At 35.1% G+C, this 72,089-nt stretch overlaps 1 protein-coding gene and 1 long non-coding RNA gene across 2 annotated transcripts; one reads left to right on the forward strand and one right to left on the reverse strand.

The window, feature by feature from the left end:
• Positions 1-26,396: 26,396 nt before the first annotated feature.
• LOC114304249 (disease resistance protein At4g27190-like) lies at positions 26,397-58,649 on the reverse strand. The gene is made up of 7 exons (XM_082881094.1): positions 58,538-58,649; positions 58,329-58,441; positions 58,052-58,185; positions 34,804-34,868; positions 28,107-30,631; positions 26,898-26,962; positions 26,397-26,485 (listed from the first exon to the last, which is right to left on the reverse strand). Exons 5-7 carry the CDS (start codon positions 30,512-30,514, stop codon positions 26,397-26,399), a joined length of 2,562 nt encoding a protein of 853 aa, XP_082737220.1. The 5' UTR covers positions 30,515-30,631; positions 34,804-34,868; positions 58,052-58,185; positions 58,329-58,441; positions 58,538-58,649.
• Positions 58,650-67,983: 9,334 nt separating this feature from the next.
• LOC114317437 (uncharacterized) lies at positions 67,984-71,238 on the forward strand. Its single transcript, XR_014334728.1, has 3 exons — positions 67,984-70,124; positions 70,244-70,348; positions 71,019-71,238. It is a non-coding gene; the product is annotated as an uncharacterized LOC114317437 (long non-coding RNA).
• The last annotated feature ends 851 nt before the right edge of the window (positions 71,239-72,089 follow it).

The following is a 72,089-nucleotide window of genomic DNA, read 5'->3' on the forward strand; positions in this document are numbered from 1 at the left end:
TTTGGGAAGAGCGGAAAGTTGTCCCCTCGGTTCATTGGTCCTTTTGAGATCCTTGAGAGAATTGGCGAGGCTGCCTACCGTTTAGCTTTGCCACCGCAGTTGTCCGGAGTACATAACGTGTTTCATGTGAGTATGCTTCGGAAGTATGAGCCGGATCCATCACATGTGTTGGATTGGACCAATTTAGTGGTTGAAGAGGATGTCTCGTATGAGGAGAGACCGGTGCAGATCTTGGATAGGCGGGATCAAGTTTTGCGAGGCAAAACCATCCCTTTGGTGAAAGTTTTGTGGAAACATCACGGAGTGGAGGAGGCCACTTGGGAACGTGAGTTGGAAGTCCGCGAAAAATACCCGGACATGTTTATCGATTTGTAATCTTGTATTTAGATTTTGTAACATTGTTGAACTTAAGAGCTTTACATATGTCTTAAGTTGTAAAACATTGAGCATGTTTTGGTAAATGGGTGTATCTTGAAACTTGCTTCCTTATAGAAGTTTAGTGTAACATTGCATATGTTGATTACATTGTTGAATGTGTGGTATATATCATGAAATTGAATATGATATGGAAATTGCTATCATTGAAAGGAATAATGCATAATAATGATGCAAGTTGAAATATATGTTGTTTTATATATATTGTGAGATGCCTCTTGATAAGAGATGAAGTGACCAGTATTGGGTCAAGTTGTTTATTATTGTTATATAATATCTTTGGGAGTTGAGAAAAACTTTTGTTTTACAAACTTATGCTTAATTTCGGGGACGAAATTCTTTTAAGGGGGGGAGGTTATAGCGACCTCGGTCTTTTCCCATTTGATTATTATATTCGGACTTAGGCTCCGTAGATTCTGTCATTATATAATTGTTGTTGTTGTCCCTTATTTTCTCATTTGGAGTTATAGGATTTGTTGGGCAGGTTTGTTTCAGGTTGGTTGGGTTTAGAAACCAAGTGTTGCTGTCCAGAATTTTGGATCTTCGCTCGAGCGAGGAGTTGGTCGCTCGAGCGAGCTGTTGTTTTTGGTTCTTCGCTCGAGCCAGGGTTTGATCGCTCGAGCGAAAGTTTGCGTCTGGTATGGACCTGTAGCTTTGCATTCTTGGCTCGAGCGAGCTTTTCTTTGCTCGAGCGAGTATTTCTTGTGTCTGGTCGCTCGAGCGACCAATTCTTCGCTCGAGCGAGCCTGTCCAGTTTAATTAGACAGCAGCGGGTTTTGATCAGTTTTTCATCCTCTTTTTAGATTCCAAACCCTAAGGTCCGACTTCTCTCTCACCCTACTCACCTTCTCTCTTAGATTTGATCCACTTAGGGTGTGTTTCTACCCTAGATCCTTCATTAAAAAGAGTGTGTGAGTCAAGGGCTTCGTTTTAATCTGAATTGTTGGTAGTTTGGAGCACTTTGAAGTTTGGGTCTTCATCTCCATCTTCTCTTTTGGGGCTATTTCTTCGAGGTAGGGATTTCCTACTCCATTCTATAAGTTTTGTTCTAAGTTTTGGTATTTTGATATGTTGGGGATACTTTGATAATTTTGGGAAAAACCCTAGTTGTAATAATTAATTAATTTGTATAATTGATTTAAGGGAATTGAGGAATTTGGTTAAATTCATGAAATTGGGGAATTTGTTGATTAAATGGTGTAGTTGGATAATTTAAATCACTCGCCTATTGAATTGTTGATATATTTATTTCCAAGTCTAGAAATAACTGTTTTAGGATATCGGTGGAGGATAGTCATGATTGTTGTAGACAATGCATGTGGATTAGGTATAACTGAAACTAATCACATTGGTTGTGTCATTAATTTTGACTGTTGAATTAATACAGACATTATGTGTATTGACTGTGTGTTGTATATGTGATGTGTTTACATACTTTGTTTTGTGTGGGAGGAGATAGGGGATGTACTCCACGGTTTAGGGGAAGATAGGGGATGGACCTCTAAACCGGATTTTTGTTTGGGAGGAGATAGGGGATGGACTCCATTAGCATCACTTTTATGTGTGCTTATTTATATTGAAGTGTTTTTATTGATACAACACTAAAATGTGTATTAAATTGGAAGTATGAAGTGTTTTGATTTGAGCCTGAGTCTCATCTGTTTGTTAACATTGGAAGAATGTGAATATGATATATATATATATATATATATATTTCACCGTTGTAAGTTTGGCCAGGTTCTGAGCCATATTGATAATATAAAACGTGTCTCAGACTTTAATGTCATGAAACTGTATAATGATGTAATTGATTATCTTGGTTAACCATCTGTTGAATGCTATTGCTTTATTCATTGCTTATATGTGGTTTAGTATATTTCTACTGGGCTGTGGCTCACCCTTTATGGGAACATCATTTTCAGGTTCAGGTGATAAGCTACCTCCAAGGACTTAGCTTGGAAGGACTTGGATTCTGAAGACTATTTTCAGTTGTTTGCTTTTATTTGTTAGTACATGTAAACACTCAAGCCTAGGGCTTTATTTGTATTTGAGTTAGAACTCATACTTTTGTGTCCAAGTGTTGGCTTGGAAAGATGTAAGCCTGTAGGGCATTTAATTTGATATTACATGTAATGCTTTTGTTTAGTAGGACTCTGATGATTATTATAATGAATTATTAAAGTATTTTCTTTAAATAATGCATGTCAATGTTATATATAATGGGTTAATTTTTAGGGCGTTACAAATTGCTTGTCCCATATCTCTACTATGTTGGGCAATTTCTGAATTTCCAAATAATCCAAGACTGGGAAAGCAACCTGTAAAGTAGTTACAATACTTTAGGTTAGTGACTATTACAAAATTGTGGATAAACAACAATTGATAATTGCAACACTTTTAACATGCCATCTCTAATCATGTATGAGCTTTTGTACTTGTGGCTATGTGCAAATGAAGAGCAACAAGCAAGCAAATTCATAATTGCATATCTCCATATTCTTCTCAAATATTTTGAGTATCTAATTATTAACTAAAGCCCCTTTTGTTGTCAGCTCTTCACATTGTTTTCCATCTTTCGTCATTGTTTATCTATTTTCCTTTAATAATCTGTGTTCCATAATTTTATTGGTTATTTTTTAGATAAGGTAAATTATGTTGTTGATTTGAGTATCAGACCTATGAAAAAGAAGAAAAATTTATTTTAAAAATTCACCACGTGCCTTGATTATTTTTATATTGATAATTTCTTATTTAATTTAACATTCATTTTCTTGACATATCTATTTAAGTTAGATGGTAAAATAAATGAAGTTATTTGAACTCCACTTATGTTGGGCACATTAAAATTATTTTAAGAACGACTCATTATATAAATAAGTTAAAATTGAAGTTATTTTGAAACTTATTGCTGGAAATTTGTGTTAATGTATATAATAAGATAGTGGCATGTATAGAATATGATAGTGGTGTTGGTGGTAGATAGTGGCATGTATAGAATATGATAGTGGTTTTGGTGGTAGATAGTGGCATGTATAGAATATGATAGTGGTGTTGGTGGTAGATAGTGGCATGTATATAATATGATAGTGGTAGATAGTGGTAATATATAATATGTAAGTGGCATATAATGGGTTATAATGATATTTGTAATATCTCCTATATAAGGAGTGTCATTTGGTCTTGTAAGATAAGAAGTTTTGAATATAACAGAAATATATTCCTTCTTCCTCATATTTTTCGGAGTTCTTCTTCCTCATATTTTCTAAGTTGGTATCAGAGCAACAAAAAACACAGCAGCCCTAAAACCGTCATAACCATGTCGGAAGTCACGTCCGAAACCACTTCAACCCCTGCCGCTGCCATTCCGGTGAAAACGTCCAACTCTCACTCTGTCCAAATCACCACCATCCGCCTAAATGGTGATAATTTTCTCCGCTGGTCACAATCTGTCCGGATGTATATCCGTGGGCAAGGAAAGATCGGTTACATCACTGGGGACAAGAAGGCTCCTGCTGTTAATGATCCGCTGTTCGACAGTTGGGACGCTGAAAACTCCATGGTTATGACATGGTTGGTCAATTCCATGGAGGAAGATATAAGCTCTAATTACATGTGCTATACTACTGCACAAGAATTGTGGGATAATGTTAGTCAGATGTATTCTGACCTAGGAAATCAATCTCAAGTTTTCGAATTAACTTTGAAGTTGGGAGAGATTCATCAAGGAGATGATTCCGTCACCAAATATTTCAATTCGTTGAAAAGGTTGTGCCAGGATCTTGACATCTTCAACGCATACGAATGGAAATCGGTTGACGACTGCAACCACCACAAGAAAACTGTGGAAGACAGCCGCATTTACAAGTTTCTTGCCGGCCTCAACATTGAGTTCGATGAAGTGCGAGGAAGAATTATTGGCAGACCTCCTCTCCCATCCATTGGAGAAGTATTTGCCGAAGTCAGAAGGGAAGAGAGCCGAAGGAGCGTCATGCTTAAGAAAAAAGGTACTGGTGAATCAATTGAAATTTCTGCTTTAATTAGCGATGCTGCGGCCAACAAGGCTGCAAATTACCAGCGCAGGTTTGATGATAAGCCACGGGTCTGGTGTGATTTTTGCAACAAGCCTCGCCATACACGCGAAACGTGTTGGAAGATCCATGGCAAACCTGTCAACTGGAAAAGCAGCAAACAAGGAGAGAAGAATCGTGGCTTTCCTACCGCTAATGAAGCCGATTCAGGTCCCTTCAATAAAGAGCAGATTGATCAACTTTTAAAGCTGATAAAATCCAACTCCTCATCCGGTACTCCTAGTGTTTTGTTGGCACAAACAGGTAGAAATCCTAAAGCCTTCTCTTGCCTAAACTTCTCTCCGTGGATCATAGATTCCGGTGCCTCCGATCACATGACTAGTTTTTCCCATTTATTTAGTACCTATTTCCCTTGTTCTGGTCATGACAAAATCAGAATAGCCGATGGTAGTTTTTCACCTATTGCAGGAAAATGATTGATTAAACTAACTGAGAAAATTAATCTCAATGTTGTTCTTCACGTCCCCAATTTAGCCTGTAACCTTTTGTCTGTCAGTAAACTATCTAAGGATTCTAATTGTCGTGTTACATTTTTTGAATCCCATTGTAAATTTCAGGACCAGAACTTGGGGATGATGATTGGGCGTGCTAGGATGCTTGAAGGTCTTTACTACTTTGATGAAGTACCTGTTAGTAATAAAAAAGCTTAGAGCTTTAATAGTACTAGTTCAATCTCTGTTCGAGAAAAAATAATGCTATGGCACTATAGGCTAGGACATCCTAGTTTTCTTTATCTGAAACATTTATTTCCAGAATTATTTAAAGGGATTGATTGTTCTTCTTTTCATTGTGAAAGTTGCATTTTTGCAAAATTTCATCGCTCTACTTATTTGCCAAAACCTTACCAGACTTCCAAACCTTTTTATTTGATTCATAGTGATGTTTGGGGCCCTTCTAAAATCACTACTCTTTCTGGTAAAAGATGGTTTGTTACATTTATTGATGACCATACCCGCTTATGTTGGATTTATTTGATGAATAAAAAATCTGACGTGAAAATTTTATTCACAAATTTTTACAATATGATTGAAAACCAATTTCAAACCAAAATTGGTATTTTACATTCTGATAATGGAACAGAATATTTCAATGAGCAGTTGGGTGAGTTTTTGGGAAAAAAAAGGGATTTTTCATCAATCTACATGTCGGGATACCCCTCAACAAAATGGCATTGCAGAACGAAAAAAATAAACATCTACTTGAAGTAACACGTGCTGTAATGTTTTACATGCATGTTCCTAAATATTTATGGGGTGAAGCAATTTTAACAGCCTCTTATTTGATAAACAGGATGCCTACAAAGGTGTTAACATACAAAACACCTTTTGATTGTCTCAAAACTTTTTTTCCTGACACGAGGTTGTTTTCTGATTTACCCGCCAAAGTTTTTGGATGTATTGCCTATGTTCATGTTCCCAGTCAATTTCGTTCAAAACTTGACCCCCGTGCTATAAAATGTGTTTTTTTGGGTTATTCCTCAAACAAAAAGGGGTATAAGTGTTTCGATCCTCAAACCAAGAAATTTCATGTGAGTATGGATGTGTCATTTGTGGAAACAAAATCCTATTTCACCAACACTTCTCTTCAGGGGGAGACAAGTGGAGTAGAAGACCGTTTTTGGGATATTTCTATCCCGCTCCCCAATGTCATTTATCCTACACAAAAACCACATCTGTCTGATAATGATCACTTAGGAGAACCAAGTTCTATGGTGCCTAGTCAAGAAGATTCTTGTTTAGGGGGAGAAGTACTACAAAATGATCTAAATCCTGAGCTTCAGGTTTATACTAGGAAGCGATTTCATCTGAGGAATAATGACCCGAATGTCCATCCTAATGACCCGAATGTCCACCCGAGTTCTGGCATCGAAATTTTAGGTAATCCTATTCCTTCTATTTCCGACCTTGATGTTCCTATAGCAATTAGGAAAGGTGTCCGAAATTGCATTAAACAGCCTATTGCAAATTACCTCTCCTATCAAAGACTGTCTAAAAACCATAGAGCTTTCACATCTAGGATTTCACACTTGTTTGTTCCGAGGAATATACAGGAAGCATTGGATGATCCGAATTGGAAATTAGCAGTCATGGAGGAGATGAATGCTTTGAGGAGAAGTGGTACTTGGGAGATAGTTGATCTACCCAAAGACAAGAAAACAGTTGGGTGTAAATGGGTGTTTACGATAAAATGTAACGCAGATGAAAGCGTTGAGAGATACAAGGCGAGACTGGTGGCTAAAGGCTTCACTCAAACTTATGGGATCGACTATCAGAAGACGTTTGCTCCTGTTGCTAAAATAAATTCCATCAGAGTACTGTTATCTCTTGCAGTAAATTCAGATTGGCCTCTACATCAACTTGACATTAAAAATGCATTTCTCAATGGTGATCTTGAAGAGGAGGTGTTCATGAGCCTACCGCCGGGATTTGAGCAGAGACTTGGAAGCGACAGAGTATGCAAATTGAACAAGTCATTATACGGACTCAAACAATCACCAAGAGCGTGGTTTGAACGCTTTGGGAAGGCAGTTATCAGTTGTGGCTTCTCGCAGAGTCAAGCAGATCACACAATATTTTATAAACATTCAAAAAACAGTAAAATTGCAATTTTGATTTTTTATGTTGATGACATCATTTTAACTGGTAATGATGAAGCAGAGTTAGCAGCCCTCAAAGAGAAACTCGCAAAAGAATTTCACATTAAGGATCTGGGAGCTCTCAAGTATTTCCTCGGAATGGAATTTGCAAGATCCAAGGAAGGTATATTCGTTAATCAGAGAAAATATGTTCTTGATCTCCTTGGAGAAACAGGTATGCTTGGTTGTAAGATGGTGGAGACTCCGATCGAGCCTAACTTGAAGTTACAAGCTGCTAAGGCTGAAGAAGTCAAAGAGAGGGAACAATATCAGCGACTTGTAGGGAAATTGATTTACTTGTCTCATACGCGGCCTGATATTGCCTTTGCAGTCAGCATGGTAAGTCAGTTCATGCACTCACCAGGGGCAGAGCACTTTGAGGCCGTTTATAAGATCTTAAGATATTTTAAAGGAACTCCAGGGAGAGGCTTACTGTTCAAGAAACATGGACATCTTCAAGTTGAAGTATACACAGATGCAGACTGGGCAGGAAGTGTTACAAACAGGAGATCAACATCCGGATACTGCTCCTTTGTAGGTGGGAACCTAGTTACATGGCGGAGTAAAAAACAGAATGTGGTAGCTAGGAGTAGTGCAGAAGCAGAGTTCAGAGCTGTTGCCCATGGAATCTGTGAAGTAATGTGGATTAAAAGAATTCTTGAAGAATTAAAGCTTTCTCACCCGACACCTATGAAGGTTTATTGTGACAACAAAGCAGCTATATCTATAGCTCATAATCCAGTTCTACATGATCGCACAAAACATATAGAAGTGGATAAACATTTCATCAAGGAGAAAATCAATGCTGGCATAATCTGTATGACCTACCTTCCAACAGGTGAACAATTAGCTGATGTGCTAACGAAGGGACTACACAAGAAGCAATTTGATAAGCTGACTAGCAAGCTGGCTATGGAAGATATCTTCAAACCAGCTTGAGGGGGAGTGCTGGAAATTTGTGTTAATGTATATAATAAGATAGTGGCATGTATAGAATATGATAGTGGTGTTGGTGGTAGATAGTGGCATGTATAGAATATGATAGTGGTGTTGGTGGTAGATAGTGGCATGTATATAATATGATAGTGGTAGATAGTGGTAATATATAATATGTAAGTGGCATATAATGGGTTATAATGATGTTTGTAATATCTCTTATATAAGGAGTGTCATTTGGTCTTGTAAGATAAGAAGTTTTGAATATAACAGAAATATATTCCTTCTTCCTCATATTTTTCGGAGTTCTTCTTCCTCATATTTTCTAAGTCTTATCATCAATTTTCTGAGTTCGGCTCGAACTTAGTTCCATAAACTTAAATGTATAATACAATATCAAGTTATTTGAACTCAGTTTGATTAAAGCTCATTTGTGTTCGGCTCAAATGGTAAACGAAGATCATCTTTTGTTGATAAAAAATAAAAAGACCAACTCAAATATATTTTTAAACTCATTAAGTTTTTCAAATTAAACTTGAACAATATTTTGTTGTGCCTTTGGAGATGTTTTAGGTTTCTATTTAAGAGATGTTAAGTCCAACTTTAGGCCCTACAGAAGATATGGCCCCACACCACACGTAGATCGTGTTCACAAAAGCCATCCGTCCCACAAAAGTCCCGCATCGTTCTCTATTTTAGATACTAATCTGGTCATCATGTTTTAAGTTTGTTCTACTAGGGTCTTGTTTGGTTCACTACAACAAAAATCACTTTTCGCGACTAAAATTGCAGTTTTCGTTGCTGAAAGTAGTCCAATTGGCGACTAAAATTGAATTAGTCGCTAAAATTGATCACTTTTGCCGACTAAAAGAGTTTAGTCGCCAAATATAAAGGTTTTAGCGACTAAAAGGCAGTTTAGTCGCCAAATATAGGGGTTTTAGCGACAAAAGATTTTTTAGTAGCCAAAAGTCACAGTTTTTGGCGACTAAAATAATTTAGTAGCCAAAAGTGATGGTTTTGGCGACTAAAAAAGGTTTTAGCGACTAAGGAACGTTCCTTGTTACGTTGTTCTACATTTTTGTAATTTTGTTAGGTTTTGATTATTTCTCATGTATTTCTTTATCTAAAACTGTGTTTGATTTATGAATTTGGAAAGTGATTTGAAAATGAAAAGGAAAAAAGTAGGTGAAATATTAATGAAATATAACTAAATTTCACACATATTTTCCCTTTCACTTTCCAAATCTTTCGTCAAATTTATGAACCAAACATAGCCTAAAGCAATAAAACGGTGGCATTATTTTTGTTACACACACTCCAAAAAAGGAAAATATTATATGAACTACGACAACTCAACTTAGGGATAAACTTTTTGATTTTTACTATTTTATTCTTTCAAGTTTTTAGATAGTAATATTCAATAAAATGTCAAAGTATTAAATTGGAAAGATTCAAAATAAATACACATTATCAATACATGGCCAACAATGGTGCCTTTCGGGCTGTGGGAGTCGACCACGGGTCACGTTTTGATTATTTAAAATTTTCATTTTGTAAAGTCCGTGTGTATATCATCTAAAAAAAAAAAAAAAGATTGATCCAATAATCTTAGCCTATTTAATTTATTACAATTGTATCTAAAAAAAAGAATGATAAGTGTGTTTAAAATACATACAAACATATATATATATATATATATATATACATTTGTGTTTCTCGTTTTACTGGTCATGTGCAACCAAAACTGATGAGGACATTCATACCTGGCTAGTGAATAGGGATTGTGTTTCAGATCTAGAGGTGAAAAAGCTTTTGAGGCTCTGCAAATCTTCAAGTGTCAAACTCCTTAGTTGAAGGAACGAGTTGGTATTAGTGTTGTTTTCTTCTTTGTCTTCTTCTTCCCCCCCATTCTTCAATACTATTACTTTCAACTCTTGACAATGACTAACCCGAAGGTGTTCTAGTTTTGGTAATTGTCAGGGCATATTGGACAAACCGACATTCACCAGTTTCTCACAGCCCCAGATGATCATGCTTCTCAATTGTCGAAAAGACTCTGATGGAAGTAATTTCCTATCCCATATCTTTGTTATCATTGTTAGTCCATCAATAATCAAACCCTCCAAGGCAGGGAATGTAACCTGCAACATTCATAACATAATTGTTAAACATTAGACTCCAAAGTCAGCATTATAACAAGTAGTACAATATAGCCCAATAAATTTATGTTAGTCTTAATTAGTCAATAATTGAAGTCCAATAAATTGATTTTACTGTGTTTCAATTAATGCCAAAACTTAAATTGTTGGTTCCCTAACAGCTAATATGATTTTGTTTTATGTAATGGAAACTATAATAGATTGGAAGTAACAAATCTTTTTGTTACATTGATGCAACCTTTTGTCCTCATTGTGCAATAGGTGTTGTGCACGAGTTGGTTTGATTGTTTTGACAGCAAATCATCAATTGAATATATTAAGAAAATTTCAACCAACTATAAATCCACCCTTTCTCAAAATTGATGGGTTCGGTAGATTAAAAGTACAAAATGAGAGAAATCAGGCTTCACATTATATTTTCATATTTCATCGTGATTTTTTCTATTTGACTTTGATAATCTGTGTTCTATGATTTTATGAAAGGGAATTGTTTGTCTCCAATTGAAATTTCAACTGGACCAGATAGTTGAGATCTCTTACCGATAAAAGTCATTAAACAGAGGTCTCTTACTGTTGCGAGTTTATGAAAAGATTTTACTAAATGAAGAGTTAAAATAATGGGCCAATGCATTTCATAAACTCTTACTGGTAAGAGACCTCCGTTTAATGACTGTTATCGATAAGAGACCTTAACTGTCTATTCCGTTTGAACATTCAACTACAGAAAGGATAAATCCCTTATAAAAACACACCATTTCAGATTTACTTAAAATATAGATTGCCCATGTAATTTTAGAAATTACATCTTGCACTTTTAAGTTTCCAGTTGTACAACAAATCACTTATTTCATTAATAAAATTATCAAGTCAATTAATATTTTTAATAATGTCATAAATATATTTCAATTTACTATTCAAGTAATTTTATTATTACATAAGAGAGTAATTAGATTTTTTTTTTCTATTAATTATGTTAAACAAAAAATTCTAACAATGGGGTATTTATAATTTCTGGAACCATAAAGAGTAATTTATATTTTAAGAAATATTAAGGAGTGTATTTATAATTTACCTTAATTTTAAATAGTGAAAATCATATGATGCGTGCAAGTATTTGACCTATGGAAAAGAAAAAAAATAAAAATTAATCATGACGTGCCTTTGCTAGTATGCCTTTATTGTCTAGGTTTTCAGCTCATTTAAGTCAATTGCGATTCTTTTTTTTTTTTTTTTTTTTTTGATCAGCCCAAAAAACTTCATTGATGATAAAAAAATGTACAAGCATAAAGATTACATCAACAAAGATGAAGGAGTGCAAACAGCATCACAAAAGACCATCACCATCCCAACTAAGTTGGCACCGCGAGGCCTTACCGATCATATGCTAGCATAGCCCAAAATTGGTGAGAGACCAACTAGCAAATAGAGACAACACCAAAAAAAAAAAAAAACAGCAGCAGAACAGAGTTTCTCTGCCTCAAGCCAATTGGGCTCATCCCAACTCATGGCAATAATGCTCCTCCAAAGCACAACCTGATCTGACTTATATTACAAATGAAATCATTGATTGTGAAATTAAAATCCTTCTGGTGTGGGTTCAACCACAGAGCGATCCTAGTCTTGATCAACTCACACAACTCAAACCAGTTTGGGTTAGCTGCCTTGAAGACGCACTCATTTCTAAGTTGCCTAATTGATCTTCAGTATGGTGTGAATGGAATAATTTGCACTGTTATGAGACTCTTGTAGAATTTTTATCGATCGAAATAGAAAATCATGGTCGCAAGATTACTCAGCCTAAGTATGTAGAAGATTAAACAAAAAATGAGATACATATGTATCATAAAAGGTAGGTCTCACATCATGTGGACCTCTTATGTTCAAGGATGAATCTAGGATTATCAATATAGGGGTGCAAAAATATATTTGGAGTTGTAAATTATTTTTTTAATTATTTTAGATTTTCTGACATAGTATATAATATTTTTTAGATTTTTGGGGGGTGTGGTCACCTCCCCCCGCACCCCGCTAGATCCATCCTAGGGACCTCACCCCATGTGAGATATCTATATTATATTATGTGTTTAGTTTTTGTGTTTTTCATATTGATAAAATAAATAAAACACTAAAGTAAAATTGATTGAGCTTTAAGCTGTTATTGATTAATTGCTAGTAACAACTCAAGCCAATATGCATAGTCCATCAATTAATGTAGTTTTTAAATTGGCTCAATGGTTGGGATTGAACTTCCAAGAAGTTTCGTAAGATGTTTTGGGCAGGGGCAAGTAACATTTTCATAATGGCGAGGTTGTGGGAGTTAATCTCTAACCTCCTCTAATTGGCAATGTTATCAATTCAAAAATCTAAATCAGTGAGAGGACCCAAAAAAAAAAAATTAAAATTCAAACAACTCTATTAAAAGCATCATTACAAGCCAAAAGGTTTGCATACTGTTGGCAAAATGATTTGACTGTGAACAATGCACCCTTCACCAGTTTCCCAACAATTTATCTTCCTCATTAGCCACTAGATAGACGTTTCCAATTAGATCATACAATTCTTCCAGGATCTCCCTTTACTACACAAACAAATCCCTTCTAAACTTTTGATTCCATTGAGGACTTGCATCATGCATGTGGCTTGATTGTTAACCGATATACCGCATGGATGATTGTGATTGGTCGAGATGTGATTCTATCACACTATATGCGAGATATTTGGAGTAGAACTTGAGTCTTTGTAGAAGACAAATTCTTAGGGTGGATAAGTTGAGACTCATGTGAGAGGTCTATCCTAATCCAACTAGGATAGATGAGTCCTGGATTAGTGTTATTTTTGTAGAGAACAAGTTTAGTAAGATTTATAAGATAAGGAGGGCACTGGTTCTCATATAAAAAGAGGCACATGTGGGTTAAATGTAAGTTTTTACTGGTGAGTTAATTGCTTGAGTTGTTACTGTTTGATAATCTTTGAGATATATTGTTACTAACTTAATCGTCGGAGTGCCCTCCCAGTTGGTAACAACTGGTTTAGCTCTTTTGTTCTTTGTTTCAAATTTTGAATTCCATCTAGTGCACGTACTTTTTGACTTTATTCACTGAATCTTTATAGAGGATGCAATTTAGTTGTCATCAAATTTTAGCACACACAATACCATTCCATCTGTGATCGCATTCTTGTGAGAGGAAAGCTTAATGCAAATCACCTAAACCATACATCAATTCATAAGTTAATATTTAATCCATATCTAACTTTTAAAATCATATTTCCCACCACAATTTTCTGAACTTACTGTCTTTACAATCAAGGCCCACAATTTTACCTTTTCTAACACTTTTTCCAAGGTAAATATTCAAATCCTTTACCTTCATCCTTCTCCACAATAACTTTTCTCCATTGGATTGGACTGAAAGGTGTTGTTTGGGTCCGTGAGATCTATCATGGGTTCTGTTTTGATAATCTGAATCGTTTATTTTATCAGGCACTTCATGTATTTCATCTATACAAAAAATTAGGTCAATTCCATAATTATAACTTATCCAGTTTATTACGTTTCTCACTAAAAAGATGTATGATTTACTTTAAAAAGCATAATTGTTATCTATTTTTTTAGTAAAAATTTGAACAAGTTAAAGTTATGGGATCAACCTAATTTTTTTTGTGGATGAAATAAACGAAATCCCCAACAAAATAAACGGTTCAGATCATAGAAATGGGACCCGTAGTGGGCCTCACGGGCTCAAATAGCAGGAGATCCTCCTCCTTCTCAATAAAGGTTGTTTTTTAGGGATCCTTACTCCTATTGACAAATATTATATTGGATCTTATCAAGGGATAATCATCCTGCTCATGTTTGAATCTTATTCCTTGTATATTTGTTTGGGTTTTTCTTTTATACTTTTGAAGTTTTGTTTTGGTATAAATTATATATTATATTTGACTATTATAATTTATTGAGTTTTATTATAATATCAAATATTATTATTAATAATAAAAAGTATTACCATAAACAATTGACTGATCTGGCCTATTCCCACTCTTAGCATGACAATATTTCTTGAATACCCTTTTAGATAATATTATTTTAAAACATTTAGTTGAAAAGTAGATCATTACAGATTTTTTTAAAAATATAATAATACAATTTTATCCTTAAAAAAAAATAAAAACGATATTGTCATACCATAATTATTTTTCCCGCACCTTAACACAATTTAACAAAGTTATAAAATTCTTCATTTCATCAATTAAAACATACAATTATATAATCCTTCACTTTTAGTAGGAAAATGTGGTGTGCTGAAGAAAGTTGTCTTGCCTTTTTTTTTTTTTTTTTTTTTCAGATGGTGAAAAGTTGTTTAGACAGAAAGGAGAAATATTATGATACACGCTCTTTAAATATGCATTTTATAACTAAGGAAAAAATTACATAATAATTCTATATTTTCTGAGTCTTAACTTAAAAGAAAATAATAAATAAAATAATAAATAAATAAAAAATTATAACCAAACACTACATAAGATATAACCAGAGATCTCATAAGTCAGAACTAAAATAATGTCATAACTAAAGAAGAAAATTTATCATAACTAAAGAGAAAAATAACATAACTAGGGATACGCATGATTTCATGAATCATAACTAAAATAATCATTTTAAATGATGTGTATTGTAGAATTTTCCGACTTAAAAACACATTAAATTTCACCTAGAATATTGAAATTAAAAACTTATAAAATCTCCTAAATAACAGTATATTTTCTGGTGTTTAGGATTGGTGGTAATGTTTGAGTTTGAATCCCATTTACTATTAGATTTTATAATAGAAATATTAGAAAATAACAATTTAAATATTATAATTCATCCAAAATGATGTGACAGGGCAGTTATGTCTTATATGACTAGATTTGTGATAAATTAAAAATTTACACTTAACAGATCATACCATTATTGTTGATCAAATTGAAAGAACCTTTTTAAGAGTCTCGAAAGTTTTTCATAGCATAAACGTTAGAATTTCGGAAATTTTCAAGCTACTGCGTGTATCACAACTCAATTGACATTTTTCATTGATACAATATATGGCTTTGTATACTGTTGAATTTTAATGGTCCAATTTATTATAATATTTCTCATATTTATAATTAATCTTATATTGATTTTAAAAAATAAAAAATAACACAAGCATGCTGGCATAAGTTTTTTGCTAGGTTAATTTACCTATCAACATAAATTTTAACTAGTAATGCGTATTTTTAACATTTAAAATAAAAAATTTAGATTAATGCTTTGGGGTTTCAGCTAAATTTTGCTTCGTATAGATTATGGGTAGGGGGCTAGGAGCACATTAGTTTTGTTTAGTAACAAATCTAAAAGTAAACCAATCCCTAAAACTTCATTTGGAATACCTGGTGACAAAAAAAATTGATTAATTAAATTTGACGTGGAAATGAAATAATAGAAATAATTGATATTTCTCTTCATTTATAGAGGGAAGGGAGAAAGAGTTTTAAAAATCAAATTTTTGTCTCCAAAATGAAGGGAGAAACATTTAGGGACTAATTTTTGTTAAAAAGTCAAAAAATAGGCTTTTGTATCAAAATTTTAAAAATGTGGTTAATAAATACACTTCAAGATAAAACAAATTGGTGCATAAGATGTTCACTTTTTTAGACAAATTTTGGTCAAAAAATGATAATAATTCATCCCTAAATATCTAATTTCATCGCTAAACATACAACGACGACACTTTTGACAACTTAAATATTTTGTTCTTAAAAATTAATTTTATTAATAATTTTTTATTTTTAAAATCTTAATTTGTTGTAATTATTTGATGCTTGCCACGGTGTGACCAACCATTTGGTGATTTTTTTAGGGATTAACAATTTTGATTTTTATTGAAAAGACCCTAGCACTGTTTGACTGTATTCCTAATGCATAAAGCATTTTATAATAACTAGATATAATGGATTAAAGCAAATAAAAAGGGTATAGATAAAGCATACCTTTTCATTAAACAAAAATTGTGCCTGGTAGAAGAATTTCCTTCAGATGTTGACATCTTCTCCACTTTGGGGTAGAAGCTTATGAGCTTGGGTAGATTCTCGAGACCCAAATATTTCAACTGACTGAAATTAATTACCTGACTTGAGAGTTCATCTTCATCTTTTTCTTCCTCAATTCCAACTATTGCTTTCATCATCACACAATTAGTTATTCGCAGTCTCTGAAGTCGTGGAAATCCTCTTGCACAGGACAGGGAGAAGAGATATTCCAACTGAGAGGGTGATTTATGCTCCGGCGTTGGGCCGAGGTATAAACCGAACAGGTTGGGGGCCCAGCAGAGCATTGGGCCGAGATGATCGACTATTCACCCGGAGATGGGCTACCAGAACTTGGGCCGGGCAGAGTTTGGACTATGTGCTGCCCCGAACCGTGCAGAAGGTGCTCGGCCAGAAAGTGACCAGTCAGACCAGGATGCTCGGTCCGAGGATTGTCGAGATCAGACAGACCGAGAGGCCGGCGCTCGGAAAGGCGCGGTCAGCCGAGGTAGTTGACTGACCGGCGAGAAGACCGACCAAAGGAGGATCCCGGGCTAAGCTTTGCCGAGATGCCGCCTAGCCCGGTCCTTCATTCGGTTATCCGGTCGGGCGCTTAAGGTATGAAGCATGGTATGACCGAGGTAGGGCAGCTCGGCTGCCGAGCTCCAGCTATGCTGGCAGGCAGTTGAGAGCAGGTGATGAACGGCATGGTTTAAGCTGACAGATGGGATAGCAGAGCCACGTGTCAGGAGATGACAGGGAGTGGATATGGGGCACAGAAGGTATATAAGCCTGTCTGCGCCCCCCATACGCGACAGACGAACACTCTGTAAGAAGATCCTTACACTCAAACGCTCTCTCCCTTCTCTCTACTCCTCATAAGGTGTGTGCTAACTTGATCGTCGGAGGGTTTTTCCGGCCACACACCGCCGGGTAGCTCACCGTTATTTGCTCGCAGGTGATCGGACAGAAACGGAGCTCGGAAGAAAGGAATACGGGCTTGCCTGAATATTTGCTCCCCGTACAATTGGCGCCGTCTGTGGGAAGGTTGACAGACAAAACCTTGTCTTCCAGGTTCATCTGATCGCCGTCCATGGCGAACAACGACGAGTTTCCGTTGTCCGCCATCGACGGAGCCACCCCGGAGTATACCCGAAGGAGAGAGGGACCACCTGCCGTCCATCCAATGGCTGACTTGGGGACGCCCACTGGAGGACAGTCAGGAGACGCGCGGGATAAGCGCGGACGGAGTCATGGGCATTCACGGAGTCCTGACGGTCACCGGCGGAGAGACTCACACGCCAGGCGACTGGAAAGCAAGTTAAGGGACCAAGACGCTGTCATCAGGCGGATGGCGGCGGAGATGGAGGATCTTAAACGGCATGTCAAAGGGAAAGGTGTAGCTGGAGTGGGTGACCACAGTGAGCGCACCTCATCCCGCCGTTCAGGCGGACAGAGTCAACGACATACTCAGTCCATATCTATCACCAGAAGTTACCAGGTTGGTGATTCCGACGTGCATGCAGAAAAATCCAGCGCGCAAGACAGTACCTACAAACCCTCGCGTCCGGCGACGACGTCGAGGTATTCTTATTCAGCTCAGTCAGAGGACTTACGGGCAGTATTAAGGGAGCGGGCTCGCCGGCGCGAAGCTCAGAGAATACCTGCTTTCCAGCGGCTCTCCTACGGGGTTCATGCCAGCGAGGAGGTCGGAATGCCTCCACCCCGCCAGGCAGTGCCGATATTCGAAGATACAGACTTGGCAAGGTTGAATGCCACTCCTTTCTCCCTGGAAATAGAAACAACGCCGCTTCCAGCGGGCTTCCATCAGCCTAAGTTCACACTTTACGACGGGAAAACCGATCCGTACATGCATGTGAGCCACTTCCGACAGGTTATGGCCGGACATCGGCGCAATGACGGACTTATGTGCCTAATCTTCCCGTCAAGTTTAGGCGAGCTGGGCTTAAAGTGGTTCGAGAGGTTGCCGGAAGGGAGTATACAAAGGTGGCATCAGTTGGCCGAGGCGTTTGTTACGCGCTTCAAAACCAACACAAAAACACCAAAGGAAGTTGATCACTTGCTGAGTGTCAAGATGGAACCGTGCGACACACTGAAGGCGTACAACTCAAGGTATTGGGAAACCTTCAACGAGATCTTAGACTGCCCGGTCAACCTTGCTATCACGCAGTACAAGCGCGGTCTCCCGGTCGGACATAGACTGCGGGACTCGCTTACCATGCACCAACCGACTTCCATGGGCCAGCTCATGCAGCGCATCAACGAGCACATCCGAGTAGAGGATGATGCGTCGGCTTCCACCGTGAAGGCCACTCCGGTCGGAACAGACAAGAAGACAGCAGGCAAGGTGCACGCAGTTGGGCAAGAGTCAAACCGCTCAAATGACCGGGCAGAGGAATCAGATCGAGGTTCAAATCGAAAAAACCGGGGTAGAGGACGTCGGAATGACCGGGATGACTACCCCCGTGATGACGTTGAGGACGCAAACAGGAGAATGAAGGCAAGGACTGGCATAACCACGGTCTTTAAGATTCCAATCTATCGCATACTTAGCGAAATCCGAGACGAGGAGTATGTCCGGTTTCCTGCTAAGTTGGGCGATGGACAAAAGGGGTAACACCCGCGGTATCGTTGTACGTTTCACCGGGAGAGGGGCCACCGGACTGAGGATTGTTTGCCTTTGCGACAACATTTGGAAGAATTGGTTGCGGCCGGGCATCTGGACCTTTACATTGATGGCGGAGTGAAACCAAATCAGGCTCCGGTTGATCCCAGGGGACAGGACGACCGAGATGCACCACCACAAGGAGTCATTAATGTCATCCACGGCATCGTGGAACCGGAGCGTGTCTGCGAACTCCGGGGCATGATCAAGAAGGCAGAGCAAATGAGGGAAGTTTTGTCAGTACAACCCGCCATCAAGAGGGGGAAGACAGAAGAGAAAGACGTGATAAGTTTCACCTCAAGAGATTTAGAGCGCATCCAGACGCCGCACAACGATGCTCTTGTAGTAACACTACGCGTCAAAGAATTTGATGTTAGACGAATCTTGATCGATCAGGGAAGCTCGGTCGAGATCATGTATTATGATGCGTTCAAACAGCTCAAACTCCGTGAGACAGACTTGGCTCCGGCCACTTCGCCACTGGTTGGATTTAACTCGCAGCCGGAGTGGCCATTGGGAAAGATTATCCTGCCGGTCAAAGCGGGATCCGTGGTCAAGCAAGTGGAGTTTTGGGTGCTACAAGTCCCTTCAACGTACAACCTTATCCTTGGAAGAGGATGGCTTCACGCCATGCAAGCCGTAGCATCGACCTACCACCAGGTGATGAGATTCCCCTCGGCTATGGGGGCAATCGAGGAGATTTGGGGTGATCAGGTCATGTCCAAGCAATGCTTCGTGGCGGTCAACGGGAGCCGGGCTGCCAAAGGATTCGTTCAAATGATCGAGGGACCGGAGGACCAGAGTGTCCTGGATGATGTTGGCACCAAAGCCGAGGACAAGGCTGTCGAAGATTTGGTGGAGGTGCGGATTGATGCCGAGCAGCCGGACAGATTCTTCTTGCTCGGTTCAAGTCTCTCGGCCATGGAGAGAACCGAGATGATTGAGTTTTTGATGGCAAATATTGAAGTCTTTGCATGGTCGCCCTACGACATGCCCGGCCTTGACCCAAGTTTTATCTGCCATCGCCTCAATGTCTTCCCTGGCGCTAAGCCGGTCATCCAGCGGACAAGGAGGTCGGCTCTGCATCACGCCGAGGTAGTAGCAGAGGAGGTAAAAAACTTACTTGAAGCACGAGCAATACAGGAAGTGCACTACCCTCGGTGGATTTCCAACACGGTAGTGGTGCCTAAGAAGAATGGAAAGTGGCGAGTTTGTGTTGACTACAAGACAGTCAACCGAGCTTGTCCAAAAGACAGCTTTCCTTTGCCGCGCATTGACCAGCTAGTGGATTTGACGGCTGGACACAATCGGCTCAGTTTCTTGGATGCGTACCGCGGCTATCACCAGATTGCCATGCATGGGCCTGACCAAGAGATCACCTCTTTCACGACGCCAAGGGGACTCTTCTGCTATCGAGTTATGCCCTTTGGTTTGAAAAACGCCGGGGCAACCTTTCAGAGGATGGTGACCAAAATGTTTGCTCCTTTGCTCGGTCGGACAATGGAGGCTTACATCGATGATATGGTGGTAAAGAGCCGACATGAGGCAAACCATTTGTCCGACTTAACCGAGATGTTCGCCATTCTGAAGAAGCACAAGCTGCGCTTGAACGCCTCGAAGTGCGCCTTTGGTGTGGGATCCGGGAAATTTTTGGGCTTCTTAGTCACGAACCGAGGCATCGAAGCAGACCCTACTCAGATTAGAGCCGTGCAAGAGCTGAAGCAGCCCAGCTCGGCTAAGGACGTGCAGCATCTGGCCGGGATGGCCGCCGCGCTTAATCGATTTATAAGCCGGTCATCAGATCGCTGCCGCCCTTTCTTTCAAGCCTTGAAGTCAAAGTTCTCATGGGATGACGAGTGTGACCAAGCTTTGACCGAGCTCAAGAATTATTTGTCTTCTCCGCCACTATTGGTTACACCAGAGCCCGGTGAGGAACTCTACCTTTACCTTGCCGTCTCCCAGCACGCAGTAAGTGCGGTGTTAGTCCGGGCTGAAGGGATCAAGCACCTCCCAATTTTTTACGTCAGTAAGACCTTGCTGCCGGCTGAGACGAGGTACTTACCTTTGGAGAAGCTTGCGTTGGCACTGATGATGGCTTCGAGGAAATTGGCACATTATTTTCACGCCCATACCATCGTCGTATTGACCGAGTTTCCCCTCAAAGCCTTGTTTGAGCGCGCAGACTTTTCAGGCCGCATTCTAAAATGGGCGGTCGAGTTGGGACAGTTCGATGTGAAGTTCCAGCCGCGCACCGCAATCAAAGCCCAAACCTTGGCCGATTTTGTTGCCGAGTTCTCACCTGGTACTCATCCGGTATGCCCGGTCGATATTGCCGAGGCAGATGATGAGACGCACACAACGCCAACCGAGGAACAACCAGCCAAAGAAGGTCGCGCCGCGGAGTTAGCGCGCACCTCTGAAGTTCCCTCAATTTGCACGGACATACCACCCCGCGATGCGATGACGGAGTTGTGTATCACCAACACATCCACTCTGTCCGGCACCGCATCACCAAGGGGGGAAGGAATGGTTCCACACAGCTCAGAACTTGATGATTCGCCTACGGACTTGGGCAGTCTGAACCAACTTGCTGAGTCCGGTGTCGAATCATCAATGGGGGGAGGAATGGTTCCAGGTAGCTCAGAACCTTCGGCCGGCTTCACACCGCAACCTGGTGATTCGCCTACGGACTTGAGCATTACTGACCAACGTGCTGAGTCCGGTGTCGAATCACCAAGGGGCACTGAATTTGAACCAGTCAACACCAAACTTGGCACCGCGCAGCCGAGCAGTTGTGATCCCATTACCCTTCGCAACTCTCAGGACCCATCTGACTGCTGGAAGCTTTTTATAGGGGATATGTGGAAGCTTTTTGTTGATGGAGCGTCCAACCGTCATGGCGCCGGCCTAGGTATTGTTCTCATATCCCCGGACGGCCTAACCATTGAGCATTCTATCACACTCGGCTTCCCGGCGTCTAACAACGAGGCTGAGTACGAGGCGCTTCTTGCCGGGCTCAAAAGCGCAATTCAAATGAAGGCTGCCGAGCTTCTGGTATATAGTGATTCCCAGCTTGTGGTCAACCAAGTTTCTGGGATTTATGAAGCGAAGGACGACAGGATGGCGAAATACCAAGCTCTGGTCAGGAACCATATCAAGCAGTTTGAGGCAATCCGAGTTCAACGGATTGGCCGAGAAGAAAACAGCCGGGCTGATGAACTCGCCGGCCTCGCTTCCATGGTCAATAGTACGTCTCCAAACCCTTTGTTGATTGATTTTCTTCCGCGGCCGAGCATTGAAAACACCGGGCAGACGGATGTACTCTGCGCCGAGCTAGGTCCTTCATGGATGGACCCCTTGATCTTGTTCCTCCGAGACCGGACTCTTCCAGCGGCCAAGAAAGAAGCACACAAAATCCGGGTGAAGTCAGAGCGGTTTTGGCTCTCTCCATCAGGGGCGTTGTATAAGAAGTCCTTCACCGGTCCGTATCTCAAGTGCGTGCACCCGAACAGTGTGGAGGCCTTCTTGTTTGAAATTCATGAAGGCATTTGTGGCAGCCACATCGGGGGCAGGTCCTTGGCATACCGAGCTATTTCGCAGGGATACTGGTGGCCGTGCATGCAGGCCGACGCGCAAAAATATGTCCGCAAGTGCGAGAAATGCCAGAAACTCGCCCATCAGATCCACCAGCCTGCCAGGGAACTTCTTCCCCTCACCAGTCCTTGGCCTTTCGCCATGTGGGGGCTAGATATAGTGGGACCGTTGCCAACAGCACCGGGCAACCGGAAATTCTTCATCGCGGCCACAGATTACTTCACAAAGTGGGTTGAAGCTGAGCCCTTGGCCACCATCAAAGAAAAAGACGTGAAGCGATTTGTCTGGCAGAACATTGTCACGCGATTCGGCGTCCCCAAGATTTTGATCTCTGACAACGGCACCCAGTTTGACGGTCGCCTATTCAGAGGATTTTGTGAAGATCTGAAGATAGAATTCTACAACTCCACCCCAGCCTACCCGCAGTCCAATGGTCAAGCCGAAGCATCAAACAAGACTGTACTGGATGGGTTGAAGAAACGGTTGGAAAAGGCTAAGGGCAAGTGGGCTGAAGAATTACCGAGCGTTCTTTGGGCTTACCGAACAACCCCGCGACGTTCTACCGGGGAGACTCCATTTGCTTTGGCTTATGGCATGGAAGCGGTCATACCCTTGGAAGTTGAATTGCCCACCCTCAGAACTGAGAGTTTTGAGCCCGAGCTAAATGCCGAGGCTATTGCCTTGGAGTTGGACCTAGCGGAAGAGCGCCAGGAGAAAGCCCTCATCCATGTGGCCGCCTACCAACAAGAGCTCTCCAAGAAGTATAACAAGACAGTGCATCCCAGACCGTTCAAAGTTGGGGATTGGGTTTTGAGGAAGATTATGGGCAACACCCTGGTGCCAGGCGAAGGCAAACTAGGGGCAAATTGGGAAGGACCCTACAAGATCACTGGTCTGGCTGGCAAGGGGGCTTACCACTTGGAGGATCTAGAGGGAAGAGCCATACCCCGGCCATGGAATGCGGCCAACTTGAAATTGTATTATTTTTAAGCTTTTTACTTTCCCCTTTTTGTAAAGCAATTTTTTGGCTTGCAAAGCAGAATGTAATTCTTTTTTGTCAATCTATAGAAGTAATTTCGCCCAGCACTAGCACTTTTGTTCTTTTAATGCTTAAAACCGAGATGATTTGCTCCGGTTGGAAGAGTTGGTGTTTTGTCCAACTTAGGATTCCCAACCGAGATGATTTGCTCCGGTTGGAAGAGTTGGTGTTTTGTCCAACTTAGGATTCCCAACCGAGATGATCTGCTCCGGTTGGAGGAGTTGGTGTTTTGTCCAACTTAGGATTCCCAACCGAGATGATTTGCTCCGGTTGGAAGAGTTGGTGTTTTGTCCAACACTTTGGAGTCCCAACCGAGATGATGTACTCCGGTTGGAAGAGTTGGTGATTTGTCCAACTTAAAATTCCCAACCGAGATGGTGTATTCCGGTTGGAAGAGTTGGTGTTTTGTCCAACTTAGGATTCCCAACCGTGATGATGTACTCCGGTTGGAAGAGTTGGTGTCTTGCCCAACTTTGGAGTCCCAACCGAGATGATGTACTCCGGTTGGAAGAGTTGGTATCTTGCCCAACTTTGCTACAACCGAGATGGGTATTTCGGTGCGTGAATTTGTTTTGTTATGCTCAAGTTCTTCGACCGTGTTATGGACTCCGGTCGACAAAGTGTTGAAATGATAAGTTATACCGAGATGGTTTGCTGAAGACGGAACTGATTACTACCGGGCAAACACTTGACGAAAATTCAAAATTTTTCATTGATAAAGAAATTCATTACAAAAGGTGGGGACAAAGCCCGGTTACATCAAGTGTATTGAAAGCAAAAATACAAAGAAAAGAAACCTAAACTAAGGGGGAAAGATTGGTGAACTCATCCTCGGCAGCATCAACATCAAGGTCAACAGCTTGGCTTGCTTCTTGGGCACCGGGCTCATCGTTGCCGGGCTGTCCAGGCACCTCGGCCTCTTCTTCCTCAGAATCTGTGTCATCCTCTCCATCTTCAAGTCCTTCCTCGGCCTCCGCTTGAAGCGCAGTAAATACATCATTTGCATATGGCACGAGGTAGACCGGTAGTGAAGCTTTGGGAGGATTGGCAAAAACGTCGGTGTCAGAGCCCTGGCCGAGGTGTCCACAGGCAGACTTCCAACCGGCCTTGAAGTAGATGTCTTGTGTTGCAAACACCTGCTTCTTATAGCTCTCCTCGGCCTCGTTGAACCCGGCCTTGTTGGCAGCCCGGCAAGCCTTCTTCTTCGCCTTCTTCAAAGCGTCAACCTCGGCCTGAAGCTCACTTTGTTTTTTCTCGGCTGCGCCCAGCTGACCGAGCAGTCTATTATTGTCATGGTTGGCCATTTCGAGAGAAGCTTTAGCCCGGCCGAGCTCGGCTTGGAGGCTTTCAACATGGCTGGCAGTGTCGTTGGCTTTCTGCCTAAGCCGGTGGATGCGCTCTAGGACCAAATGTTGTTTTTGAATGGCCTGCACAAAGAAGCATAGTACATCAGAAAGGGGACCGAGCAAGAAGAACCGAGCAAACACTCGTGAAATGTTAAAAAGAACGCCGACTTACCCTGACCATCGACTTCACAGAAGATTTTACCAACCGGGTGTCAGGGACGTGGTCACTGCCTACCACGTCGCCCGGTAGGAGAAATGCTTTGGAGAGATCGAAGGCAAGCAAATGTTCTTTGTCTGCCTTGATCGATGCAGTCGCCGGGATGTCCTGTCCCCGGTGCTTCAGCTGAGGACGCCAAGCGGGCACGGGAGCAGGAGTTTCAGCAGGATGCTCGGTTGTCAGCTCGGTGACGAGCTCGGCGGAGGGATCTGCCCTTGGTCTTTTTCCAGCCCGGTGCGCTTCTCTGGCAGATTGCACAGCAGCTGGAGCTGGAGAAGCAAGGGCTACAACGGCTGCACTCGATTGACCGGCAGCCGGGGAACGGGTGGTGACGCTCGGAATCTCGGCTGAGGTCGCGGTTAGGAGGTTTTTGATCCGAGATCTTTTGGCCATTTCTTGCTCGTCGGTTAACCGGATTAATGGGACGTCTGGTAGGGTTGGATCTGGAGGTGGCGAAGGAGCTCTGAGGAAGTCAGTTACTCTACTCCGGCGCGGTGCAGAATATCTGTAGGTGGGTGTGTAGCCGAGCAATTCGTTGCAGTCTCGGTGACGGTACCTAAGCACGGCCCGAATTGCCTCGACGTTGGGGAATTGGTAGTTGGCTTGCAAGGCTTGGATAGCTGCAAAAGAAACAGGGAAACCGGTTAATAAAACTAAAAGAATAAAGTTAACCGTGCAAATTTGAGTGGCTTACATGAAGAACCGAAGTCCTTGCTTATGAACCAGCCCGGCACCTCGGCTGTTTCGTAGTTGCCGGACACCCAGAAGAAATCATCATCGTGCATATCTTTGTCCGGGGTGCCGGTTACGATTTTTTCCTTGCCCGGTCTTATTTTTAAGTAGTAAGCTAGGCCGTCACCGGTGTGGCCCATTGTGTATTGCCTCAATATCTCGGCTAGGCCTAAGTTGGTGCCTAGCCGTTGGTTCAATTCATGTACGCCGTTGATTATTCTATAAGTGTTGGTGGACACTTGGGTTGGCGCTAGCCCGGTACGGCGTAAGAACTCGGTAATCAGTGGGTTGAGAGGGAAACGAAGGCCCCCTTCGACAATGGACAGCACGGTGAAGGGGCATTCCTCCCTACCCCAAGGCGTGGTCTCTTCTTCGGCCAGCTCGAGATGGACATCGGCCGGGACGCCATAGTCCTCTCTGAAAGCGGCTAGCGCGGCCGGAGTATCCACAAGGAAGCGGAACTTCCCCATTTGTGGCCGACTTACTATAGCCCGGTTGATGGGTTGGGCACGGTGATAAATTGCTGCATCTCGGTCCTGAGAGGTTCAGGAATGACAGGGGTCCCCTTGGACTCTGCAGGAAAAGGATGGCAAGTGTAAGTGTGTGGTTTCGTAAAGGGAGCTAGACTTCAGCTCGGTCGGTAAGGGGGCCAAACTACCTCGGTTGTCTGATTAAGGAGCTCGGTCGCCCAAGCAGACCTGATGTTAGCCCGGTTGAGCGACCAAGTCCTTTGATTATCTCGGTTTTTGCCCCGGTTGGAACAAACACGTTGTTTGCCCGGTTTGGCTGGCTTCTTGGATCAAAAAAAGGTCCAGAGCCCGGTTCACCCCAGTTCTTCGACGTTCTTCAGGAAGACGAAGAACACCAAGAACAGTGGGAGGTTTAGAATGTTTTCTATGGTCTAAGCCCTAAAAGCTATGTTTTTGGGTCCTAATGTGTGCAAAATAAGAGTAAATAGCAACATAAGAGAGATTGGGCATCTTACCTGTGAAGGGCTGAAGGTGTTCTTCCCAAACACGAAGAATGGCAGGATGGCAGTCGAGCTTGGGTCTGAGAATCGACAGAGATGGATGCAGCAGTAGAGGAAAAATGGAACTGGGGGGGCAAGTTTGTATAGGCGTTAGAGACCGCCCAAATTCAAATTCTGGCAAAAACGGCGGGTTGGCTGCCCGATGACCAATGGCAGACCGCCACGTGTCACCATTTATGGCTTTGGCAGGACTGAAGCGACGGGTTGAAAAGACGAAGAGCCAACCGAGCTACTTTCAACGAGAAAAGGTCAGCCGAGGAATATAACCGGTCAAATCTGCGGACAATTGCGTCAACTAGCTCGGTCGAAGCTTGGCATCTTGACGACCGGATAAACGTTATCTCGGACGAGGTGAATAATCCCAGTCACGCTTCCGCGGACGGAATTAAGGGGCAATTGAGAGGGTGATTTATGCTCCGGCGTTGGGCCGAGGTATAAACCGAACAGGTTGGGGGCCCAGCAGAGCATTGGGCCGAGATGATCGACTGTTCACCCGGAGATGGGCTACCAGAACTTGGGCCGGGCAGAGTTTGGACTATGTGCTGCCCCGAACCGTGCAGAAGGTGCTCGGCCAGGAAGTGACCAGTCAGACCAGGATGCTCGGTCCGAGGATTGTCGAGATCAGACAGACCGAGAGGCCGGCGCTCGGAAAGGCGCGGTCAGCCGAGGTAGTTGACTGACCGGCGAGAAGACCGACCAAAGGAGGATCCCGGGCTAAGCTTTGCCGAGATGCCGCCTAGCCCGGTCCTTCATTCGGTTATCCGGTCGGGCGCTTAAGGTATGAAGCATGGTATGACCGAGGTAGGGCAGCTCGGCTGCCGAGCTCCAGCTATGCTGGCAGGCAGTTGAGAGCAGGTGATGAACGGCGTGGTTTAAGCTGACAGATGGGATAGCAGAGCCACGTGTCAGGAGATGACAGGGAGTGGATATGGGGCACAGAAGGTATATAAGCCTGTCTGCGCCCCCCATACGCGACAGACGAACACTCTGTAAGAAGATCCTTACACTCAAACGCTCTCTCCCTTCTCTCTACTCCTCATAAGGTGTGTGCTAACTTGATCGTCGGAGGGTTTTTCCGGCCACACACCGCCGGGTAGCTCACCGTTATTTGCTCGCAGGTGATCGGACAGAAACGGAGCTCGGAAGAAAGGAATACGGGCTTGCCTGAATATTTGCTCCCCGTACACCAACCTACAATCTTTAATTGTTAATTCAATTAAATTATTGAAGAACCCTGATGGATTTAGTCCATGACGTTCCATCAAACACCCCTCTCCACCTCTGTCATGCAGCACCACTTGTAAACCTTCAATTTTTTCCAAATGTAGCTCTTTGGCTCGCATCAACAAAACGATAAACTTGTCCATTAAGGAAACACCCGCAAGTTTACAAGACTTTGAATAAGTTTCAGAAAAATCATAATCATTACCCATTGATATTTTAAATCTGATCAAGTTTTCAAAGCAGAAGTCCTTGGGCAATAGCATGACATTTGGTATGTGAATCTGTAAAGTGGTTAATTGCGTCAATTTCCCCAACTCATCAAGATTCACTATGCTTCTTTCCTCCCTCTGCCCAGCCGCATACTCATCTAAAATGTATAATTCTTCCAAGCGAGACAAATTGGATATGACACCTTCTGGAATCTCTGTGAGCTTTTTACAATTTCCCAGATCTAACAACCGAAGACGAGTCAATTGTCCTATCTCTGATGGCAAAACCTCGATATTAGAACCTCGAAGGCTAAGTATTTCAAGGTTATTATTTAGATCCTTGAGTATAGCTATGTCTCCCAACTCACAATAATCTAACCATAACATCCGAAGGTTAACCAAATTTGCAAGAGATAATGGAGGCAACATACAGATTCTATTCAATTCTAAAATTGTAAGTTTCTCCATTCCACTGAAAAACCTATCTGGAACATTAAGCAAAGGATAGATATTCCATTTCAATTTCATGGTCAAGGTGTGGAGTTGTGGACATACTAAATCATCCGGAAGCTCAAGAGTGTTGTCGAACCTTAATGACATTGCTGAGGAAGATTCGCATGTATCTTTCTCGGGCCACTTTTTGTCACCATGTTTTACTAGAATTTCCTTGCCATCATCTTTCGCAATTGAAAGAGCAACATCTCGAATGACATCATGCATTTTGACAAAGTTTTCATCTTCACCTTCTAATAACAAACAAGCATCTTTGAGGATATCGACCACTGTAAGTACTCGACGGCTTGCTCTTATTAGTGTATTTGTGTTTTGTCCAAGCAAACTTCTCGCTATGCAGTGTCTCGCCAACACTTCAATTGAAATATTATCATCTTCAGGAAAGAAACAGCATAGCAAGAAGCATGATTTTGCATCACTAGATTCTAAACGATCATAACTTAACTTTAAGGAAGCATACACCTTTGCGTCAATTCCCGCAATATTCTTTAGCATGGAATCTTTGAATTGATCAAGTACATCTTCCCAGACATATTTTTTCTTATCTTTCAATGCGGCTCCAACTGCAAGTATAGCGACCGGCAAGCCTCCACACTCTTTATAGACTGCATCAGCTATATCATGGAGTTCAGGAGAATCAACAGAATTTCCCACCTTCGTCTTGAATAGGGCCCATGCTTCTTTCTCTAATAATACTTGCACTGAAACATACTTATCAACATGCATCTTTTCCAACACACCTAGGATTCGAGACGTTATCACAACTTTGCAACAATTGTTTCCATCAGTGATAGGAATCCCTATTGTCTTCAAGTTCAATTCTTGCCAAATATCATCCAATATAATGAGATTTTTCTTCCCATTGTTCAATCTATTCCACAATTGGTTTGCTGTTCCCACTTCATTTTTCCCTTTTAGTTCCAGATTCAAGCGAGCAGCGAGTTGCCCTTGAATATTGCTCACATTTGCGTCCTGAGAGACAACTGCCACCACAACTTCATCAAAAAGTCCATTTTTCACTTGTTTTCCAATCTCTTCGACCATTGTCGTCTTACCAACGCCTCCTGTTCCATATACTCCAATCATTTTAACGCTGGAATCTTGTAATGCCCCCATGATGTTATTGAAAACCAATTCTCGCGACTCAAAATTCACATAGTTTGTACTTGACGATGTGAATTGAAGTTCTTGAGCAAATGGCTTAGGATGTGCAACTGTGCTAAAATTGCCACTCTGAGTGAACTTTTTTACTTCTTCGATCTTGTTTTCGGCTTCCTTGCTCATTCTGTAACGCGAGATGTAGTCCGGACATAAGAATACAAAGCACTGCATGTTTTCGTTAACAGTATTTTCATCCTTAAATTCCGGAACTCTTTTTCCCACCTCCGCTAGCCAATTTGAAACAGGTTCATCAAGTTCTTCACCACGAGTAATGGCTTCTTTAACTTTTTCTTTGATTTGTTTTATCAGCTCTTCAAGGTTTTTAATTTCAACTTCCAGATTCTCCTGCTTCTTCTTGTACTGAAAAACAAAACCAACGTGGAGCATCACTGGCTCAACTAATCTCCCCGCAATTGCCCCTGCAATTGCCCCTGCAATTGAAAATACACCTTGCAGGGCACTCATTTTCAATCCACTTTTTCTCTTCTCTTTTTTTTTTTTTTTTTTTTTTTGAAACAAATATTGAAGAAGAAACTAGTTTGAGATTCGAATTTCAGAGGATAAAGTTCTCTCAATCTGTATCTGCGGGTAAAACAAAAAGAGAGATATTAAAGAAGAGAAATAAAAAGCGAAGATAAAATTCTCTCTTTTGCTGATTAGGCAAATAAAAAACGAAAAAAAAAAAATTAACATTAACTAAGTGGAAAGAGTTAATTACCTAAAGTCTTATTTACAAATATTATGTTAACTCAAGTCTGATCCAAGATTTTTTAAACCAATAAATTCTATTTAGTAAAATTGAGAATATTTTCAGTTTTTTCCAATTTATAAAACTAACAACATTATCAATTTTATATAGTAATGTTTCACATAATTGTTTCACTAATTGATGGGGGGAAAAAAACTGAACATGGAATTAAATGTTTTTGTCCTTCTACTTATTGATTTTATTCAACTATCTAAAAAAGCCGAGAACATTATCAGTTTTTTCATTTTTAATTTTTTTTTTTTTTTTTTGTACATCAATGTTCCATCATCATGCTTCTTTATGGATACAAAATTTTTAGTTTTATCCAAAAAAATAATTTAATTTTTCAATTTTTTCAAAAAAAAAAACATTTAGTTTTTTCTTTTTAATTTATATTTTACCTTTTTTATTCACTTTTTAAATTCCTCCCTAAATTTATGAATCAAACAGTGTTTATCGTACCTTGAGGCTCTCTACCAAAAACTTCTTTTCTTTTTTTTTTTTAAATTCTGAAAATATGATAAACACCAGAGAAACACTTGAGGAGAGATGGGAAATTACAGATACTACATAAAGCATTTACAAACATTTGTACGTTAATAATCATAACAAAATAGAATCCATTTAAGTGTAGGAAAAATCAATGAAAAGCCTCTTTTCAAGAATTTGTTTAGCCATAAATATTATGGAAATAAAATGTGATCCAATAAATTCTACATATGTATGAAATTGTATATTAGAAATCCTTTTATGTAAATTAGATGTTTTTTTATGACAATTTTATCCTTGTTTTGGTCAACATGCTTATATTTATATATATTTTTTGATCGGTGAAAGTCAATTGTTAATTGTTAGATTAATACCTGTGAAAGTTAGCATCTGCATTCTTTACAAAGTCAAGTGCTTGTCTCTTTAATTCAACTCCCTTAAGGAGATTTAAACCTATAACCTCTTCTAGGGACTAAACCCTTAGAAAACTTATAGTAGCCAACTGGGTTAGGCCTAATTGATTAACATGCTTATATGAAAGACTTCTTTTTTTGTTTTTTCTTTTTCTAATGTTTCAAAACTTGAAAATTTTACAACTTTTAAAATGTACATATGTTTTTTTATATAATTTAGATTTTTTATAAGGCAATTTATTTTATCCCCTTGTGATTTAAGGCTAAAGCACTTTACCCTTATAATTCAAAAATAGTAAGAAAGATCTCATCATATGATTTTGATCTAAAGTGTAAAGATGTAAAATTACTATAATACCCTTTAATATACATAGTTTATAATGTTTAAACATTAATTCAATTAAAACACAATTAATTATATATTCTTAATCATTTATTGTAATTCTTAACTTTTTATTCTAATTTTAATTTAATTATATTTTAAATCACAATTAATCTTAAATATTTAATTAGTTATTGTAATTGCTAAATTTTAAATCTAACTTTAATTTAATCATATTTTAGATCAATTTCTAATTATTATGTATTTTATATTCTTACTTAAAATATTTAGTTATATTTTATATTTTAAATTAATTGTTAATTATATTTTATTTTATTTTATTTTAATTAACATATTAATCTTTTTGTTGTATTAATTTCATGTTATTTTTTCAAAAAACTAAACCCATTTTAAAATATTGTGTGTAATACACCTTCCGTCAATTTGAATGAAAAAATTAACGACACTTTAATCCTCCAAAATCACTTGGAAATTTTCTAACTATATTTAAATCATAAGATGTAAAATGAATTTAATCCCTTTTTTATAACTACTCAGTGATATCATTCTCAATTAAATACAAAATTATGTAAAATGAAAAAAAAAATACAGTTTTTTAGAATTTGAAATTGTGAAAAAAAATTCACTTATAAAATTTCATACTTTTGAGAAATATTTTGTCATGAGACTCATCTTCCTTGCATTATAATAGTGTGAATTTTGTAATAAGTGTGAAAGTTGTAAATCTGAACATTTATACTTTTAATTATTAAGATATTTTTTAGAAAGTATGAAAGTTAGTATGAATGCATTAAAAAATATTCACACTTTTTAAAATTTTATATTTTTCCAATTTATTGCATGTGTGAATATTTGTATTTTTAAAAAATTCCTAGATAAATTATAATTTGCACCCCTGCAGTTTGCACCAAATTCACTTTGGCCCTTATATATGAAATTATGACAATCAAGCCATTATACTTCTAGTCAAATCTTTTGGTCCCTACACATGAAATCATGGCAATCAACCCTTACATTTCTGGTCAAGTATCAATACTCTACCATATAAATCTTTAATAGAGGTTAGTGATGCGACAAACATATGACTACAAAATAAGAGCAAATGAGAAAAATCTTGCACATTTCCCGCTTATACACATCCCAAAATTTACATCATATTTTGTCTATATTCGATTAAAACAAAAGACAAATTTTAAAGAGACAAATTAAGATTTTTTTGTAGAAATAGAAATCACAAAATTATGTTTTTCACATAACGATAGAATAATCCTCTTCCCTTTTTTTGATTTTTCTGCTATCTTTATTTATTTGAAAAGAGTTTTGTTTTCTTTACTTTTTGTCCTAATCTGCTTACATGTTTATCACGTGAGACAAAGTATGTATTGGTGGAAAATAAGGATAATAGTATGTATTGGTGGAAAATAAGGATAATTTTCTTCTCTTATTCTCATTTTGTAGTCACATATTTATCATAAGACTAAATTCATATTAAAGACTTAAACAATATAGTAACAGAATGGGACATTGACACTTGACCAAGTGCAGGGAGTTGATTGACACGATTTCATGTGTAGGGACCAAAGTAGAATTTGACCAAAAGTACAGGGGTTAACTGTCACGATTTCATATGTAGGGATCAAAGTGAAATTTAGTGCAAAATATAGGGATGCAAAGTGTAATTTACTCATGGTTTTTTGTGATTTTCACTATTAATCCTAACAAAATAAGACAAACTTTTAATTGGTGAATTGAAAATAGAATAATTTGAAATTATTTATCCAAAAATATAAAAAGAACAATTTGAAATTAAAATTGGTTTGTTCACCCTCTTGGCCGAAAATCTATTGATGCCAATATTTCATAATTATGTATTCTATGGTCATTACCAAATTAACATTATATTTTCGTTTTCGTGATTTGAGATTGGAACATTTTAGCTCTCCTATTGTTTAAACATAGTTAGAAAGGCCCCATCTAATTTTGGGCCAAGATATAACCGTTAATTTCATTAATTATAAATATGAAATGATTGTAATAATCTTAAATCTTATGTCTTATATAGATATATATTTTCTTTTTTTCCTGTGTCATGCACATAATTTATAATTTCTAAAATCAATTCAATTAAATCATACTCAATCATAAATTGTTAATTATTTATAATAATTCCTAATTTTTTACTCTAGTTTTAATTTAATTATATTTTAAATCAAAATTAATCGTAAAATCCTTAATTATTTATTATAACTCCTATTTTTATCTAATTTTAATTTAATTATAGTTTAGATCACAGTTAATCATACATCCTTAATTATTTGTTGTAATTCCTAACATCTTAATCTAATTTTAATTTAATTATATTTTAGATCAATCCTTAATAATTATTTATTTTATATGTTAATTTAATTATATTTTAAATCACTTTTTCATTATATTTTAGGTCAATCCATAATTATATATTTATTTTATTTTAATTACATCTTAATTTAATTTTAGGTTTGGAGAAGATCGAGATAAAATTGTCTCTTTATTGTGTTAATTTCAATTTATTTTTTTAGAATCAAGTCATTTTAAAAAATAGTGTGCGTGATACACCTTCCGTTAGTAACGGAAAAATTCACAATTCTATTTTAATCCAAAATCACATAGAACCTTTCTGACTATATAAATGAATTTTGTCTTTAATCCAATTAGTTGATCAAACATAGTTTAGAACTTCTGCATTTAAGTTTGAGAACAAGAATTGAAGATTACAAGTTACCTTTATTTAAAGAAATTGTAGAATACATTCACCAAATCATGAATTGAGATAAGCTTGCAAGAGATCTGTTTGTCCACAACAACAAAAATTAATGAGATGATACATTTTTATGAGATAAGCTTGCAATCTATCTCGAGCCAAAAACATATGGGGAAGCATTTCATAAAATCTATTTCCACATACTACCTAGACATCACCTAAAAATACATATATGGTTCGATATCATTAGAATTGAGCAAACCCAAAATGATCACGAATCTATTACACAAAGCTAGAAAAATGAGCTTCAAATAATGCAGAAATAGAATCTCACTACATGAATATTGTTGCAGTAGAAGCCAACAAAATTAAGAGTTATTATGTTAACAATCACAATAAGAGAGTTTTTGTTATTTCTTTAGCGTATGAGTATTTTCTAGGAAAAATCGGTCTAGGGTCCCTCTCCCACTTTTCGTAATGGAAGAGGTCCACAAAATTATTTTTTGATGTCTAAGGTCCTAAACATATATCAGACAAATTTCAATCAAATCCATTGACACCCCTCTCTCTCTCTCCCTGTTGGACGATTTTTTCTCGATTATTTTCAACAACTCGAAGATCGATCGACTGTGAAATTCTCTATCGAAGTTTTTGATTATCGCTTTGCCAATGCATAACTGAGAGAGAGGGAGAGAGTAATGGAAAACGGTACATCAGAGAATGGTGTGTGCTCGTCGGAATCGATCAATGGAGCACAAGATGTTTGGAGTTGTAACCAATCTCTTGCTTCTTCCACTGATCATCTTGTCGTCATGGTTCATGGAATTCTCGGAAGGTCTTTGGTTTTTCATTCTGAATTCTTTTGATTTAATTCTAGATCTGATAATTGTTTATGTACTATTATTATTATTCTTTATGTTTACTTGTTTTGTAATCAGCAATTAATTTCTTAAACTTGGTGATTCAGAGTTCAGATTGTAAATTCTGGATATTGAAGCCTTTTTCTTTGAATTCCTCGGATGTAGGTTAAAAAATATAAAATTTGTTCTTCTCAGTACATTTGCTCCTTTACTAATACTTAATTTAGAGGGCAATTTTCCATTTTCAGTGATTAGTAGATGAGATTCATAAGAATTCAGCTTTATTTTTTTTGTTAATTTTTTTTTTTTTACCCTCATCTCTTGATATTGCAGATAGTGTGCAATTGGGTGTTTTTAAGAGATTGTGTTGATATTTTTCTTTTATCTCCCATGCTGAAGTGAGTAGATTTCTTCATAATTTTGTGTATTTTGTAGAATCAATTGTTAATGTCTCCCCAGTTAAACATATTCTTTTGCTTTCGAATGTCTACTACTTGCTGTTTCAGTTATTTGCAGTGTATGTTACTGAAAATTGTTTGATGGTAATGAAAATGATTGCATTCTTTTTCAAGTTTGATAGGCGTTCTTTTAGTATTTCCTTGACTATCTCTGCAAAAATTAGGACACTAACAAATAAGAATAAGAAATTATCAAGACAAACCAGATAATTTCTCTGGATCAACCCAATTGAATTTCTCTGGGTTGAAGTGTCCAGAGAAATTTCAAAGACCAAAAACATAATTTCTCTGGGTTGTTGTTGTTGTTTTTTTTTTTTTTTTTTTTTTGGTGATGAAATCCAGAGAAATTCTCTGGTGATGGGATTTTCTCTGTGAATATATGTCCAAGTCACCGCAAAATCGATTGGTTCTATAGTGGATAGAATTTTGAAATTTTTTCTGAAATTTTTTATGTGATTTGTTCAGAGAAATTTGAAATTTTCTTTGTGATGTCCAGAGAAATTTTATGGATAGAATTTTCTCTGGAAATTTGATTTAGAATCTGATAAAAAGCTTCATAGTTTTAATATAGGGAAGCATTCCTACTTAAAGACTTGTGCCACAGTTGGGGCATTTGGGTCTCCGGAGTCGAGTGGCAGTGGAGATGGTAACAACAGTAGCAACAATGATGGAGGATCAAACCCAGATTTTTTCAAAATTTCTCTGGTTCTGGTAAGTTGCCATTGTTATCCCATTCTAATGTTGCTTACATATTACAATGTGAAATTTTTCCAGTTGAATTCAGTTGAACAATGTTGCTTACCTAATGAATCACAATGATTTGGATGTGAATGAGAAGAAAAGTAGAGAAACTCATCCAGAGAAATTTGGTCCAGAGAAATTTCTTTGGGCCAGAATTTCTCTGACCAATTTTCTCTGCACTGAAATTTCTCTGGACCAATTTTCTCTGGTTCCAGTTGAATTCAGTTGAACAATGTTGCTTACCTAATGAATCACAATGATTTGGATGTGAATGAGAAGAAAAGTAGAGAAACTCATCCCGAAGAAATTGGTCCAGAGAAATTTCTCGGGGCCAGAATTTCTCTGACCAATTTTCTCTGCACTGAAATTTCTCTGGACCAATTTTCTCTGGACTGAAATTTCTCTGGACTGAAATTTCTCTGGATCAAGGTTGAGGGACCTTAGACATTATGAAAATATTGTTGAGGGACCTTAGACATTATAAAAATATTTGATGTCCTTTATGCTATAAAATCATAATACCAGGGACCTTAACAAAAAACCCCTATTTTCTATTATTATTATAGATTTTATTTTGCTAATCAAAAAATTGAGTTATTTGATCTTTGATGTGAAAAAAGACAAGCCATAATTCTATAACTTTTGCTTAGCGTTACATAGATTCTCAACCCCCTATTGTACTCACGTCCATATATAAGATGCAAGGAAGAAGTCAAAAATATTATAGATAAGGCTATAAGTGTAGCAAAACGAGATTATAAAATGGTGTATCAAACAAAATAAATTAAATTTTTATAAAAGAGAAATGTACTTACATTAGTTATTAAACAATCACAAGAAAAACGAATAAATGCAGGAAACATTGGTCAACAGTCCCGCGCATTGATTGTTTTGTGGCAGAGACCCAAATTTTGGTTTTTCTTAGTTAGAAGGTGACATGCACAACACTTTCTGGTTGGCAAGTCTAAACATTTTATGGCAAAGAAATTTTTTGACATATTTGCATTTTTATGTGTAGTGTTAAAAAAAATTTAAAATGTTATAACTTTAACTACATATATCAATTTTTAATAAAATTAATATTTTTGTGTTCATCTTTTCAAGATCTTTAAATAAAGATCACTATTAAAAATGAAAAAAAAAAATCAACATATAGACCTATAGAAAAATAACGAATAGATCTATTTCGAAGCATGTCAAGGCCAAGGAAATTCATGACAATGTAACTATGTATAGTATCATAAAAACTATACATCAATACAATAGAATTGCAATTTTCCTCACCATGGACCAAATGACATGATTTTTTGGTCTAATGTAAGATGGTTTATGCAAAAAAAGTATAAATTGAGAGTCAAAAAAATATATATATATATATATATATTTGGAAAAAAATAAGTAAGCGAAACCACCTCTGTTTGTTTCAGAGGGATAGATTTCACAAAAAATACATAAAATCAAAAAACAAAAAACTCAAAAACGGACTAATGAGCACAAAATTATGGCCTATTGAAGTTTCTGCAACATATAAAAATCAAACTCCATTTCTTAATTTGTAAAGCAAACATATATATGTTTGTCTACAATTTTTTTAATTTAAAAAATATTTCAAAGTGCCCAGATAGCATAGGTAATGCATAGATAGGCATATATAATGCACAATAGCTAGTAGACAAACCTATTTGTTCACATTTTTCACTTTAAAAGTGCATAGATATATCGCATACAGACCTATTTGTTTCCATTTTTAATTTAAAAGTTCACAGATGGATGCCAGATAGACCCTGTCCCAATTTGTTCAATTTAAAACGCATACATAGAACTATTTTTTCCCGAATTTTAATTAAAGTGGAAAATATACCAGAAACGTTTAAAATGAACAAATAAATCCCAAATAGACCTATCTATCCCCCTTCTTTAATTTAAAAGTGCATAGATAGACTCTTAGAACTATTTGTTTTTTTTTTTTTTTTTTTTTTTTTTGTAGTTAAATTTAAATGTGCACAAATAAAGTGCACAAATAGACTCCAAATATATCTACCTGTCCTTATTTTTAATTTGAAAGTGCACAGATAAACTTGAGATATACCCATCTATCCTTTTATATTTTATATTTTTTTATTTCCATCTTCAACATGGAGCTTGTTTTAAAGATTTCATAAAAGCGAATCCAGAAATATAAATGTTATTCATAACTGGATAACAAAATTCAAGTTTGCAAAACACACATAAAAAGCTTCCAGAAAGTTTGTTGTTATAAGGAGATGATTAGTAGGATCATGAGAAGAACGCTTGGAGAACTAAAAATATTTTCGTCAGTGTGAAGGCATTTTCATTAGCTGCCGTTTGACACGTAAATTGAAAGTGAGTTGAGATTTCAAAAAGTACACAAAAAAAAATAAAATAGTTTAAATAAATCGATGAAATAAAATTTCACATTCAAATTATAATTATTTTATTTTTTTCTCATAAAAAACAAAAGAACAAAAAAAATTAATTTCAAAATTAACTAAAAAATTAAAAAATTAAGTTAAAAAAGTTCTTTCCAAACCAACATTTAGTGCTTGGATTGATGGACTTAAAACTATTGAAATTGGAGTTATGGCCCGCTCTTAAATTTGTATCAATCATTTCTTGATATTCATTTAACTACTTCATACAATTTTTTGGTTATAAAATTAGGATCTTATGTATAATTTATTTATTTATTTTGTTTTTATCAGCAAAAGTGAGTTATTAATTGTTAAATTAATACTTATAGAAATTAGCCTTCTCACCCTTTGTAACGCACCCAATGGCTCCTCCGAGAGACTAAGCTCTTAGAAAAATCATGATGGCCAACTAAGTTGGTTTATGAATGATTCATTTGGCTAATATTTTATGAAAAATTATACCGGTAATCTCTACCCTTATTTTTTTTGGTTTTATCTTAGTCTCTACACTTTTAATTAGCTTAATTTTGACCATAAATTTTAAATTTAGTGTTAATTTGATCCAATTGATAATACCGTTAATGTTTTTGACTTAAAAGTATCACTGAATTTGTTGAGATTAACTCACTAAGTTGAGAAAATTTATAATTTTGCTCTTAAAATCATAAAACATACCACTCGTGCGTATTTTTAATTAAAAAATGAGAACAATTGTATTCAATTGGAGTAAATTGAAGCAACCTCATAAATTCAGGATTAAAATCGAATCAATTGAAATTATAAAGACTAAATACAAAAATAAAAATATAAGGACTACTATCCCTAGGAGAATATACACAATGAAGTTTGCATTTGTTTAATGTTTTAAAATAATGACACATAAGTTAAAATACTACAATTTCCTAATATATGCATAATATAATAAAGGATTTTGCTATGTTTAGAAGTATAAAAAAAAAAACTGTATATTATGCCAAAAAAAGCATATATATTAAAGAACGTATTTGTTTTTTAAAATATTCTTAACATGTGTTTTAAATATGTGTTTCGTGTTAACAAAACTTCATAAAAATAAAAAATAAAAAGGCTTAATGTTACACCATGACCAAACTTGAACTTTGAATAAACTCTTTTGTTTAATTTCTCTTCTGTTATAATTTACAATTAACTGTATAATCATAAAGAAAATAGACAAAACAGAAAGTTCCAAAATATGTTCCATTGAAATACAATGAAATTTAAATAAGGAATGCCATCAACTTAGTTTTTTTTTTTTTTTTTTTTTTTTTCGCACGCGCATGTATCACAAGTTATTAGCTGGAGTTGGTGGAGTTAAGTGGAGGAAGGAATAACAGAGGAAATTAAGATCTTCACACCATAAAGTGGTATTATATAATCACTTGGCTAACTAGCTGTGGTGTAACATCAAATTGGTTCAAAGAGTTTAATATCTCACCATCAACTAACTTGGTTGATCAAATAAGCCACATGATTTGCAAAATGTGTCATACTTTAAAAAAAATTATATATAATTACTTTTTTTCATTTCAATTTAGTTAATGAAAGGTTATCTCCCGCATATGTTAAAAAAACAAATCCTACCTATAGAGAAAATAACAAATGGCATTTTAGCTTTGTCTATGAATGTGAGATATGTGGTTGCCCCTATACCCAATATTATATATAAAGTTCAGTAATTTGAATTTTAATATAATCACTCTTCTAAGATAAGAAGAAAACCTTGATGGATTAGGAATTCTTCTGATAGAATTTATCTGCCCTCTTCTCTCCTCTATATAAGGATGGGTGACTCCCCTTCTTTTGTTAGTATTCCATTACTCTAAGTTTTATAGTCATCCTAATGAAGTGAAAGACAGAGAAAAGAATGTGAGCCAAGAATTAAAGGTTCAACTATTAAGGGTATTTTCTCAACTTCTCTAATTCAATGGCTGACAAAGGTATACTCGTTTTGTTCTTGAGTTGTATTGAATTCAAGATCATGTTAAGTTTTAAGTTTAATTCCGCATTATTATTATGGTTACATGTATTATTAATACTTACATGTGGTATCAGAGCTTTAGTTTGTGAATCAATATACCTTAGAATAATAATATATTTATGAATATTGTTATTATATTATAATTATAATTATTCACAAAAAACATACTTTTGTTTGTAAGGTTTGAACTCTGTCGGCATGTGATGTGCACTCCACTAAGTATGCACATCATGGACTCCTTCACTCACAAGACAACATGATCTGTTAGGTCCTAACCTAAATAAAAGCACAGTCCACTCACTTTGTTTTGTGATTTGTTAGGTGCAGGCTGTTCTTATGCATGTTTTGATTTATTATCAATTTTAGTGATAATAATTTTTATAATCATCATAATATGATATTAAATTGCATGTATTGCTTGCCGTTATGATAAATCGCATAGATTAAAAGCAATTTTATAATTTGTTGAATCATTCGGTGTATTAAAGAATTATGATTTTACCTCATCTGATTATATGCACTTATTGTTGATATTTATATATTTTCATGATTTAAATTTGATATCATGATATAATTTTATGACATTGAATATTAAATACTAAAGTGGTTAATTTATATTAGGTGTAATTCTTATTAACCATTATATGAGATATTCATTATTGTTATATTGGTGCTGTTTGGGAAGAGCAATTGGAGGCTATTATAGCCTCAAATGAAAAATAAGCCAAAAAGTCCCACTATTCACCCCTTTTTATTAAATAAAAAAAAAATAGCCTCAGCTGCCGTGAGTCAAAGTGTCAAATTGTTACATCACTTGGGAAATTACAATTTTGCCCCTTTACATCAATTTAAAAAATTATAATATTAGGGACAAATTAGTCATTTTAAATTCAAACATCATTTCAACACACTTTTCAATACAACAACTCAAATAAAAATCCATCTCATCTTCCCAAACACAAAAACTAAAATAGCCTACTAAAATAGCCAAAAAGCCTCTTAAATAGCCACTTCCCAAACGAGGCCATCACATGATTTTGATATATAAATATTCATGTTCGTCCAGAGTTATTATTATTATTATATTGGTAATTGCAATCACATAAAAGGAATTTTAGAAATCATAAAATTGTGATTTCATTAAAATTGTGATTGAATTAATGATAATTAAATAACTCAAAATTAATGAATAGAGAATATTGTTGGTTAGTTCCGTATTCATAGGGTTTACTAATTTAGTAGCTGTCAAAGTAGCCTAGATTTGTAAAACTTATGAATATAGAATTACATAAAAGAATTGTTAAAAGGGTAACATTAAGGTCGATAATATTCTCAATTGCAGTTATAATTAGGAGATTAAGACTAGCCCAAAGGAGAGTCACTTTCAAATAATTATAAACTGGGTAGGATAATGTAACTTATGTAATTTGACAGATTAGAATTGAATACCCAAAGGTAACATGACTAGCTGAAAAAATTGAATAAATTATTTTAAACCTACATAAGTGATTCTTGACGAGTGGACAATAGATATACCTAAGTTTTGCCCAAATGAAAGACTTACGTGATATCAATAGTTCATCATAATTCTCAAAGCTTTAATACGTATATTGTTTATGTCTTTTTCCGTGTTACTTATGAGATCTTGAGTTAATACCTCTTAAGATCTGTCAAAAAGATAGTTTGCTATCTAAGGTGGTTGGACTTAGAAGGGAGGCTATATTGACTCCTCCGACCTTCCTGGGATCTTACTTAGTTATTGACCAAAGGACTCTTTAGTGACGTTACCCTAATGCTTAAAGTAAAATTTGGTTAAAGGCTGTTGAAGATCGACAAACCACTTGCTGGCACTATTATGGTTGAATTAACAACAATGAAATATAATGGCCACCGAGGAGTTTAGGATCACATCCTCAATATGGCGACAAAGTTGCAAAACTTAAAACTTTAGGGATGCAGGTTGATGAAACTTTCCTCATATAGTTTATTCTCAACTCACTTCCATCACAGTTCGGTACATTCAAAATTCACTATAACATCAATAAAGATAAGTGGAGTTTGAATGAGCTGACTAATATGTGTGTTCAGGAGGAAGTGAGGCTGAGGGAGGAAGGACGTCAAACTGCATTAGCTGTAACTCATGGAGCTATAAAGAAAAAGATGGGTAAGTTTATAAAATCAAAGAAAAATCCACCAAAGAAAAAGAATGAACCTGGGGAAGAATATCAGGCTCAGAATGGTTTCACTGTCAAGTGCTACTTTTGTGGCAAGAAGGGACATGTGAAGAAAGACTGCAGCAAGCGAAATGCTTGGTTCGAAAAGAAATGTAAGAAATTTTCTTTTGTTTGTTATGAATCGAATCTTACTGAAGTATCTTCTAACACTTGGTGGATTGACTCTGGGGCCACGATCCACATTACAAATGACATGCAGGGATATCTCTTAACCAGGAAACTGAAGGAAAGTGAAAGATTTGTCTATATAGGGAACCGTCTCAAAGCTGAAGTCGTAGTTGTAGGAACCTATCGACTGATCTTAGAGACGGGTCATCAGATGGATCTAGTGACACTTTTTATGTTCCTTCAATTTCTAGGAATTTAGTTTCATTATCCAAATTAGATCGTGTTGGATATTCAATTTTATTTAATTGTGGAAAACTCAATTTAATGTTTAATTCAAAAGTGATTGGTTCTGGTAAATTATGTGATGGTTTATATAAAATTACCTTAAATCATGAGTTTGCACAATCATTAGTAACTCTGCATTCGAATATTGGTTTAAAACATGGTCTAATTAATGAAAAATCCTCAATTTTGTGGCATAGACGGTTGGAGCATATCTCTAGAAATAGAATTGAAAAATTGGTGAAGAATGGGATTTTGAAAAACCTAGACTTCACTGATTTTCAGATATGTGTGGATTGCATTAAAGGAAAACAAACCAAATACACCAAGAAATGTGCCACAAGAAATAATGAGCTTCTTGAGATAATTCATACAGATATTTGCAGGCCACTCAACATCCCATGTCTTAGTAGTGAAAAATATTTTATCACATTTATAGATGACTTCTCACGTTATGGATATATGTATCTAATTCATGAAAAGTTTCAGGCTGTTGACATCCTTGAGGTGTACATAATTGAAGTCGAGAGACAATTAGATAGAAAGGTTAAAATAGTGAGATCCGACAGGGGTGGTGAATATTATGGTAAATATGAAGAGTCAGGCCAAAATCCTGGCCCATTTGCCAAATTCTTAGAAAAGAAAGGCATTTGTGCTCAATATACAATGCCTGATACGCCACAGCAAAATGGAGTTGCTGAAAGGCGTAATCGTACACTTAAAGATATGGTTAGGAGTATGTTAAGTTACTCAATTGTACCTATTTCAATGTGGGGTGAAGCTTTAAAAGACTACAATGTATATCTTAAATAGGGTTCCTAGTAAGGCGGTCCCAACAACTCCTTTTGAGTTGTGGACTGGTAGGAAACCTAGTTTGAGACACTTACATATTTGGGGTTGTCCAGCAAAGGCAAGAATCTTCAACCCACAAGAGAAAAAGTTGGACTCAAGAACAATATCTGGATATTTCATTGGTTATCCAGACAAGTCTAAAGGGTACAAATTTTATTGTCCTAATCACAGTACGAGGATAGTGGAGACTGGTAATGCTAGATTCCTAGAGAATGGTGAAATTAGTAGGAGTGAGAAAACACGAGTGGTGAATTTCGAGGAAATTAGGGTAGATGTGCCAACATTTGACCCTTATCAAAAAATTGTTGTTCCTCAGACTATTCCACAAGCTGAGGGAAATGAACAACATAATGAAAATCTTTCACCACCTCATGTTTCACTACTTCATAAAGACACCACCATTGAAAATATTGTAGAACCACCACAACCGGCAGTTCTGAGAAGATCTCAGAGGGAAAGAAAGCCTGCCATTCCAGATGATTACATGGTGTATCTACAGGAATCTGATTTTGATATTGGGATTAACAAAGATCCAGTCTCATTTTCACAAGCCATGAATAGTGATGATTCTTCTAAATGGGTCAATGCTATAAATGAAGAGTTAAAATCCATGGAACAGAATAGTATTTGGGATCTCGTCGAATTGCCTAATAACTGCAAAAAGGTCGGGTGTAAATGGGTCTTCAAGACCAAGCGTGACATAAAAGGCAATATCGAACGATTTAAAGCCTGACTTGTTGGCAAGGGTTTTACTCAAAAAGAAGGCAGAGACTATACAGAAACCTTCTCTCCAGTATCTAAGAAGGACTTGTTTAGAATCATCCTAGCATTGGTAGCTCATTATGACTTAGAGTTGCATCAAATGGATGTGAAAACTGTTTTTCTAAATGGGAATTTGGATGAAGAAATTTATATGGAGCAGCCAGAAGGATTTGCAAAGAAAGGTAAAAAAACATTTAGCTTGCAAATTAAAGAAATCCATATATGGCCTTAAACAAGCTTCCAAGCAATGGTATTTAAGGTTTAATGATATCATTATCTCTTTCGGATTTAAGGAAAATGCAGTTGATCAGTGCATATATCTGAAGGTTAGTGGGAGCAAGTTCATTATTTTGGTGCTATATGTGGATGACATTTTGTTAGTTAGTAATGACCTTGGCTTATTGCATGAAACCAAGGAATATCTCTCCAAGAACTTTAAAATGGTCGATATGGGTGAGGCAAACTATGTTTTTGGCATAGAGATCTTTAGGGATCGATCTCGAGGATTGCTAGGACTATCACAAAAAGGATATATTGATCGTGTTTTGGAGAGATTCAATATGCAGTTTTGTTCAGCCGGTGATGCACCCATCATGAAGGGTGATAAATTAAGTGAAAAACAGTGTCCAAGGAATGACTTGAAAAGAAAACAAATGAAGGACATTCCATATGCTTTGAGGCTACAAATCATGCTTTGTGGTTGCGAAATTTCATCTCAGGACTTGGTGTTGTTGACTCAATTGCCAGGCCGCTGAAGATATATTGTGACAATACCGTAACAGTTTTCTTCTCTAAGAATGGAAAGTACTCTAGTGGTTCCAAACACATGGAAGTAAAGTACTTAGTCGTTAGAGAAAGAGTCCAGAAACAACAAGTGTTAATTGAAAACTTAAGCACCTCTCTTATGATTGCTGATCCATTCACAAAGGGATTGCCACCAAAGACATAAAAAGAGCATGTTATCAGAATGGGTCTTTTAAGCAACCCTTGATGTGTATGGTTAATCGTGAGTGCTTATTTTTTATTTGACACTATTTGCGCAATAATAATTTTGTTTCTGTTTTTCCTATTCTAAAAGTGTGTGTATACATTAAATTGAATATTAATAAACAGGGAATGTCTTAACAAGACAAATTACAGGAGCCTTTCAAGAAAATAATTATATATCCTGATAATGGATTGGGTTGATGAAGGTTATCGATGGTGTGGTGCATAAAAGGAAATATGACATAAATGTTATAAAACCGCTATGACTCACATTGGTGATCTAAAGTAATCACAGTAGTATTATAGTTCCTAATATATCTGAACTTATTGACTATTTTTAAAAATTCGTGATCACGTGTCAAAGTTTTTAGTGTGGAATCCAATGAGTCAAAAAATTTTATAGGTTGCATATTTTTTGGAAAAACTCATAATTGCATCATAATCGGCTTGATGGGCCAAGTGGGAGAATGTTGGATTTATTTTCTAGTGTGGCCCAATAGCCTACATATTTTTACATGTTTTATTTTATTTTGACTCCACAATTAGATAAAGCCAATATTATATATAAAGTTCAGTAATTTGAATTTTAATATAATCACTCTTCTAAGATAAGAAGAAAACCTTGATGGATTAGGAATTCTTCTGATAGAGTTTATCTGGCCCTCTTCTCTCTTCTATATAAAGATGGGTGACTCCCCTTCTTTTGTTAGTATTCCATTACTCTAAGTTTTATAGTCATCCTAATGAAGTGAGAGACAGAGAGAAGAAGGTGAGCCAAGAATTAAAGGTTCAACTGTTGTATTAAATTCAAGATCCTGTTAAGTTTAATTCCGCATTATTATTATGGTTACATGTATTATTAATACTTACACCAGAATCCTGGACGTGGAGCTTATTATGATGGACCTATGAGCCCAAAACTTGACCATCTAGTCTTCAAATACTTCTATTTAAGTCTCGTTTCGGAACAGATTATTTTATTTACAAAAAAAATATGTAAAAAAAGTAGAAAAAATAATGTAATAATTTATAGTCACTTTTTAATTTTTTTGGCTAAAATTAAAAGTTACCAAACGAGGCCTAAGTTATATTTGGTTCACTAAAATAAAGTGTAATTAAATAATCATTTTATTAAATTATTTATTCTTATGTTTCATTAGACTAAAAAAATAATTATTACAAATAAAATAATCTTTTATCATTTTTACAAAATAATTATTTCATGAGAAAAATTAAGGAATGGTCATTCTATCCTATTGTTTGTGATGTAATGTAACATAGCTTTAGTTGAATGACTGAAAATTTCAAACAGGGAACTAAAGGGATTTTAAAAAATGAAAACGCAAAATTTATCTAATAATAGATTTCGTGAATCGGAATTACTGAGGATCTAAATAATATAGTTATAAAAATGTCAGAGATTCCAAATCACTTATCAAATATTTTAAACAATATTCACATTAGTATGTCCTTGCACCCATATGAGTCTTGTATACAATATTTGACCATCTTTTTTGGAGTCATGACATTACTCATAAAATTAGGGCTGTGCTTCCCTTCAATTTAGATCTAGATTGAAAAGTGCTGTTCGAGTTCATGGAACTCATCATGAGTTCTATTTCAATGATATGAATAGTTCATTTTGTAGGGTTTTTTGTGCATATTATCTATATAAAAAAAAACTTGGTTGATTAAATAATTATAGCATATCCAATTTATTGTGTTTGCTACTAAAAAAATAATTAGTTTATTTTAAAAAACACACTTCCTTAATTTTTTTGAAAGACAAATATGGCAAATTGAATAGGGTCAAATTATAGAATCAACCTTTTTTTTTCTTTTTCTTTTTTAATATAGATGATATCCATAAAGGACTTTACAAAGTAAACGGTTTAGATTATCGAAACAGAATCTGTGACTACGATTATCAAATCGACTTAATTGTTTTTATGGATGATATACATGAAGAATCCTACGATATGAACGATTTGGATTATCGAAACGAAATCCGTGGCTACAACTATTGAATTGACTTAATTTTTATTATGAATAATATACACGAATGACCTTATAAAATGAACAATTTAAATTATTAAAACATAATTTATGATGGGCTTTACGGGCTTGGACAAAATATGACAATCCCACCACGTATAATATTTTACATTTAATTAATTAAAGAGATTTGAATTTTAATTCCCTATTATTCTGATTTAATTGTGAAATTGATGAGCATTATTGAATCTGATTCTTACATGATTTTGTTAAAGATTTATTTCAGAGTTAGAAATTAAAGGCTTAAATGGCTTAAGAAGGTATAATTGATGAGTTGAATCAGTTTAATTTTAAGTATTGAACCATATAGGAGTTTAATTAAATATTCAATTCAGTTTAGTAAAATTAAGATGTGATTAATTGAGTCCTAATTCGAGTTAATTAAATTAAGGGCTCGGCTTCCCTCCAATCACAAACTGGAAGGTACTATTGGGCCCGTGGAGACCCATTACAGGTTCCGTTTCGATAGTCCAAACCATTCAATATGTAGACCTCGTCAAGTACTATATGCTTGTAAACGATCACGTTGATCGGATATCAATAGATATCTCATCGAATCAAATTTCTGTCAACTGTTTATTTTTTCACCGTCTATTTGTTTTTACACAAAACAAATTTCATCACATAATTATCGATATCCAATCAATGTAATTTTTTACAGGCATATAATACTCGACGATTTCTATACATTGAACGGTTCAGATTATTGAAAAATGAGACTTGTGGTAGGCCCCCATGCGCCCAACAGTATCCTCCAGTCCAATCACGAATTAGAAGGAATCCAACCCCTTAAATTAATTAAGTTATGAGAATTGAAAATTGTGATTATTTTGAATTGAATTTACATGTGAGATGTCTAATTTGTATATGTAATTTATTGAGAGAAATTTTGAGTCTGATTTGAAATTGAAGGCTTTAATGAATTAAGAAACCAAAATTGATAATGTTAATAAATTTAATTTGATATTTGGAAGCTTTTGGGAGTTTGATTAAAAATCTGATTCAAATTGGTAAAACTAAATATAATTAATTAGGCCTTAATTGAAGTTAGTAAGACTAATTGAGTTATCAGGAAATTTTGATTAATTAAGTTGCGTGCTAGTCAAAATTAATTAAGTGTGATTCAATTAAGATAATACATAAGGGGGATGCACCAATAAATCCCAAATTAATAACTTATACACCGTTTAGTCCTAAAAGTTTTCTTATAGACTGAAAAATTCCATTACAATGTTTCAAACATCAGATTAATGTTTTGAACATTAGATTTCGAACATCAGATTAATGTTTCGAACATTAGATTTCGAACATCAGATTAATGTTTCAAACATTAGATTGATGTGCAAATGGGACTAAATGGAGCATAAGAAAACTTTTAGGACTAAACGGTTCAACTTTTCAGAAACTAGGACTTATAGGTAAATTTTCCAATACATAATTAGTGCAAATCTAATCCCAATTAAGTGTGGTGTGCAGGAAGTATTTTAGTGTGTATGTGTGCATGTCATTGTTGTGCTGGAGCTCAAAGAAGATGTGCAAGTGTGTGCACACACATGGGACAATATTAAGAAGTGAGGTGTGTGTTATATATGCGAGTCAAGAAGAAGAGAGGGTTGCTAAAAAAAAAATAAAAAAGAAAAAGGGGGAGCTCATTCTTCAGTCCTTCATTTATGCTGGAAAAAGTTTAGAAAGAGAGTGGATTTGAGAGCTCAAGAGTGTAGAGAGAGAAACCCACATTGTGTTGGGAATTGAAGGAAGAACAAGAGGAATTGGAGAGAAATCACTTCTACTTTATGAATTAAAACTTAAGGTATGAAATTTATATTCAATTTATGTGGAATCACCATACTATACTTGAGATTAAGTGAGTTTTGGAATCATATTCATGAAATTGCAAGGTTTTAACAATATGATGAAGAAATTGGGTTTTGAGTAGGAAATAGAGCTACATGCATATTCATGAAAGTTAATTTTTGATTTCATCATTCTGGGTTTGGATTTTGAATTCTTGCACGCATGCAAATTTTTAAGTTGCACATGATTTCAGAAAAGTTCACGGACTACATGATTAATTTCATACTTTAAAATCAAGAGAAAAGAATTGGAAATTCTTTGCATTCATGAAGATTTAAATTAAGTTTTGGTAAATTGATTAGGTGCTGTTTGGTAACACACGTTTTTAGTTTTCTGTTTATATTTACAAAAATTTTAAAAACTCAAATAAAAACTTGTTTGGTAAAATTTTTGATTTATAAATCAGTAGTCTCAGTTTATAAATTTGGCCAAAAAATGAAAACACAAAAAATATGTTTTCATTTTGAGTTTTCAGTTTTTTTTTTTTTTTACCACCCAACACTAGCCACCACTCACCTCCCACTACCACCTACCACCACCACTCACCACCTACCTCCCACCACCACCCACCACCCGCCACCACTACCCACCAGCCACCCACCAGACACCACCCACCTGCCACCCACTAGCCACCACCACCCACCCATCGCCGCCACCACCACCACCACCACCCGCAACCCACCTACCATCCACCCACCACCACCCGCCACCCGCCACTACCATCCACCGCCCGCCACCACCACCTGCCATCTACTTGCCACCACCACTCACCACCCACCATCCACCACCAGCCACCCACCACCACCAGCCACCTGCCACCGACCCGCCACCACTACCCACCACCCACCACCCACCACCACCCACCACTCACTCGCCACCCACCTGCTACTACCACCACCACCACCACCATCATCACCCACCACCCACCACCACCACTACCACCACCCACTCGCTACCATCTACCACCTGCCACCGTCACTCACCCACTCACCACCACCACCACTCGCCATCTACCCGCCACCACCCACCACCACCTGTCACCACCACCACCACCCACTCGCTACCACCTACCACCCACCACCGTCACGCACCCACCCACCCACCCACTCACCAACCACCACCCGCCACCTACCTGCCACCACCCGTCATCCGCCACCCACCTGCCATCACCACCCACCACCAGCCACCACCACCACCACCACCCACTCGTTACCACCCACCACCTGCCACCGTTACCTACCCACCTACCATCACCACCCACCACCCACTACCCACCCGCCACTGCCCACCACCCACCACCACCCGTCATCCGCCACCCATCTGCCACTACCACCACCCACCACCCGCCACCACCACCCACTCGCTACCACCTACCACCTACCACCCGCCACCGTCACCCACCCACCCACCCGCCACCACCACCACCACCTACCCTCCACCACCCACCACCACCCGCCATCCGCCACCCACCACCACCCACTCGCTACCACCCGCCACCGTCACCCACCCACCACCACCACCCACCCGCCACCATCCGCCACCACTAGCTACCCACCACCCACCGTCACCACTTGCCACCACCGTCCTTCGCCGCCACTTGCCATTTCTCACTCTTTTTTATATTTTTAAATTTTTTTAAACATTTTGTTAATTACCAAACGCGTTTATAGTTTATGTTTTTCTAAAAATAAACAAAAAATAAACAAAAACCAGTTTATAAAATTTTTGTAAATATAAACTGAAAACGTAAACGTTACCAAACACACCCTTAGATTTTGAGCAAATGGTTTATAAATGGTCATGTATCGGAATTTTCCAAAGCATTTTCATATTTTTAAATAAGCCATGCATGACTCCAAATTTTGAAATGGTATTTGGGAGTTCAAACTTTCAGTTTTGAAATCCAGATTTTTCATAGATCGCTCGAACGACAAAATGGTGGATCGAGCAAACTTTGCGAGCTTTTAAAACTTTTACAATCTCTACAGACTATTCAAGCGACCAATTAGGGGCTCGAGCAAACTTACTGTATGTTTGCCAATTGCTCGAGCAATCAAGGGTTGGCTCGAGCACACATCTAACCCATTCAGTATTTTTGCAAATAGTACAACCTACTCGAGAGACCAAGTGGTAAAAAATTTAGTAAAATGCTACTGTTTCTAACATTTTTAATTTGGATATAGAGTAACAGGTGTATGAGCATTGATCGAGTTGGTGGATTAATAAGGACAAGCAAGACGGCTCATGGAAAGATTTGGGATAAGTTTGAGGCATGAGAAAAAAACGCATAAAGTATGTCACCTCTCAAAATTTAAAGGAGATGAATTGTCCCTGGTTCACATGGATTGCATGGAACTGTTCGAGATTGTGAAGTGCATCAAGTGTATCAGTTTAATCAGTCGAATGGTTTATTTTATCGGGTATTTTGTATATATCATTTAAAAAATGATAATTAAGACCGATAATTATAACTTATTTAATTTATCGTATTTGTCAACAAAAAAATGGACAACAATTATGTTTTTAAAATAGATCATTTGTTTTTCTTTTTATTTATTTATTACAAAGCGAAAAAATAATTATCGAATCGATCTAATTGTTTTGTGTGGATGATGTACATGAAGTACTTAACAAAATGAATAGGATCCATAGTCTCAAACAATGATTTCCAATCCAAATTACCTACGGAAAAGAAACTACCTCCCAATTTAATAACCGAGGGGCATAAATTTTGAAAATCTTTTTATATAGACTTGATCTAATATGAATTTATTTTAATAAACTTGTTTGGTTTTAATTTTTAAAATTGAGTTTTTTATTTTTGTATTTTTTAAAGAATTTTTTTAATATTTTAAATAATTAGATGCACCTAAAAAATAAAATATTTATAAAAAAATATTAAAAAATTAATAAATACATAAGAATATGAAAATATATTGATTTTTTATTTTTTTTATTTTTGGTATTGAATGAATTTTTTAAAGATTTTTTCATAAATATCATATTTTTCAATTGTATTTATGTTAAATGTATGTAAAAAGTAAAAAACATATATATATTTATAATATTAAAAAAAATTATTAAAAATATGAAAAACAAAAAACTCAATTTTAAAAAAATTGGAACCAAAGAAGATAAAAAATTTCAAAAAGAGAGTGCAGTTTAACCTTAAAACTTATTCAATTTGAATTACATTCCTAATATTAATGACATTTTATGTTAGACTATTACAGTATAAGATGTATAAATAAATGTTCAAAATATGCTTCTGTACATATCCCTTGGCATGTCTCTAGTCATGCAAACGATTATAGGATTAGACCGTGGAGTTTTTGGTTTGTGAGTCCACCTCAAGTACTGTTTGGTTATTTTATTTTTAGGTCCTTGTGTTTAGATTATTATTGAAAAAATATATTGATTCGATAAATATAATCACATAATTTTAATGCATCATCTTTAAAAAAATATACAAGAATTATGTAACTACATTTTATCAATAAATTTATTTTCTTTTCTAAAAATTATCTACACACAAATACTTAAAAGTGAACTATTTGAATTCTAAAGCATAGAGCTTATGGTAGCCTTCCAATACTTGATAATCTAATCTTCAAAATATGGGAAGAAGGTTTTTAAAAATATCCAAAATTCAAATCTACATAATATCAAAGAAAGTACATTTTGTTTTAATAATTTAGATTGTGTCATCCAAAATTCAATGGTTAATTTCCCGTCCAAATGCTTTTAATAATTTAGATTTTGTCATCCAAAATTCAATGGTTAATTTCCCGTCCAAATGCTTTCTCTCTCCTCTTAAATCATCAGCTAAACCTCTTTGCTCTCTCTATCACCTAAAAATCTAAGCCCAAATCTCTCTCTCCTCTGCCTCTCGTCTCTTTGTCCTCCACCTCTCCTCTCGCAACACCTCTCCTCTCGCAACGCTCCCACCGACTACCACGACCACCAACCACCCCACCACCATCACCTCCATCTACTCTCATCCTCATTTATTGTCTCTCTTCTTCGATGGTTGTTTGTCCAGCCAAATTAGAATGGCCCCGTCCCCATTCTCTCTCTCTCTCTCTAAAATCTAATCTCTCTTCGTATACGTCACCACACTCTTCATTTTTTTTTTATTATTGCTCCCCCTCTCTCTCTCTCTCCGATTTCCATTCTCTCAAACCAACAATTTGTTTTTTAATCACAACCCATCCTCCACAATTGATTAATTAAACCCATCATTCCAAACTCTCAATTTTTTTTTAATCACAATCCATCCTCCACAATTGACTTTTTAAACTCATCATCCTTTCCAATTTTTTTTTTTAATCACTCATCTCATTCTCTCTCTCTCAGGTCATTTGTTTTTTTCGATCCATCCAAAATGAAGAGCCAAGCACCAAGAGATGCTCTACAACTTTCAAATTCATAACACTTTTTTAATATTTCAACCTTTTTTATTTCTTCAACCCACCTGGCATGTCTCTCACGGTTGTTTATTTTTATTTTATTTCATTTCTATAACCCGGGCTACTCCCACTCATATATATATATATATATATATTATATGTAACTCAATCACCTTATCATTTTTATTTTATTTTTTTCTGATGACAAAATGTCCCACAACTTTTGGAAAGTTGAAGCTTCACAAAACCCAAAACAATAATGCAAGCATGGCTTCGATCAATGTGTGAGGCAATGTGTGGCGGCAGATCCCACGTGGATTTGTTTTTTCCAAAATTTTTTATTTTGTATTTCAATATGAGATGTGATTGAGACCCTTAAAAAACACACTACAAAAGCATTAATAAGTTGAAAAATATATTTTAAAAAAAAATAATAGAGACAACCATCACATCAAGAGAGGAGTCATCTTATTAGTGCTCTCTTAATACTTTGTTTTTAAGTGTTCCCAAGCATTAATCTTTTAATATTCACCCATTAGTACAACAAAATTTATAAGAGATCGTTTGACATTGTTAGCATCCGTTTGGGAAGTGGATTGACTTTTTAACTTTTTGACTTTTTTGATTATTTTAGCTTGAGTTAAAAAGCTTGATTTGTGAAGGACTTTTTGACTTTTTGATTTTTTTGACTTTTTTTGTGAGAGAATAGTGTAATAATTATGGATTGGATGTGATGTTTTGTTTGTTATAGCTAAAATAGCCAATTTTGTCTTTTATGACTAAAATAGCCCGAAACTAATTTGTCAAACGGATCCTTAATATAGTTAATTGTTTTGTATTGAGATTTTTTTAATCTAACTTTTTTAATTTCATTTGATTTTTGTTGTGGGATTTTTTTAATTTTCGTGAGAAAAAAAAGTGTAATAATTATAAATAAAAAATAATATTTTGCTTTATTAGTTTATATTAGCTTATTTTTGTCTTTTTATGCTTTTTTAACCCCAATAAGAAAACCAAATGAGGACTAAGATGAATTATACTAACGGTCCTATAGTTTGGGCCTGTCACTTTGATCTCTGACTTTTCAATTGTGATATATTTAATCTTGAATTTTGAATCATGTTCCAAATAAGGACAATTGAAGATTCCATTGCTCAATTTCGAGGGCAAGATTGTTAATTTGATAAAATATAAACTAATTTGACAAAAATAAATATTAAAAATATTTTTAAATTTTTAAAAATTACTTCTACCCACCAAAGATAAAATTATGTAAAATTGATAAATCTTTTAGACATTTCTTATTTTTTTTACCAAATTAATTTTTATTATGTATTTAGATGATCATGTAATGGGTGGTTGTTTTTATTTTTATCAATTTTACATAATTTTATCTTTAGTGGGTAGAAATTATTTTTAAAAATTTAAAAATATTTTTTTAACATTTATTTTTGTCAAATTAGTTTATATTTCATCAAATTGACGAATTTACCCTTAAAATTGAGCAATAATATATTCAATTATCCTTATTTGAAACAAGATTCAAAATTTAGAGTCAAATATATCGCAATTGAAAAATCAGTGACCTTTGACACAAACCACAAACTATAGAAACTATTAGTGTAATTCACCCAAATATATAATAACATCTAAAATTTTGTAACATAATGTTAGCTCACCATAAATCATAATCATTTTATGTTAAATCATTTTCAAAAAAAAAAAAAAAAAGTGCTTAAGTGGAAAATGTAGTTTTTTTTGGAATTTTTTTGGGTTAGCAAATTTAAATTGAATTCTATTAAAATATAATTTTTTCACAAGGCCGGTGACAGAGAGAGAAAGATAATGAGAGTGATGTGATTTGTTTAAAGACTAAAAAAAGAATTTTTTTTTTTTTAACAAAACTTTTTTACCCACTTCAGTGACAAAGGCCACGAGACATATTCTTATAATAAATTACTTTTTACGGTTTTTACTTTAATTTTATTGGGTGCATTTTTATCCGAATAATTTTACAAAATTAAATTTAAAAGCCAAAACTAGATCTGTATTTATATTTTGTGTTTATATTTTGACCTTAAATTTTTAGCAATGAATATAATAAATTACATTTTAATTTAATAATTTTATTTTAATTATATTTTAATCACATCATTAATAAGACATACACTAGTACTTGTATATCTTAAGGAGGTCGAGGACCACTAAAGCTACAGTCCAAAAAAATAATAAGAAATTTGTCCATATTTCAAACCTGTAATGGAGATCCAAGAGGTGTTTTTTAGGTCCATGCATAAAATAAATTTAAATAATGTTGAATAAAATTGAGATATTTATTCATAAATTATTTTTTATCTATTTATATTTGAAAACAGGCTAATTTAGTAACTTTTTGACTATTTGGCTAAAATATGAACTAAAAAAAACTAGTATGTTTGAGATGACTTTCTAATTTTTTACGAAAAGATGTACAAAAAGTAAAGAGAAAAGAGAATTTTTAACTTTTTTGTATGAGTTGTTGACTTTTTGACTAATTTAGTAATTTTTTGACTTTTTGGCTAAAAGGAAAGGTTTCCAAACGAGGCCTTAGTCTAAATTATCTTATTATATTTCAATGTGTTATGGGTGACATCGTTACTAAGATATCTCTAATAATAATAGGGTAAAGTGCATTAATGTTAACAGTGTGAATTTACCGTGATGTGAACATGCATACTATCAAATATGAATGTTCATATCACTAAATTGTTAAGGATACAAAAAATATTTGTAAGTGTACAATTGTTCAAAAAATTACTTTAAATCTGAGAAGTAGAATTTAGTGAATCAAATGTCCAAATAATAGGACTTAAAATACAAGAATATATTATGTATTAATTCAGACACAAATACTTAATAAGATTTCCTAATAAATTTCTCAATAAAATATTGAGTATATATTATTATTCGGTCCAAGACACACAACTACACTCATATTCATACCGTTAATGTAACATATACTATCATAGCTTTCGTCGAATTAATGCAAATTTCAAACAAGGAAATAACACTGTGCTTGGATATAGATTTCAATAGAAATTTGAAAATAAAAGAGAAACGAAAAAAAAAAAAAAAAAACTTATTTTTATTAACAATTGTCTCACTATTTCCCTTTTTTCTTTTTTTAAATTCATACCTAAATTTATGATTCAAAGAGCTTGATTTGAAAAAGAAAAGGAACTTAGGTAGATTTTTACCTCTCAAACGATGTCAAGAATAACCCATCTAGATATGAAGGATTAAATTCCAACACCATCAATCTTACTCAATCCGAAGTCATGATAAGATAGAGATATTCTATTTGAATGAAGGGTGTACAGAAAAGAAAATTCTGCAAAAACACGAAAAAATCATGAAGGAGGCAACACTTTGCTTTAATCCTGTCTTGATGCCAAGAAGATCTACAAAAATATTCACAAAAACTTAAAGAGCACATAATTTAAATAAATAAATCCGTAAAATAAAAAGAGATACCTCTAAGATCCCAAGATTTTAGCACCATGTGAGAGTTTAAATATCTTTCCTTGTCACCAGCAAGATTCACTAGAATTTCCAAATCAGTTGTCTTCAGCTTTCCAAATCAATAACTAATCAATCAAAGTTTTGATGTAAAAGTTTATAGTTGTTTGTTTAAACGGAAGGATGAGATCAAACAACAATAGTTTAGGCAAAGAATAGCTCACCTTAGCTTTTTGCTCACCCACATCTGCAGATCTTGCAAATTGTAATAATGAATAGAAGAGGAAATATATATACGGCAGGTTAGTTTTCACAAGTAGGTTGACTGCTATTGTCAGTAAAGCGATTAAAAAAAATTATGTTGGTTTGACAATTAGAGATTGTTTGGGATGTCCTAAATAAATATATTTTTTTATTTTGTATGAAATATGTGTTGAATTTGACGTGATGTGGTAGAGAGGTGATATAACTCAAATAAGACGATATGACTTAAATAGAATAGTGACTTTTTAACTTTTTTTACTTCTTTTTTTTTTTTTTTTTATGTCAACCCAAGCCTTAGTAGATTAATAATAATTTTTGTTTGTTTTGAGAGGGTGAGATTAATTATGTAAAATTTTATATATATTCATGTTAAAAATTTGAACTTATATCAATTAATAAATGCATAACATATTTTAATATTAAAAATATATTTTATAAATATTAAATTATATGTTAATATTGAAAATTATATTTCATATATATATATATATATTTGGTACTATTTTATTTTTTTAGTATAATTTTTTTTTGGTATAAATATTATTATACTATTATATTTTTATATTAAAAATTATTCTTATATTAAATTATTTTGATATAAAGAAGGTGGAGTAAAAAATAGTGGAATAATTAAAAAAATAGTAAAAAAAAGACCATACTAATCAAGGAGAATAAGTAAATTAGGTAAGATAATAGAATGCAAAATAGTAAATCCGCTTCTAATCCCAAAGGATTGTTTTTCTAATACCAGCATCCATAGGAAAAATTACTAATCCCATCCATGGAGACCTATCATAGTCCCAAGATATTGTGAATCTCCCCATTTCATAAATAAACATAATATTAGTGAACCCCACATTCATCCTAATTTAATCTCATTTCTTATAACCCAAAACGAACGGACCCATAATATGCCCAACATTTATCTAGAGTCAAACCCGTCCCTAAGTTAAACTTCACTTACAATTTCTAAACCCAGTTACAAACTTGATTGTAGGTGTGACCAAACACCACCTTTCAACTAAAAAAAAAAACAAAAACAAAAATGCAAATTTTTATTTCATTTTGTCTTCGTTCTTCACTCTCTAACTTCTTTCTACATTTCTCTCATTTTCCCTTACTTTTTTGTTGGCCAAACACCCCACTTTGCTCCACCCTTACACCACCACCTCAACCCACTATGGTGCTATTTGGTGCAACTTATCGTAAGTTAAAAGTTGATAATCAGAAAGTAGAAACCAAAAGCACCCATTTCCCAATTTCTAAATAATCAATTTTTCTAAGCTTATTTAAGTTATTTTTGCCGAAAAAACCATAAGCAGAAGCTACACCAAACAGTCTATCATTGATTCTCAAATTAAAATAAGTTATAATCACTCCCTATCTCCACCACCACCGGCCATCTTACCTCATCGGAAAAAGCTTCGAACACACACTCCTCTTTTTTTCGAAAATAACACAAAAGAAGTTTCAATTCTAAATTTTTCTTAACCTCTTGGCATACACTATATAAGTGCACTTATTTAGATAATTGCACTTATTTGGGTCACATCACCTCTTTATTTATTTTTTTGTACATACTTTCGTAAAAAGTCAAAAAGTATATTTATTTAGATCATTCAAAATCTATATAGAAAAATGGGACTTTTAGGGAGAAGCCTTCTAGGAGTTTCAAACATTCATTCTAAAATTATTGAATTTTATTAATTTTAAACAATTAAGAAAATTCCTATTGGCTAGCTTCCATTTATCTTTTAGTTTACAATCCCACATCCAAAAGAGAAAGAAAAAGTGAATTGTTTCACTTACATAAAGTGAATCTTATACTCCCATTTATATAAGCAAAATGAGATTTTTAGTGAAAAACCTTATGATCCATATCTCATACTAATTTTCTTGATTTTCTTAATTTTAAACAATTAAGAAAATTCTCATTGGCTAGATTCCATGTAAGTTTTATTTTACAATCTCACATAGAGGTTTTAATTTTAAAAATAATTTAGTATGAGATTTTGAAACTCTCATAATATCTCTCATTTAAAGTATTCTTTTGTAAACGTCACTCTTACTGCTCCTTAATACAAAAATTATGAGATAATTATGATAATTTTAAATTTGTATATAAAACTTATAAATCATGGGATAGATTATTATAATTTTAAATTTATGTGTCAATTTTAAATTTAAATTAATAGATTGTTTTCCATATTTAGTGACAATGTAAATTTGAATAAAATAAAATTTAAAAGTTTAAATTAATTAATTTTTGTATAAACTGGTTGGTCTTTTGATCTAATTGATTAAGCTAAATTGTTTTTGATTTGAATGATTTGCTAATTTAACCGTGATTTTAGCAATTTTATCAAAATATATTGGTTAGATTTATTTGATTCGAAATAAACCAAAGAACTGAGATTGCTTTATTAGAGATAAACTTCTTGCACAAACAATTGTTAATTTTTATTTTACAATCTCACATCAAGAAAAGAAATAAAAAGTGAGCTGTTTTACTTATATAAAGTTAATCTTATAAAAGGGTTTTTGAGAAAAAAAAAGCCTTCTAAAAGTTTCAAACCCTCATTCTAAAATTATTGAATTTTCTTAATTTTAAACAATTAAAAAAATTCTCATTGGCTAGCTTCAATTTATCTTTTATTTTACAATCCCACATCAAGAAAAAGAGAAAAAAGTGAATTGTTTCGTTTACATAAAGTGAATCTTATGCTACCATTTATATAAATTATTCAATTTTCTTAATTTTAAACAATTTAAAAAATCTCCATTGGCTAGCTTTCATTTAAATTTTATTTTACAATCTCACACCAGGAAAAGAAGAAAAAAAGTTGAATTGTTTTACTTACATAAAGTAAATCTTATACTCTCATTTATATAAACAAAATGAGATTTTTAAAATTAAGAAAATCTTCATTGGCTAGCTTCCATTTAATTTTTATTTTACAATTTCACATAGAGGTTTTGATTTTTAAAATAATTTTGTATGAGATTTTGAAACTCTCATAATATTTAACTTTAAAATAATTACAATCTCACATCGAGAAAATAAAAAAAAAAAAAAAGTGAATTGTTTCACTTACTATATAAAGTGAATCTTATACTTCCATTTAATATGGTAGTATTGTGCATTCTTCAGTTCAAGATAGTTCAAATTTAAAAATAAAATTTAAAAAATTTAATTAATTAATTTTGTTGTAAATTGGTTGGTTTTTTGACTTAACCGATTAGGTTGAATCGTTTTCAGCTTGACTAATTCACTAGTTTAACTGTGGTTTTAACTGTTTTATCCAAATATATTGCCTAGATTTGTTTAATTTAAAATAAACTAATATTGGCTTTATTAAAAATTGAACGATTGAGATTTCACCCATCCAAACAACTGTTAACTTTTATTTTACAATCCCACATCAGGAAAAGGAGAAAAAAATGAGTTGTTTCACTATATAAATCTTATGTTACCATTTAATATTGCAGTATTGTTGTGATGACCGGGTCTTGTTTCCCCTTTCTTTTACCTTCTTTTTTTTATTTTCGTTCCCTTCTCGCTCTCATTGAGCTCGAGACGTTCAGAAGTTGTTCCCGAACTAAATCCTTGTTCTTGTTTTATTCGATGTTGAGGTTTCTTCATTTCCGGGGAGCATAAGGTCAGGTCCGGAGTGCCCGGGAGCGAAGTAGAAATTTTCTGGGCTGCTGGGCTAGGGCCGCACGTGCGAGAAGAGTGAAAGCTTGATGGAGTGCATTCTGTCTAATAAGCACAAGCGGAGAGAGGTACGAGAGAGGAGCCCCGCATGTGCGGGGATGAGGGCCGCACGTGCGAGAGGGGCGCTCCGCACGTGCGGGGAGGGGGCGCCACACGTGCGGCAGACGGGCAGTCCAGATCTCTGTTTTTTAATTCCCTTTTTAGTCGAAGTGTATATCATTTGGGGCTTATTTTTCTCACTCAAAAACCTAATTTCTCTCTTCCTTCTCTCTAGAAATCATCTCCCAAACATTAAAAACACTTTGATTCTTGTAATCCCTTGAGTTTAGATCATCATCCTTATCCTCTAATCTTGAAGATCAAGCTTGGGGGGGGGGGCTCTTCTTGGTGTAGTGGATGTTGAAGGATCATCCTTGGGGCTAGGGTTTCATCTCCCTCTTCATTTATCTTTGAGGTAGGGATTTCTTGAGTTATATATACAAGTTTTGCTATATGGTTTTGATTTGAAAGTGTTCTTGAAGTTTTGTGTTAAATTTTAATTTTTGATTCAAAATGTAGGAATTTTGACTATGGATTTTGTATCTCAAACCTATTTTCTACTTCTTGAGAGTTTTCCTCTATTTGAGTCATGAGAGATGATTTTGATGGAGTTTTCTTGAAAAAAAAATGATGGAGATTTGTTTTTAATGAAAACCCGAGAAATTTGGGGATTTTGGTAAAATGGGAAATGTCCTTGAAATTCTTTATTTGCTTATGATTAAGAGGATGAATAAGAACGAGTTTCATCAAATGTTCAACAAGATAACTATGTAATTGATGTATGAGAATGAGATGTTATTTTAGCATTGTTGTTAACACTTGAACTTGTGATGTTGTGAGATGATAAGTAATGAGTTCCCTGAATTATGATAATTGAAGTCTTGATAGTTGATGTTTGAAAATTTAACATGGATCTTTGAAAAGGTCTATAATGTTAAGAAAAGAGTATGTTGGGAGTTATGATTATGTGTTGATAACATAAGGTGAACATGTGGTTATTTCGCGATGATGGCATTGAAGGAAGGAAAGATGTGGAATTGTTATGAGTTATTACCTATTGCATCATACGCTCATTTAAATCTTTATTCATTATTGTACATCTTGGCATGAGTGTCAAATGTTTACATTGAGAAAGGTTTCATTGTAAAAGAGCTTTGGAATTATAAAAGGGGTAAATACGTTGGCAAGTCTAATTATGGGGTGTAGATGACCTTGATAAGTTAGCCTGAATGTCCATGGTGAAAGACCAGAAAATCGCGCGGATAGGTGTCGAGCCTTCCGGTTAATACCGGTAAAAATGACAATTTGGTAGTACTCGTAGAGTCTACTTGCAGACACCAGCCTAGGGATTACCAGTGTCGTATTTACCGTCCCTATTGCATTAATATTGGAAGTTTGAAATTGATGAGATTACCAGATAATATTGAGAACATGGTGATTTTGAAATAGTGCATTGAAATGAATATTTTCCTCATTTCTTAACCTTGACATGGCATTGCAATTATGTTTATTTTTATGTTGAGGAAAAAGCATAACTGTATATACTTTGTGAGAATTCTCTACCGGGCTTTATGCTCACCCCTATGGGATTTGGTGCAGATAAAGATGCGGTGAGCCCGCCGAGTTGATGGCGTGGACGTGATTGTGAAGAGTGTTTGCTCTTATCTTTTTGTGTAAATTTTTATAAAGCCAAGGGCTAATGTGTATGGGTCCGAGAGACCATTTTGTGTAACCGGGCTATTGCCTTGGAACTTGTAAGCCCTTGAGGGCCTTATTCATTTTGATTTGATGATTTTACATGCTATAAATTCATATACTAGTTTATCAATGAACGTATAACCGCATGTGAGATTATTTTTGTAAAACATTTGATATTATGTAAAGGGATATGGTTAATATCTTATTTGGAAGTGAGTTGATGTGATAGTTATGTGGGTAGTTCATGTCAAATTATTTCAAGGCGTTACAATTGTGTATGTTTCAGTTCAAGACAGTTTAAATTTTAAAATTAAAATAAAATTTAAAGTTTTAATTGATTAATTATTGTATAAGTTGATTGGTCATTTGACCTAACCGATTGGGTGAATCTTTTTTTGTTTGACTGATTCGTTGGTTTAACCGCGATTTTAGCGATTTTATCAAAATATATTAATTGTTTGATTCGAAATAAATTAAAGATTGACCTAATTAAAGATTAAACGGTTGAGATTGCTTGATTTGAAATAAACTTCTCGTTCAAACAATTGTTAATTTTATCTTACACAATCTCACTTTGGGAAAAAAAGCAAAAAGTGAGTTATTTCACTCATCTATATATTATATAGGAAAAAGGGGTTTTTAGATAAAAGATTTTTACGAGTTCCAAATCCTCATTCTAAAATTATTAATAAATTTTATTAATTTTAAATAATTAAGAAAATTTCCATTGGTTAGTTTCTATTTAATTTTATTTTATAATATCACATCGGAAAAAGTGAATTGTTTCACTTATATAAAGTGAATTTTATGCTCCCGTTTATATAAATTATTGAATTTTCTTAATTTTAAACAATTAAGAAAATTTCTATTAACTAGCTTCCATTTAATTTTTATTTTACAATCTCACATCGAGAAAAGAAGAAAAAAATGAATTAATTCACTTACATAAAGTGAATCTTATACTCCCAGAGATTTTTAGTGAGAAGTCTTATGATCAATATCTCATACTAATTTTTTTTGATTTTCTTAATTTTAAACAATTAATAAAATCCCGATTAGTTAGTTTTCATTTAATTTTTATTTTACAATCCCACGTATAGGTTTTGATTTTAAAAATAATTTTGTATGAGATTTTGAAACTCTCATAATATCTCTCCATAAAAATATTCTTTTGTAAAATATATAGATATATTGATAATCTTAGTGTCACTCTTACTGCTCCTTAATATATAAATTATGAGATAATTATAATAATTTTAAATTTGTATTTAAAACTTATAAATTATGGGATAGATTATTATAATTTTAAATTTAAATTAATAGATTGCTTTTCATATTTAGTAACAATTTAAATTTTAATAAAATAAAATTTAAAAGTTTTAATTAATTAATTTTTGTGTAAGCTGGTTGGTCTTTTGACTTAACTGATTAAGGGTTGGTTTGGGAAGTGGTTTGGTTTTTTAACTTTTTGATTATTTTCGCCTGAGGCTAAAAAGCCTTGTTTGGGAATGACTTTTTGTGAGAGAAAGAATGTAATGATTATGGGTTGGATGTGATGTTTTGTCTTATTAGGCTAAAAAGCCTATTTTATTTTTTTGTGATTAAAATAGGCTAAAAACCCATCTTCCCAAACAGAGGCTAAGCTAAACCATTTTTTGTTTGAATAATTTGTTGGTTTAACTGTAATTTTAGCGGTTTTACATGTTACAATGATTCTTTCTTACTCATTAAGTTTTTAAAATGTATTTAATTATTTTTCTTTCAAAAACCAATATGATAATTTTTTAAAATTCATATAAAATGTATTTAATTATCTTTCTTACTCATTAAGTTTTTAAAACTAATATTAGAATTATGTCATTTTTTTATAACAAAACATAATTTTAATTATTAATTGTCAATACAACAATTTTAATATATCTATATTATATGTTATAGTAAAGAAATATTTGAAACAAAACTCTTAAACTTATATGTAAAATTTTATTTACGAAAGAAAAAATATAAAAAAAATTACATATAATTATCACATTTTTAATAAATAATATATTATTTTATTCCATGCTAGTACCCCTTTAATTGGTAAGAATATCTCTCTAAAAGGTTTAATTTAATGTTTTATATTTTTAGAGTTTGAAATGGTGATTTCTAGATTTATGGTGATTTGGTTTTAGTTATGGAGTTTCATACTTGTATTTAGGTCTCATTGTTTTAATAGTTTTTCAATTTTTAATTAAAATATAAAATAAAAAAAAAAAGTTAGTATGATTGGGAATAATCTCTTAATTATTTTTATTTTATAAAAACGTGAAATAAAACAATTTATAAAATCAAAAAATAGGTAAATTGAAGGTCAATCGATTGGAGGTGAATGGATGGACGCGGCAGACAGTGAAATGGGATGCATCAAGTGGGTCTTCGCAAAATGGGGTTGTTGAGAACTCATAAAGATTGGACTTTACCATTTTTTTATTTTCAAAAAATTCTCATCAGTTATGTGTTACAATTTTAGTCAGGTTGTAATTTTTGGAATGTAATAATTTTATTTAATTTTTTTTTAATTTATAACTAATTTTTTTTTTTCAAAATTTCATTCAAAATAAACATTTCAAAACTCTATTCCAAAACTCTTTTTAAAACTCATAACCAAACTCTCTACAATACTCTATTTTCTCAACAAAAAAAAAAAATAATAAGTTAAAAAAACTCTCTATTTTTAATTTTGTTCTTTCAAATTATATTTTTTCTACTTTTGTGGAATCTTGTTTTTAGCAAGAAATATTTTTTTGGTCTACTATTTATGAAGAAAAATCGTTTTTATTTACTTTTATTCAAAAAAAAAATCATATTTTTGGCCAAAATTTGTTATGATTTTTGTATTGGCCAAAAAATATGTACCCAACTCTTGAATAAAATTGAGAAAATTTGTAAATATTTTAAAAAAATTATTGGAAAATACAATTTAAAACTTTTTTTAAAACTCTTGAGGAAACCTATAACCAAACAAGTTTTCTCCTAAAAAATCATTTGAAAATTTATTTTTAAAATATAACTCTACACTCAAAATTTCAATTCAAAAACCAAACGGAGTCCAAAAAAAAAAAAGAAAAACAGTAATTTGTTCACTTCAATTATTATTTTTGTATTCCTCTCTATTACTTTTGACATAAAAAAAATAAAAATAAAAATAAATAAAAAAGGAGTTTCTCTATTGGTGTTGCGTTGCCTTGGTTAAATGGAGTCTATCCCTCTCTTTATTCATCTTGCTTGATGTGACAAGTTTACTGAAGTGCTGCAGCTGAACTCTACTTAAATCAATCCATCAATTTCAGATTTTTGACATAATTGAGGGGTAAAAAAGTCATTTTACCTAACCTATTGCAGGCATCACGTGATTTGAATTTTATGGATAGGATTATAGGATAAAATAGTAGACTTTTTAATTTTTTTAATAATTTTTTAATTTTTAAGTTTAAAAATTGTGTTGTCAGATGAGGTCTTAGGAGTTATTTGGAATAATCTAAATAAGTATACTGTTTGACATTTTATGAAAAAATGTGTAGGAAATTATAGAGGTGATGTGACATAAATAAGTGCACTTATTTAGTTTATGCCAAACAAATCTTTAGAGCACATTTGGTATGATGGAATTAGGGATGGCAATTTAAACCCGGCCCGATGGAACCCGACCCTCCGACCCCAATTTGAACGGTTTTTTCCCGAAAAATATCCCCAACGGGACGAAGATGGTATTCAAAAATTAATCCCCAATCAGTTTTGGGTCGGGGTCGGGGTCAGGGTCGGGGATAAGTGTCCCAGCCCCGGGCCGTCCCGTCCCCGTCCCCATTTGTCCTTGAAGTGAAATTACTATAGTACCCCCTATATATATATATATATATAAATGAACCCTCACACTCAAGTCTCTCTCAGTCAGCGCTCTCTCTCTCGTGCGCGCTCTCTCTCTCTCTCTTTCTTCATGCCCTTTATCTTTGTTCTCGCCGTCGTCAACCACCACTCCCGTATTCGACCACCACTTTCCTTCGTAGCCGCAACATCCTCTTCTCCTCCACGACCTCATCTCTGCTTCGAACACGCTCAGCCGCCGGAGCTCAACCGCAAGATCCAGATCCACCACCACCACTACCACTGGCCGTGAGATCTGATCTGTTCCGTGTGTGCAAGATCCAGATCCACCATCACCACCTTCCTACATCATCTCTCTCTCTCTGATTTGATCCGTGTGTGCAAGTACATAACAATTTCAGATCTTTTTTTTTTTTTGTTTTTAAGTTGATTGTTGTTGATGATGATGATGATGAAAAAAAAAATAGATGTTGTTTCTTGAACTGATCTGATCTGATTGTTGGTTCGACAGATAAAAAAAATAGATGTTGTTGTTGTTGTTGATCTGATCATTAAACTTGATCTGTTTTTTAATCTGTTCTACATATTTGTTATTGTACATATTTGATATGTTGTTAAATATAGATGATGTTGTTGTTATTGTTGTTGTTGTTGTTTTTTTTTTTTTTTAATTTTGGCCGAGGAATTTTCGGGGTCGGGGAAACCCGATCCTCGTTAAGGGACAAGGGCGGTGATAGGCTTCTCGTCGGGATCGGGGCCGGAGACGGGGACAGAGAAATTTCTACCATCGGGGATCGAGGACGGGGAGTGTGATCCCCGGCCCCGCCCCGGCTAGGGATGGTAATCTGAAACCAGCCCAACGGTGACCCGACCCCCCGACCCGAATTCAGCGGTTATTCACCGAAAAATATCCCCTACAGGCCGGGGACGGTATTCAAAAATCCATCCCCAATGATATCCGGGCCGGGGACGGGGATATGTGTTTCAGAACAGGACCCGACCCGGCCCCCGCCCCCGCCCCGCATGGTCCCCAGGTAAAATGACCCTTTTGTCCCTAGATATATATATATATATATACATATGCTTGTCTTTGTTAGGGTTTCACAGACACACACACTCAAAGCCTCTCACACTCACGCCGCTCCTCTCTCTCTCTCGCCACTGGTCTGTCCCTCTCTCTTCCATCCGTCACCACCGATCCTCCCTCCGTCACCGACGATCCTTCCTCCGTCACCACCGCGCCTCCCATCTCTGTTTAGGTATCTCTCTTTCTCTGTCTCTCTCTCTCTGTCTCTCTCTGTCTCTCTCTCAGCTGGATTTGTGTTTTTTTGAATCTATTTTATAGATCTGTTTTTTTTTTAATTTATTTTATAAATCTATCCCTGGATATATATAGATCTGTTTTTTTTTAATCTATTTTATAGTGAACCTTCTTCAGCTGGATTAGGAGTCTTTGAATCTGTTTTTTTTGTCTTTGAATCTATTTTATATTTTTTACAATATAGATCTGGTTTCCCATATTTTGATCTATTTTATATTGTTAATCAGTTGGATTAGGAGTCTCTCTAACCTTCTGGATGCTTTGAATTTTGATCTTGATCATGATATGGAACAAAGATTGGTTAGCTAATCTGTAGATTTACATTTATGGAGCTTATTTTGGAAATTATTTGGTATTAAGTGTTGTTTTTGGTATTAAGATTGGAGTAGAGCAGTCTCTATATAGGCTTAAGTGTTGTTTTTGGCTATTTTGTATAGTTTGATAGGGAAGAAGGTTATACTTATTTTTTGAAGAAAAAAAAAAGAGAGTAGGTGTTCGCAATATTGTTAAATGATGATGTTTTACCTGAATGTTTAAAATTTTATTAAGAACATGCATTGGTCATCTATATAAACTAAGAAAGGTGCAGTATTTATTTGGCTTTGTTGATTCATATATGAGTTTTGTGCTATCATATATGAATCGATCAATTTCTTTCTTCTCGTATCAGGAAAATAGGTTCATTTCATATTTATGTGTCTGCAGGAGTCTCTATGACAGTCATAATGAAATGTAAGAGAATAAAATAAAATGCATCACACACTATTTTGAGAGGATATGCTCTTGTATGCCTGTGGGTGTTGTCTCCTTTGAGCGTAAAATACTTCCTTTGGAAAATAGCTTTCCTTGTGTTTCTTATCCAAAGGCTGATTTTTGGAGCACATCTTCTATTCCTCTCTGTCGTTTCAAGGTAACAAAGGAACATATATACTTGTTTAATTTGTGTGTACATTTTTGTTGGTTTAGTAACCCAACTTTCAATGGTTTATTGCAAGGATATGAAGTTTTTCATCTTTGTTGTTGTTGTAGGTTTACAGGTCTGGCTTGATATAAGATCAATCTTGTGAAGCTCTTGAAGTGGATTTTGCTAACAAGTATCTTGGAGGTGGTGCTCTTCACAGGGGTTGTGTACAGGTTTGCTTTCATGGAAAAGATGGACCCTTATTCTGATTATCAAATTATTTGGTCAATTAGAATTGTTCTTGACTTGTACTACTAGCCTTGTTTTATTCTCCTGCACATGTTAATGAAACCAAATTTAATTCAATTTCACTTATCCATGAAATAGCACTGATTGATTGCAGAGTTTAAGAAAAATTTATCTAATTCAAATTTATCTAATTCAAATCTTAGTCTCCGGAAATGTAAATTATTTGGTATTTTGATTCTATTGCTTCCTTGCATGTGGAGCTTATTCATGTTAATCTTAGTCTCCATAGATTGTTACGAAGAATGGGAAAGTTTCTACAAAATTGGCTATGTTTCAGTAAAGTAAAGCTAGTTTTACACTATGTTTGGCAAGCTAGAATAGAAAAGAAAAGAAAAGAAATAATTTGTCAAGTTAAGAGAGAGAAGAAAATAAGAGAAAAGATTTTTTTTTTTTTTTTTTGACTACATAAAAAAAAAATTTTAAAAAAAGGCCCTCTTACAGCCAATATTACTAAATAAACTTTGATGTTTTTATGCATCACAACACTTCTTAGTTGTCATCTTTTTTGTTGTAATTAACATTTTTTACATTTTATTATTAGTATTAATTATTTATTTATTTTCCTTTTGTTATTTAACAGGAGTTCAATAACAGGAGTTCAAGTTGAAGGAGATGATGGAAGTTGTGTGGTTTGTATGGGTTTGAAGAAACAATGGATTTGCTTTTTTATGTTGTAATGGATATTTTTATTTTTATTTTTAATTTCAATTTTTGGGTAACCTATCCCTTGCGGGTTGTGCTTGGGATTAATTATTCTCTTTGCTACTTGTTGAATTTTCTTGTGTGCTGCTGGACACATGTTTTGGTTGTGTTATTTTGTTGCTACGGGATGCTTTGTGTGCGGGTTGTGTATGTATGGGCTGCTGAATTAATGTTTATTGATGTTTTGCTACAAGATGTTTATTGATATTTATTGATTTAAATGGATGTTGCTACAGATTTATTGATGTTGTTACAGATTTATGGATATTGCTACAGATTTATTGATGATAGCTTCATTTATGGATGTGGCTACAGATGATGTTTTTTAAATGGATGTTTATTGATATTTATTGATCTAATTAATTAAAAAAATCATATTCCAACTGATGGATGTTGCTATAGATTTATGGATGTTGCTACAGTTCTAATTAATTAAAAAAATGAAGCTATTAGGGTTGATATTCCAACTGATAAATTCCAAAATTTATACATCCAGTAGTGAAGGGTGATTGAGAATGTTTATTGATGTTTATAGATTTTACATATAAAAAAATAAAAAATAAATAAAAAAAAATCGGGGATTATCCGGGGTCGGGGATCCCCGATCGGGGGTGGGGATGGGGTCGGGATAGGGGTCCCTGTCGGGGATCGGGGACAGGGACGGGGGGGAGTATTACTTTCGGGGATCGGGGACGGGGGTAGTCCCCGGCCCCGCCCCGCCCCGTTGCCATTCCTAGATGGAATGGGGTGCAATGGAATGCCCATTACAACTTTGTAATTGTTTGGGATGTTCTAAATAAGTGTACTTTTTGACTTTTTATAAAAAAAAATGTGTAGAAAAGTAGAAAGAATATGTTTATTGATGTGACCCAAAAAAAATTAAAACTTAAACTTATTTAAGGGATGTCATAAACTTATTTAAGGGATGTCAGTAAGCCTTATCTAAGTGATTCCATTATAATG

Source organism: Camellia sinensis, chromosome 7 (assembly GCF_055761805.1).
Source record: "Camellia sinensis isolate YWXY chromosome 7, ASM5576180v1, whole genome shotgun sequence".
In the NCBI taxonomy this organism is placed as follows: domain Eukaryota; kingdom Viridiplantae; phylum Streptophyta; class Magnoliopsida; order Ericales; family Theaceae; genus Camellia; species Camellia sinensis.

Excerpts from the sequence above, each read along its gene's own strand:
- LOC114304249 (XM_082881094.1), bottom strand. The coding sequence starts at position 30,514 with ATGAGTGCCCTGCAAGGTGTATTTTCAATTGCAGGGGCAATTGCAGGG. Across the intron at positions 26,963-28,106 it reads TACGGGGAGCAAATATTCAG|ACCCAAGCTCGACTGCCATC; the intron begins GCAAGCCCGTAT and ends GTCGATTCTCAG. Across the intron at positions 26,486-26,897 it reads ACACCTTCAGCCCTTCACAG|AGTCCAAGGGGACCCCTGTC; the intron begins GTAAGATGCCCA and ends CTTTTCCTGCAG.